Below are 61,440 nucleotides of genomic sequence, written 5' to 3'. Positions count from 1 at the left end.
TGCATTATTGATATCAACATTTATATATATAGATAGATAGATAGATATATAGATAGATAGATAGATAGATAGATAGATAGATAGATAGATAGATAGATAGATAGATAGATAGATAGATTTTTTTAATGAATATCACTGCCTTGGAATTAAGTTGGTTATATATATTTAAACAACCTTATTCCAAGTCAGTTTAAAAAAAAAATATATATATATATATATATAATTTTATATTATCATCAGTAATTCTGACCACTACACAAACACGGTCTGTGTATGGCGGTGGCGTCACTGGATAAATGGAAGAGCTCTCTATTTATTCTTTATTTACCAGCTCTCAACATGGCGACTGCTGAACCGGGTCCTTGCGCTCAAAGTGCAAAAAACAGACCCTGTTAAAGTTTACAGCGAATGATGATACATAAGGGAGCGCACGTAGTTTGGCAACAGAAGTACGGCAGAGTGCAGTAGCTTGTTGAACTCTGTGAGGACATTAACCACCAAAGATCACAAATGCAACCAAAACAAATGGACTTCCCAGATCTATGTGCTTTTAATGAGTGGGTAGAATACATTGGCAAGTGGCCCAATATTTAGTGGGCAGATATACATTTGGTGGAGAAACATAATCTAGACTTTACAAGCACAAAATTCACTGGATGCTTACAACGTTATCTGCGTTCATTTATACAGGAGGACCAATACTACGACATATACTCTGAGTTTATTGAGTTTAAAGTGGGCGCTTAAACAAAAGCACCTTTATCAGTCTAGCAGAAGTCAACATGTGAAATAAATTGGAGCCATAAACGCAATCGGCGTCGAGCTAAATGCACCCTTGGTTTCAAACGGCACCTGTTGAAAACACGAAAAGCATTCAATCAATTTAAGATACATACTCATTCGTGTTTATTATCTACGCTAATGATTTTTCATTTTTCAGTAATTATGAACAGCCGTGGCTGCATTCACCTGAAAGTCACCAGATAACACGGTCACTCCTGTTGCTCTCAAATGGTAGTGATGCTGTAGGAATCCTATACTTGAGTCCTCCTTGCAATATTGATTCGGACAACCAAACATGCAATAAACAGTCATTTTCATGCTGTTAAAGGGATAGTTAACCCGCAATAAAAAATATATATATATATTTTCCTCTTACCTGAAGTGCTATATATCAATGAAGATTGTTTTAGTGTGAGCTGCCTAGTTTAGGAGATTCAGCTGTGCAGATGTCTGCCTTCTCTCTAATGTCATGGAACTAGATGGCACTTTGCACTGTCTCTACAGAAATCACAACCCGGTTACTCATGAAAATTCCAATACCTTCTTTATGAGAAGTTTTAGGTAGGAACTTTATTCTCAACCATAGTAACACACGTTTTAATTCCATGTTTAAAGGTTGCTAACTCGTCTGGATGGTAAAAAATACGGCATTAAATATCTTATTTATATTATTAGGTATAATTATAACTAATAATACCTGATTACTAAATTGAAATTAAATATTCATAGAAAAAGAATAGCATCTCATAATTTCGATACATACATACATACATATATATATATATATACACACTTACCTTTATACTTATTTATGTTTTATACCTATTGAAACATGTTTAAGGGGTTCTCTAACGATTAACTTTTGCATTTCGTTAACGTTGGGGCTCACTACAGACATAAAAAGGTCAAATTCAGTGCAACACATGCTGAAATATGCTTTAGTTGCTATGGGTCAGGCTCCAAAAATGCCGTTTTCTACACTTCCCATGATGCAACCAACAGCTATTTTTATGCCCTTCCTGTCTGGTAAATGCCCTCATCTTTGGAAATCTGCACCCTCCGGTTTTGAATTTTTCAGACTTGACAGAGCTCCTCCAGAGAAACAGAAGAAGAAGAGAAGAGAGAACATCAAAACAGTATTTTGTTGAAATGATTTATTTAAAATAAAACACTGTTCTATTGCTCATGCTTTACAGTGTTTGCAATGCCACCATTATTTATCCACAACTTATTTTTACAATAGAAGCAGAAAAAAATTGATTAAGACAAAGTTTCATACAGACTGAGATCAGCCACTGCAGCACATCAGGGCTTTTAAGACACGTGTGAAATGCATGTGGCCAGTATCTTACAGACACCCAATCTGAGCCCATAAATTTGTCTGAATGAGTGTGTTGTTTAGTATACACACAATACAACAATTACAATGCCTGGTTAAATGTCAACAATGTGTGGATGTTGACAGGTTACTTGAATACTGCCTGATAAAAAAAGAAAAGAAAGAAAGAATTCAAATTTATCGTTACATTTGTCATATCCTCTGCATCGCTTCTCCAATCCCCCCAGAAATTACAAAATGAATAGGCTTTATTAAACAACCAGCCAATGAAACACTAGAACCTTAGATTCAAATAATGAACTGATCTCTTGTTGACATTACATGGAAAACTGTATCAAGGTGAAACAAGATGGTGAAAGGTTGAATTCGTTGAGTGTGGACTCAATTATTATTGATACAATTACCATCAAAATTAAATAATAAACAGGTATCAACCCATAAAAAATAGTAACTTTTCATTATTGAGCCTCTGACATAAAAATGTGTTTTGGTGACAACACACATCAGCGGGGCCTTAAAGTGTTGCAGCTGTCTGGGAAGCAGATGCAGCTCTGGAGACGGCTTGCTGGCTAGTTAGCTCTGTAGCTTGTCCTTCTCCAGAGCAGTGGGAGTGAAGCATAGGGACTAATAGACCCAGCGCTGCTGCTGGACACCAGCTCATTTTCTGTAACAAGTTATTTTAAATGTGGCTTTTAAGTCATCATCCTGAATAAACCAAAATGTGTTGTCTTTTATAGTACAAGTAAAGTACACTTTGGCCTAGATGCAAATGTTGATGTTGTTAAAACTTTTAAACAAGAACAATAAAATAATGAAAAAAAAGAAATCTGGAAAAAAAAGGGGTTAACTGTTTGGTTGTAGTGTTATTAATGTGCTTTCATACATATTGGATTTGGTTGAGTGCAAATTAATTAGTCCGTACCACCAAATATAAAACGTCACGTATGGACAGTTGCCACTTAATGTAAGAAGAGTTTCTTAGTATTTTTTTACAGATTCTTTGATCAGGTATTTCCTAATCATAATCCGCTATTTTCCCTGAAGCAAATGTCTTCTAAAGCTGTTTGCATCAAAGGAATAGTTCAACATTTTGGGAAAAAAATACAAATTATCTCTGAAAAAGTGAGATGTTAAGATTCTCATTGTTTGTGTGTTAAAGCACAGAGCTGGAGTCAGGACGTAGTTAGCCTAGCTTAGCATAAAGACTGGAAGCAAGGGAAAACCGCTAGCCTGGTTCTGTTCGAGGTTCAAAGTTACACCTACCAAAGCCTCTAAAGCTCACTAACAAATACAAACAGAACAGGTTTGTAACAACGATTGTGCTAAAGACAGATTGATAAACTGTTGTTCATCAACAGTTAGCTTGAGAGGTATTCATGGGTATGTTTTGGTTTTACCCAACTTAGCACAGGGATGAGTGCTAAAACAATAATGATCTCAACATTGAGCAAAAATATTAGCGACGATCGTTTTAGCTTGATCGAAGAAGAATTGCTAAAGTAAACCGTTAATAAACATAGGATGCATTTAAGAGATAAATTAATCATTTCATACAATGTAACCGTGTGCATAGTAGTAGTAGGTTTGTCATAACCTTTTGGCACAGAGGACTGAAAATATAACAGGTTTACTTCCATGTGTAAGCAGCGGCAGTAAGAGTGTGTGGGCTACAGCGGATTGGTCTGACTGTAAACCTGATTCTGTGTTCGTCCAGTTTACTGCAGGAGTGGTCACAAGCTACGCCTCACTGTCGTAGCCGAGTATGGGAGCCAGCCACCTCTCCACCTCCTCCACACGCATCTCTTTCCTCGTGGCGTAGTCCTCCACCTGAAGAAAAGAGCAGAGACAATCCAAGTTCGGCCCAGTTTTGTGTCCCAAGTCCTCTCCGCTACAAATCCTCCTTTAAATTATTTGGTAGAACTTTAAACGGGCCCTATTATGCTATTTTCCAGGTGCATATTTTTATCTCAAGTTACAGTTACAACATGTTTACATGCATTAATGCTCATAATCCTCCTTGTTTTTCTCATCCTGGCTGTCCTGCAGCACCTCTTCTCACCCTCTCTCTGAAATGCTCCGTTGTAGCGATGGCTCCTCCCTCCAGAAAGCAAAGTCTACCCTGATTGGTCAGCTAGCCCGCTCTGTTGTGATTGGTTAACGTTTCACACTTCAAAAAACTCTCTCTCCAGAGCTTCAGCTCCATCCCTCTCTTTTATTGTTTGAGGGCCAAACTAGCCGGAAGGAGTTTTACGTCACTTCTGTAACATTATGACCTCATAAAGTTACATAACAGGGCCACTTTAAGTGAAATACTAGTTTGAACCCTTCCTCTGTTATTTTTGAGATTAGTCTCTATAGTGACCAGAGTTTTGCACTGCTGTAAAATTGTCAGACTATATCATGGACAGTTTTGAAAATGGTATCGAAATCGATGCATCAGAACCACAGATAAAGTCATTCTTTATTCCGCATCCATTTTCTTTGTCAAAACCTAGCGCCTACATTACCCACAGGATACAGTGGTCTCTTTTCAAACTTGCTCCTATTATATGGATATATAATGAGAACTGGATACCGCGCCGCTCAACCTCGCTTAAATTTTTTTTCTGAGTGGCCTCTATGTTATTAAAGCAACCCAAATAGAACACCTATGTAAAAGAGACGTCGATAGGACACCTCGTAGTGTTTGTACTGGACTGCTGTTCAGGTGCCTCGACATTTTTGACGACATTTTCTCTAATTATTTATAGCAGTTAAAGATGGTGACGATTAGTCAAACCTGCTCCTTGGTGATCTTTCCCACGGCGAAGTACAAGGCCTTAGGGTTGGAGAAGTAAAGTCCAGACACCGAGGCAGCGGGCATCATGGCCAGCGAATCCGTCAGACAAATATCACACACACACACACACACACACACACACACACACACACACACACACACACACACACACACACACACACACACACACACACACACACACACACACACACACACACACACACACACACACACACACATTTTGTCAGTGTATGCACACAGCCAAGAAAATAAAATGAGATAAAAGCAGAAGGTCAGTGTGTTTCATAATCGCATCTGAATAATTATTATTAGCCTTAACAGAAAAAGATTTTCAGTCAAAATGACTTTCTTTACTAAATTTTATATTCTTTATGAGCCTTTTGTAGTCTCATTTGATTAAAGCAGTCCATTGTCTCTTTTGGTACTGAATTTCCACAAAGTGATGTCAGTGTCTATTAACGCAGCCGAACCTGCTTTGTGAAAATCATGACATGAACTAGGGCTGAGCATTATATTTAAATCGTGTTATTAGAATAAATATCCTCTTAGATGATAGTTATCGTAATATGGCATAGGTGTTGTCTTTCCTTGGTTTAAAGGCTTTATCTTTTATTTGGGTTAACCCAGTTCATTTCTTCAATTACTTCACAGTTATTATACAAATCCCCATCCCAGATTTTTTTTTAAATCTTATTTTGTAAATATTTTGTTAAAGCACCAATGGTCAACCCAACAATATCATCGCAATATCGATATATATTCAGGTATGTGGTCAAAAATATTGTGATATCTGATTTTTTCCATGTGGCTCCACCCTATCATGAACTTATGTTTAACTTTATTTCCAATATACATGAAAAACATCTGGACCCTGTGAGGGCCTGATTTTGCGTCCCGGTTCAAATCTGGCTTGGGACCTTTGGTTAGATCTTGCTCTCCCTTGCTTCTCTCTCACCTCATCTCTCCACTATCCAATCCGTTGAAAGTTATTTATAACTGAATACTGCTTTTCAAATTGTTGTCTTACACAAATTGTTGTCTTACACAAATTGTGTCTTACACATAAACATACCATCACCTTCGAATTTTGTTGGGGTGAATATGATAGCAAAATGTTGCCTATTTATATATTCAGCAGCAACATAAGCATTCAACTGAAGTTGAGTTTGTGTCCATCTGATAAATCTAAGTCCAACACTGAGTTTCCTTTGAGCTCTCTCTCCCACTCAAAACAGAAGCCTGCTGCAGCTGGAAACCAGTTTGACGAGAGAGAGGAGTCTGTACACTGTAAAACCAAAGCAATGATTCTAGGTATGAGATGGACGGCATAGAGCTAGAACACCTGTCTTCCATTTTTTTAGATAATTAGCTAAACTAGGTTAATTTTTACTGCCATCCTCCCCATTTTTTTTTTTTAGACATGGGCCATCAAAATCTTCCTTCATTGTAGAGCTGCTCACAGCGCATCGATTCTCTCAACCCCATTGGGAGACCTGTCTGTGCATTGAAACAGATATCCAATTCCCAAAACTAAAAAAAGATATAGTGCCAACCCAACAAACGAATAACCAAAAGGTAGAATACTTGTGTCCAGTCCTAGTGGGTTTGTCATCAAGAGACACCCTTTTCACAGCCTATAAGCATGGTATGTGGCTCTTTGAGCCGGAGAGGCTCAAGAAGAATAATTTCATGTTGACTGGGGAGTCACATACAAATGATTCAGGGCGCAGCCAGAAAAATAAATCCAAGCCACCACATAATTAACATTGTATCAACTAAGTGCCAATGCTATAATGCGCTAATGTGAACATTAAAGTGTGTCAGGAGAAACAGTAAAGACTTAAGTTCTCAAATAGCAGTCCATTAATATATGAATTCTCAAAAAGCTATTATAAATTGATTTATTAAATGTGCATTTACCATAAATAATCATATCAAAGTTAATACACACTATCAAAAGAACATGATGAAGGATTCAATATCCTTATTCAGTCTTTCAATCATGACTTAATGGGCTTTGTTATTCTATTCGCTAACATTAATATGTCAGCCTTTCATTTTTCATCTCAAGATTTATTTTTTTATGAACTGCTTCTATTTCATGGCGCCATGAAAACTTGTGACCAGCATGCTTCCACCTAAAAATAATGTTCAACCCACCCTTCTGCAGCAGCAGAATCTCCTGTTGTGTGTGTGTGTGGGTAGGATTTCTTGTTTTTTGTTTTTTTTCTTTACCCTGGGTTTGGCCTCTCAAGCTGTGTACAGGCTTCCCTGTTTAATTAGTGAAGGTTGTCAATCATAGAACTTTGAATTTGGAATTAAGCACCTTTAAGATGCTGAGAATAGTAAATAAATGTAATTTAAATTTGCTTTTCAAAGGCTACTTTAAGAACGTTTGACCTGTGCCTCGTGTGAAAGAACAATACGACAGCATTGGAAGCCTTTCAGCTGCAGTGATGACAGTAGAATGCTCTCACCAGTCTTCTCCTGGATCCCAGCCAGGCTCCACATGGTGGTCTTCTCTGTGTGGTCAGGCTGACTGGGATAGCCAGCTGCTGGTCTGATGCCCTGGTATCGGATTCTGTGGAGGTCTGAGGCCTGCAGAGCCTCTTCTGTGCTGTAGCCCCACAGCTCCTTGCGTACGCGGGCATGGAGCTCCTCAGCGAAGGCCTGGAGGACGGACAGCAGGTTGTAGCAGAGACCAATAACAAAACACTGCGGCGGCAAAAGTTAAAAAAAGCATGAATGGAGCTCCGGGCTGTTCTTAAGCTGTCTCTACTGTACCTCGGCCAGCCGGTCAGCCAGGGCTTTGACCATGATGCTGTTGTAGTCGTCTCCCTGGTCCTGGAACTGCTTACTCAGCTCCTCAGCTCCAAACACGCCCACGGCGAACACGCCAATGTAGTCAGCCACGCCGCTGTCTACGGGGGCGACGAAGTCAGACACACACAGGTATGGCTCTGAACTGGAGCTGTCCTTCTCCAGCTGCATCAAACACACACAAACACGGGAATGTGTTACTGTTACTTTGGAAATATATATTACCACGCATTTCTACCTCTGTCATGTAGGTCACATTCAGAAACTGAATATGAAAATTACAAAATCAAATCTGACTCAGTAGGCCATGGGTAGTGTACAGTTATACAGAACATATAACAAAAGAGTTAAAAACTGTCTGTTTATTATCCTTCCTTTTTTTCTAATAACAAAAAAAACATTATAAGATTTAAAGGGGCGGGTCCATCTGCGCTCTTTTCAAAGGCAAATTGACACTCAGCCCTTAGTTAAAAGCAGTACCGTATTTTATCAATGTAAGCTAATCAGAAAAGCAAAGCAAAGGGGGTGGGAGCAGCAGCAAAACGTACTTTATGTGTTATGTGTTTCCACCTTGTAATCAGACAGCCCTTTCCTCTTTCGGGGAACTGAAGCAGCCATATCGCTGTCTTCAAAGACACAACACTTTGTTGACAAAAACAGTAATTTTACCTTGCAGACCTTGGGAGTTGCCAGTTTACTGCTGCCTTGATCGGTTAGTTTGTTTCTAATACCATTTCTCTCAGCCGTCTATGAAACTCACCTGTTGCCGTAAGCCATGGAATGTGCCGATTGGCTCGGTGTCTTTGTTTACTGTGACATCATCTTCGTACACACGGATGTCATCGCCGTCACTCTGGGCACGCCAGAACCCCACCAGGCCCCGCCCCTTCAGACTGCCGTTGTCAATCATTTGGTTGAGCAGCCGCTGTGCTTCATCAAAGACTCGGCAAGCCTCTGCACCTGCAGGAAGTCAAAGTCAGACACGTTTCAATCCTGTGACGACGAGTCTGCTCTTGTAGTTGTACAGTTATTTTAGCTTTAAAGATTATCTCACCGAAGGTTTCACTGCACTAATCACTAGAAGCTGTACCATAGTCACTTGCATCAAGCATGTGCATTTGTAATATATATATATATATATATATATATATATATATAATGGATGGCGTGCAGAACCCTTTTTGTAAAAAGTTGAGAGAAAAAGAGTGTTGCCTTATCTGCTGTTCCAATTTTGCTTTGGTACCTCTCACATAATGACTTCAAAACCATGCCCAAGCCAGCCCGACCCAGAATGCATCTATGGTTGTGCAAGTCGGCTTCGTAGGACTGTTACGAACAACATTCCCAATAACCCTAGAGTGTTATCAACATTTATTGAAAAAAAGATAGATGTAATAATTTCCAAAATCCACAACATCTTTTTATCTAACGAAATATTCAGCCTTTCAAAAACAACATTTTCACTGCTGTCAAAAAACAGTTTGCTCTAACTCATAACGAACACAGGGGGGCGCTCATATCAAAGAGGCGGTCGAGCAGCAATCTAACAAGTTTATATTCATTAAAGGAACTCAATTTAATAAAATAAAAAAGATTAGCTCATTTAGCCTGATGAATCACTCCATTCAAATTGAGAATGTCGTTCAAGGATTTTTGTTTGTTAGGTTGAGGACGTAACATTTTATGGCATTCAATGCTTCATTCCAAAACCTTTGGCCCCGCCCCTTGACATGAGGTACAATCGTAATGGAGCTTGTTTCTTTTTTTGGGAGCGATTTGGGTGGAGCGGGGTTAATTCTGAGTCTCGCATGGAGTGATATCGAGTGGAGAGGCTTTGAGAGGGGAAGCGAAAGAAAGAAGAGCTTCGTAAACTGGAACGGGCTCACCACTCCAATCCGCTCACATGCCCTGGTTAACCTACAATAACATGTTACAGAAATACCTTTTTCTTATGATAATCCATAAGGAATATACTGATCTTTTTCTTTTTGTGAATAATGATGTGAATATTTAATTGAGAACCAAATGAATGATAACTTGATAATTTCGTTACAATAGATTAAAAAGGAAATACGATAAACTACAGTATTAAATCATCTTCAAAAAGTTTTCTTCTTGCTAATTTATATTTACAGAACTGATGGTTGACATTGTTGAACGAAAAATGCATCAGCAACATTCATTCATTCATTCATTATCCGTTATCGTTTATCCTGTTAAGGGTCGCGGTGGGGGGCTGGAGCCGATCTCAGCTGTCAATGGGTGAAGGCAGGGTACACCTGGACAGGTCTCCAGACTATCACAGGGCTGACACATAGAGACAGACAACCACTCACGCTCACATCCACACCTACGGGCAATATAGAGTCACCAATTAACCTAAGCTGCATGTCTTTGGACTGTGGGAGGAAGCCAGAGAACCCGGAGAGAACCCACGCCGATACGGGGAGAACATGCAAACTCCACACAGAAGGCCGCCTAGCCCGGGAACTGAACCCAGGCCCCTCTTGCTGTGAGTGCTGGTCACCACACCACCGTGCAGCCCCACGAGTACATTTTGAGTAGCATATCATGTAGCACCATAGATGTTTGTGGTAAGTTTTGTGAAGAACCCAGACAGACGTGGAGCTCTTACCAACGGTCTTGTCGTTGAAGATCTTGGGGTAACCTCTGTTGGGGTATTTTCCTCTCAGCTGCCACACATCAAAGAAAGGCTTCCAGTCGATGAAGTCCAGCAGGCTGTTCAGGTCGTAGCACTCAAACACACGGGTGCCCAGGAACTGAGGACGCACTGAAACACAAAGACGGGGAAAGAGCACACTAGGTTTTTAAAAAGGTACATGCAGAAACATTTCCCATAATGTAGTATTTCCTCTGTATCTGCTTGTTCCAACACCTCATTGAACCTAAAGAAATTTGTACTGACAGATACTGTACCAGTTTTTTGTTTTTTTTACTTTAAAGGGTAACTTATATGTTTTTGTGTTTAAGTGACTAATGGGGACAACAATCTTTTAAACTGGTCCAGTATTGATGGAGCTGTACTGGAAATTGCTCAGGGAAACTCTTCACCGTCAATAGACGTCCACTAAGGTGCTTGTTTTTGTCACAGACTACATTATGGAAAAAACCTACAGAGAAATATATATTTTTTCTCCTTACTCCTTACGCGTTTCCAAGACAACGTTGGAAACGCGACAGAGAGTTGGAGAGAGGGGAACCAGTGTTGTCAGAGTTTGTTGTGTTGGAGAACAGAAAGCGTAGCTTAGTGTTACAGTATCTTAAAGATGTTCAACATCACGGCTGAATATTTAGCTGACTTCCACAATGTGGATGTGAAGTCAGATTTCAGAACGAGACTCCTCGAAGGAAGACTCAGACTCTGTAAAGAAAGAGGTCTTATTTCACTTTAGGGTTCTTTCCATAATGTTGTCAGACACTTTTAATAACAATCTGATCCTGTCATTGACAAAAACAAGCCCTTCTAGTGGACATACATTTGACAGTTAGTGATTTTGCCCTGAGCGATTCCATTACAGCCCTTTAATGACTTTGGATTTCATTGATCTGTGCTAACTCACCTGGTCTGGGCTGAGAGAGCCAGTCTATACGTAGAGCCTTCTCTCTGGCCTGGGAAAGAGATAGATACCTACGATCCTGAGGAAACAGAGGCAAGGACATTTTATTCATATAACAAATTTCAGTAGAAGGAAACTCAATCTGCTTTAAATTAAAATGCATGTGCAAACACACATCCAACCAACTGAATGTTCAAAAGATGCTGGACATTCAATTATTGGATATCACTAGTAGCAAACTGATTTGTAGTTCTGGAACAGGAAGATTATCAGAGAATAGAACAATGCACAGCATGAAAATGTGATCCATGTAAGAATGATTGGATGTACAGTTCACTTGTTTGGAACATTTTAGTATGTCATGGCAGTTTGGAAATGTCAACTATTTCTGCAACTGCTCTTTTTCTGTGACAATGATGGGAAAATGTTCTTCTTTGCTAAAAAAAAAAAAAAAAGAAGAAAAAAAGAAACATCTGCAAATATGATAAAATCTGATGGGTCAAAAATATACAGCAAGTTGCAGTAAACTGTAAATACTGGGGATATAGAAAAGACAGTTTTATTTGTCAATCCTCTATGAGATTGCCTCTTGACTTTCTGTTAGTGATTATGATTTTTAAGGGCATTTAAAAAGACAGTTTTATTTGTCAATCCTCTATGAGATTGCCTCTTGACTTTCTGTTAGTGATTATGATTTTTAAGGGCATTTAAAAAGACAGTTTTATTTGTCAATCCTCTATGAGATTGCCTCTTGACTTTCTGTTAGTGATTATGATTTAATATAGTTGGCCTGTTTGCCTCTAAGCATTAGATCAAGCCACAAACAGCACACTGGGACAGTCCAAAGAGCTCCTTGGAGAGCTGAGATTGGCTTAATAGATTTACACAAGTCAGGAATGTTACCTGGGGCCACCTCAAAACAACCCCAGAGCAAGTCTTTCAATCAGAATATCCCAATCAACCTTCTCAAAGTCAGTTATGACATCAAAGCAAAACTAAAATAGAAATTCTTCTTGAATCACTGTTGGTCACTGATGACTCAGGGAAGAAAGTCAAGTGATTAAAGAGTCTATGAGAGGGGAGAGGAGTTTTAATGGGTGATCTGACATCAGGAACACCAGTCTCCTTCCTGCTTCACTCGAACTCAGATTCCCTATCAGTGTTTTTTTAGGGGAGTTTTTCCTGTGCCGATGTGAGGGTTCCGGGACAGAGGATGTCATATGTGTACAGATTGTAAGGCGACTGGAGGCAACTTTGTGATTTTGGGCTATACAAAATAAATGCAATTGAATTTGAATCTAACTACATCGCACTAAACTACAAACCAATTCCTTCTTCCCAGAAAGACACAGAGACAATAACTGGAGATTTGAGACCCCTTCAGGATCAACATGGAAAGTGTCATGTTGCAACGCATAGAATCAGTACATTACATTACATTACAGTCATTTAGCAGACGCTTTTATCCAAAGCGACTTACAATAAGTGTATTCAACATAGGTATTCAAGAGAACTACTAGTCACCAGAAGTCATAAGTGCATCTCCTTTCTTAAACAAGCATCTAAGAGCAGAAACCAGAGCAAAAGTATAGTGCAGAAACAAACTAATACGAATACAATAAGTGCAACAAACTAATACGAATGCAATAAGTGCAACAAACTAATACGAATGCAATAAGTGCAACAAACTAATACGAATACAATAAGTGCTAAGTGGAAGGCTCAGGGCAGTACTTCTTGAAGAGGTGAGTTTTTTAGCTAACCCAATCTGCAGCACGTTGTTTGGATCTTAATTAGGAAGAGTAATGTGCTCTGAATGTAGGGATGCAAATGTGTGTATATTTTGAACATAGCTGTGTTTACTTGTCTATTTTGAAAAATTGCTTGATTTGCTCGAATTCTAAGGTGAGACCTGTTGTAAACGAGTGCCTTGAGCCATCTTCAACATTAGAGTGGTTTGAATAATAGTTACTATGGATGTCAGCACCCACAAGAGAGATACTATGTAGTACAGACCATGTCATTTATGAACATATCCTAAAGATGACCAAGTACTATGTGAGGAAGAAAATATATCAGGCGTTAAACTCACAGTGAGCCACACTGTTGCAATGGATGACATCAGCGCACACAATAGGTTATATTTTGACTTAGTCCCACACACGTCACCCTGCTGCCACAAAAATACTCACTGGAGCACCAAATGTGGAATAATTCGCTGCTGAAAATAGTACCGTACAAATGCCCTATTTATACTGTTTGAATAAGGTTGGATAAAAACTACAGTTTATTTTGGGGAAAAAGCTGTTTTAAAAGATTTATGATAAAGATTCAAGACATGAGGATGCAATGCTGACATGGCTGCTGGTTGCCTATGATGGTCACAGGACCCAGAGATGTAAAATCTCTCCTAGTGCGTACCTTACTGGGTGTTTCTACCGGCCATTCCTACCTTCAGGGAGTCGTAGTGCTCTTGCCTGACCTCCTCATACTCCTCTTTCAGGTCCTCAAAGTACTCCTCCCTCACTGCCTCATCCAGGAGCTGCGAGCACTGAGAGAAAGGAGAAAACACACAAATTTGGACTTTAGTGACTCAAATCATCCGTGGCCACATGAATTTATATCAACTACCTGCATTGAGAGATTAAAAAAAACAACGATGTTTTGATATTGTCTCAACGGGATACTTGTGTAGCCTGTTTCTAAATGCATTTCAGTTCATACCAAATTAAATCTATGGGGTTTTCTTAAGGACAAGGCGGAGTGAAAAAAGCCCTAGAAAAAGCTTCAGTGATGTCTCACCACAACCACACTCCTGGAGGCGTCCAGAACATGGATGGCAGGAGAAGTGTAGCGTGGGGCGATCTTCACAGCTGTATGTGTCCTATCGAAACAAAAAACACACAAATTAGCCAAGAGACTCCTGCAAAATATCACCATGTTATGGGAGGCAGGTGGTCCACCTTAGAATAACTACTTACTTTTCAAGAAATGTATCCATTATTAATGAATAAATTCTCCATACAGATCAGTGTGCGAAATACAGGGAACACTTCAGACCCCCTGAAAAAGCCTCAATAGCTACATTTTGGGTTTCTCTAAAATCATAGGACAAATACTGGTCGATTGCAATTGTCACTAAAATGTCATTTTAAAAGCTTACTAATGCCAAGTAGTTTTTTTATTATTCTAACTGCAAAACATTCATTCACAAATATGAAGTATGAGTGCGAGAGACGATTATCCGCCATAACTGTCACAACCAGACAGATCTGCAACAGGCTGCATGAAGCAAGCCCGTCTTCACCTCAGTTCGTGGACCTAAATGGACCACCTTTGGACAAGTTTGATCCAGGAAACCCCCCCGGTGTGTATTTTGTTTGTGTTTCTTTGCTTTACTTTGATGTGGTGGCTCCTCCAATCAGCAGTGGCGTTGTAATTCCCAGTCTCTCCATCTCTTTGGCGACGTAGATCATCTCATCCAGAGAGGGGGTGATGAGACCCGACAACCCGATGATATCTGCAGGAACAAAGAAATCATCCCCACATTGCTGCTGCTGATATTATATAAAAATAATAATCAATACAGCCACATTCATTTCAAGCATTTGGACATTCATGGCTACAGGAAAATTTATATAAATGTTATTTTCTTCTTCATCAACAAGCAAATAAATTATGATTAAATTGGTTATCCTGCTTTCTACAGCGCTAGTGTACCAAGAAAAGTTATGACAAAGCACGAACCCAATAATCACCTATAATTCCCTTGTTAGGACGATAATCTGTTGATAAATATTGTTCATAAAAATTGCAAACAATAAACCTTTAACTCATTAAATGTTTTATTTCATGTATTATTAACAGCACTGTCTTTTACTGTGTTATCTGTGATTAATGATCATTTCTAGCATCTTTTTAGGAGAATTATCTAGAAATAAAAAACGACTAAAGGATATTTTTTCCCCTAAACATGCAGATGGGCTGTGGGACTTTTTTTCAGCCCCGAAGGACAGTAGAGTCAGTCTTCCTCATGAGTTCTACTCAAGAGCTGTACACAACCATGGCGGCCTCCAACAAAAAGATGCAGCAGCTTTAACATTGCCTTAGAGGCCAAAAAAGTTACGTAATCACTGACTACTGCTTGTACTGCAAAGCTTAAATGCTGATGTGCTCATATCAGGAGGCCACTTGGAAGAGCATTTTTAACATTTTGATCTACTCAGAGCTTCTTCGAGGTTGGAGAAAGAAAATTTGGATTTTGAAAAGTAAGGGAAAATTACACTCTTTGGTGTACGATGTGTATTTTTGCTGAGCCTTATGGGTCTGCCTATCTTGACTTAAACCAGAGGCAGTAGTGCAGCAGATCTCCGGGCCTTTCGTGGCACATGGCTACAAGTTGGAGCAATTTTCTAAAAATCTATTAATGAAATCAAACACTTTTCTTGGCTAATTCTAATTGGTAGAAATATGTTCCGTCAGCATCCCAGGCTGACAATATGCAATGTAAAGTGTACACAGTACCTGCTTTATGTGTGATGGCCTCTCTGAGGATCCGATCACAGGGAACCATCACGCCCAGGTCTATCACTCTGAAAGACAAGAAACATTCTAAATAGCTTTTCATTTATTGGGTCTTCATTTTATGGATTTTAAAAGGAGTTAAAGGTGATATTCAGGAATTACTCTTCTTCTGTGTGTGTTGTAATCTAAGCTTCTCTGCGTTATGGTCACATAGCCAGTCCTGCTCCCGTTCTACACTGCTCTCATATGGCGGTTATGGCTGATAACGCCGTCCCGACCCCACTGTGTGGGTCTGCTAGAAAAGCATGTGCTGACATGTGCTGAATTGATGATGGATCTTTAAACACTCAGCAGTAAACCGGTTTTACCTGAAGTTATTGCAACCCAGCACCACACCTACGATGTTCTTGCCAATATCATGGACGTCTCCCTTCACTGTAGCCAGAACTATGGTGCCCTGATAGGGATCCTGAAGACCAAGGAGAACACATCAGAGGAATTGAAGGACCAGAGAACAGGATGAAAGCAGTCCCATGTTTTAATGTTTTATTCTATCATAAAGCTGCTCTCTCTCTCTCTCTCTGGAGGCCTATACTTTGGCTCCTCACCATCTCCTCTTTTCGTTATTATTTCCCTCCATATTTTAAGCACTGCAACTCTTCCTACTTTGCCAAGATGTCCTGAACCATTCTTAAAAAGCCAGTATGTTGCATTTCGGTGGATCTGTTTGGCATAGGATATTCATAACTATATTTTCATTAGTGTGTAATCACCTGAAACCAAGAATCGTGTTTTCATTAGCTTAGCTTAGAGTGAGCCCTTCATATCTACATAGGGAGCGAGTCCTCTTCACGGAGTCCTTCTCTACAGTAGACCAGAACAGACAAACCAAACTCTGGCTCTAGAGAGAGACTCGTGTTTTTACGTTACCTGAAGGCCACAGTATTTCCCAGATGCCCTTAAGTAGAGTTATTATGGTATGCACAGCCTGTGAGCGGGGGGCAACGGCGTTACCACGGTTTTGCACTCAGTGGGTCACTTTACCACAGCTTTGCAAATGGAGGAGTGAGCGGAGGGGTATTTGTTTGGTTGCAAATCTGCACTGTGCCTTTAAGGATTGGAAACTGGGCATATGCAGGGATTATGTGACAGATTTTATTTACTATTGGTAAGAAAACCAATCGTATTCACTATGGCGAGCTCAAATGAAACAGCAGAGCTGGAAGACCCGGTCAGCTGCTACACATACTGGGATTTTAAGACCACTTTGAAGTGAGCAAGTCACCACTTTTTTTTGTATATCTTGTTTAACATGTTTTCATTTTAATGAGTTATGATTTGGTCCTCATGGTTTTCAGTAAAATGAACCGAACGATTGAATTGTAAATCTTACCGATCTAGTTATAGAGTATGTCAATAAAAAAAACATCAGGTCGTTAATAGAAAGTTATTTGGGACTTCTTTCCTAAAGCCTACATATATTAATGGACTTTCTTTTAGTTTAAAACAGATATATGTTATGTTGAATTATCATGGTGACATCACATATAGGTCTCATGGAAAAATAAATCATGATCTTTGTGGGAATTTCTTGGTCAAAATGAGAGCAAATGCATCCTTATTGAGTGGAGACTGACTATTTCCTCAGTTGACCCCGACAACGCCATCATCTCCTCCCTCTCCTTCTCCATGAAAGGAATCAGATAGCCCACTGCCTTCTTCATAACGCGAGCTGACTTGATCACCTGCAAGAACACACAAGAAATTTAAGTTTATTTACTATCAAAACGTTTACTCCAAAATAAACAGACGGAAATAGAGCTTTGTCTTTGTCTAATTTGTGTCGCCTTGAAAGTTGCACTTTGCTACCAGGTGGCAACCTCTGCTTCTGCCAAGTGAAGCCGATGGAAAGTGTTTTAAAACTTGCATTCCCTAAGGATGGGGCGACTTCTCTAGATGCAAAAAGAAGTCTGATTGTATAGAAGTCTATGAGAAAATTTAATTTAATCTACTTCTAACTTGATTTATTCCATCAGTAAACATTGTGAACATGAGTTTATGGTCTCAATCTCTAGTTTCAAGTCTTCTTCAATACAGCATGATGTTCATTTAGTAAATTATGGTCCATTTAGAGTCACATAGACCAGCGGTCCCCAACCACCGGGCCACGGACCAGTCATTTGGTACAGGGCCACACAGAAAGAATAAATAAGTTATTTTATTTCCATTTTATTGATTATCAGAGTCTGAAAGATGTTTTATTTTGAAAAATGACCGGATTCTCTCCCAATTACATCCGCCTGTGCCTCTTGACACATGTCAAGACGCTTGTCTCGGTCACGTGATACGTTACCTCAAAAATTAAGCCCACAAGCTAGCGAAAATTAGTAAAAAACAAATGTCTTTGGAGAGCTTCTTTGCAAAGGGGAAAAGGCCTACTAAGGAGACGGAAGAAGAGCCTACAACTTCCAAGAAAAAGAAAGCTGCATTTAACAGACCGGGAGTCCTACTTAAAATACAGGTTTATCGCGACAGGTGATTCTCACGGGCCAAGCCCGCGCTGCATAATATGTGGCGACAGGCTAGCAAATGAGGCAATGAAGCCTGAATTATTAGTCACATTACTATTATTATTGCCTGTACTATTACGCTTATTGACTTGCTTGTACCCTGGAGTCTTTGTGCTTTCTCGCTTCGCAGGCTTCTATAAATCGTGGCTGTACCTGGACCGTGGACGTGCATCCTGCTACGGCCCTGCTGACACCGACTGCTACCACCATTATTATTATTACTAGTCACATTACTATTACTATTACCTGTACCATTAAGCATTTTAGCTTTACTTCCACCCTGAAGCCCTTTTTGCTTTCTCGTTCTGCAGGTTTCCATGAATCGTTGTGGTACCTGGACCGTAGTCGTGCCTCCTGCTGTGAGCCGACTGACACCCACTGCTACTTCGATTATTATTATTAGTCACATTACTATCCCTATTTTCATAACTATAATTCTACTGTAATAATTGCTGCTGTTATTATAAGTAGTCTTATTATATGAATCATTTATGTCATATACATTGAATGTGTTGTAACTCTGTTATGTTGTTCATTCTGTACACATGACATCTATTGCATTCTCTCCATCCTGGGAGAAGGATCCCTCCTCTGTCGTTCTCCCATAGGTTTCTTCCTTTTTTCTCCCTGTTAAAGGGGTTTTTTAGGGGAGTTTTTCCTGTGCCGATGTGAGGGAAGGACAGAGGATGTCGCATGTGCACAGATTGTAAAGCCCTCTGAGGCAAATTTGTAATTTGTGATTCTGGGCTATACAAAATAAACTGAATTGAATTGAATTGAATGAAACTGCTTCGCCAAGATGGCGACGGCCATATTGACGAACTCAAGGCTTCATAAAGGCAGTCCAAAAACCAATGGGGGACGTCACCATGAGTACGTCCACTTCTTATATACAGTCTATGTTTGCTATACATTATTTCAGATTGATCTATGATTGATTATAATCACACAATAACACATTTTGTGTTACTTGTTGTCTGGTCTGTCTTTTATTGAAAAAACAAGAATTAACCCCACGCAGTTGTATGCCTCCATCAACCAGTCTAGGTGCATTTTACATTCATGTCAGTCCAAAATACCATCACTTCATAATTTCATCTTATTAGACAGTTTGTAAATATTGTCATAATAACCATATAAATTCTCGAGTTATGGCCAAGAACGTCTTTTGTGAGTTAACAGTGACCCCTGACCACCAAATTCTAACCAGTTCATCCTTTGAGTCCAAGTGGAAGTTTGTGCCAAATTTAAACACATTCCCTTCAGGCGCTCTTGAGATTTGTCGGGTTCACTAGAAAGGACCAGATGGACGGGCGGACGTACAAGGCCTCAAAAACATCAATCCGGAACATGAGAACAAACGTATGTTCTGTTCGAAACCCAAAACCCTCTGCTAACCACAGCTATAATGGAAACTATTGGAAATTGTTTTGAGATTCATTTGAATTTTTGGGCTGAAGGCTGTGTGCCATCCTACCTGTGGAAGGAACATCTTGCCAGCTCCAAATAGATCCCCCACCACCTTCATCCCATTCATGAGGGGGCCCTCGATGATGTGTAGGGGTCGAGTGTAGCGTTCTACATGAGCCTTACACTCCGCCACGTCCTCCACCACATACTTCTCTATACCCTGGCAGCAGCAGCATGGGATGGAGCATTACAGATGAAAAGAGAAGAAATTAAAACAGGGGGAATCGTTAATAGGGCAAATTATGTTTGGTTTAGATATTTCGTAAAAAGGATAAGACAAGGTGAAAATTGGATTAAAGAAAGTAGATTTTAGACAAACCTCTCTATATTCTTTTTCTTAAAGCAATTCTGAGCCGTTTCACTTTTGACTACAAAATCCCTTTGAACTGATGTGCCACTTTAAAACAACACGGAAATCATTCTGAAGTAATTCTTCATAACTGTAAAAAATCTTTACAAGAATGTCGGAGCGCAACAGAGTTTAACTAGAATAGGCCAACTCTGACATGAGTTCGAAGAAAGGATTGCGCGACCTTTGTGGACTCTAAACTTGCTTAATAAGTGAAAAATAAACTGTGTCGGTATGAAAGTAACAACAGTCTCAATCCACGGGGAGAAATGTCCCCCCCCCCCCATATTTAAATGTCAGTCACACCAGTACGTGGATGTGTTCGTTATCATGAGATCATCAGATGTTACCTTGATGAGAGCGTACTCCAACCTGTCCTCCACACTTGCTTCTCTCCATTCATCCGTCTGAACCACCTTCTTTGCTCCTTTCACATTGTTCTGTAAACAAAAGTAGTGAAGTTGTCATTTGTTGACCAAACTGAAGCCACAACGACCTGGTGTATTATTTTTTATATAGTGTGTACATGTGTGTGTGTGTTTACCTGTGCATAGACCAGTAGTTTCTCAGTAGCCTCAGCGTCTCTGTTCCAGATGAGGTTTTCACACAGTGACAGCAGCTCTTTGTCTATGTCGTCATAGACCGGCAGGTTCCCAGCATTCACTATGCCCATATCCATACCATCCTGGAGACGGCAAAGAGGACAGGCAGTGGGTGCGGGGTTACAAGTAGGCATTGGATGTGCAAGGCCCAGGACACGATGGCTCTACAGCAGGCGATTAAAACTGACCAGAACATCATTGGAACCCATCTACGAAGCATCAGTGATATTGGTGACAAGAGGTGCCTGCGCATAGCCCAAATAATATTAAAAGACAATACCCATTAAGATACAGCCTGTTCAACTGCTGCCGTCTGGCCAGATATAGAGAAGTATCAGCTGCCGTACCACCAGACCTGAGAGCAGCTTCTTTCCACTGGCTGTGAGACTGCTTTTTTTAGTATGTTTTTGTGTTTTGTTTTGTACCAAAATGGGACTGCAATCTGCATTTCGTGGTGCAACCCTGTTGTTCAATGATAATAAAACAACCTTGTAACCTTGAAAACATGTGTAGCATCTCCCATTGTCTCTCAGACAGAGATCCTTGAGAGAGAGCCACGTGAAAGGAGCTTTAGAGACACAACTCTGCTCAAGCCCTTTTAGCGGTGCGTGGAATATGAGGATAACGATTGGTGGCCGATCGCTTGGCGCCCCCTTATTACCAAACTGCCTTGTGAAGCAACAGCGGGACAAGAACTGCCTCATGACATAGATTTCCACCCAGATGCAAAAACTTCCCAAGGCCTCCCGGCAGACTAGGGTTTTTTATAGCAGAAAAAAAAAGAGTCGCCGCTCCTGGTGGTGGAGACAAGTCCCATGATCCCACTCTACGCCACGTCACCACATTGTTTTGACTGAGGGACCCCTAGGGGCGGAAAATTACGTATGGTGCATTTAAAACCCAAGGTATGTAACCATGGAGTTAGTTTTGGGTTTATATGCCCAGTTTTGAGAACTCTGCTGCTTAGACACCGAGACCAAAAAAAAATGTTTTGAAAACTTTTTCTAGAAACCGTGATTATTAACATTAAACCGCAGACCTTACTGTGAACGGTTCTATCTATTTCTTTTACCATTACCCCCTATTGAGGTGTGTGGAAGAATAGCCGGTGTCAGTGTTTACCTTGATGGCGTGGTAGAGAAATGCTCCATGCATAGCTTCTCTTATGGCCTCCATCCCTCTGAATGAGAAGGACAGGTTGGACAGACCTCCACTCACCCTGGCTCTTGGTAATGTCTCCTACACAAACACACACACACACACACACACACACACACACACACACACACACACACACACACACACACACACACACACACACACACACACACACACACACACACACACACACACACACACACACACACACACACACACACACACACACACACACACACACACACGCGTTACATGTATGACACAGTCCAAACTAAATTTTTCATGTCTTTAAGTTGTGATTAATGTGGCCAATCATCTTTTAGGGAAAAAAAGTATATTTTTCAATGTGTGTGTATTACAGTACACAATAACTTCAGATAAAATTCAGAAATCAGCAGTTGATTTAAGCAGTCAGCAATGATCATTTGGAAAAGTTGCAATAAGAATGTTAAAATAATAAAAAAAATTAGGTAGCATTATATTTTATCTTAAAGATAAGCATGACCTTCTATGTATGGGTTAATGAGTGACCCTGTTATAGTATCAAGTGGTATAGTAGTCTCATGGACTGTTTATATGGAAGTGTTTTAAATAGTACGTTTTTAGTGGTAATGCATGTGTTAGTTAATCCGTTACAGGTATCAGGAATGAGATAACTGAGGGAGTATCCACGAGTAAGAGAAGCCTAACTGTGGGTAAAGAACGCCATTTAGCCATTCACATGTTTGCAAGGACATTGAGGTTTTCCCATGGTTGAAATTTGAATCGAATTGACCTTGAACAACGAACAGCAACAGTGGGTCTACATCACATTATTAGATTTGGAAAAGGACATTACCTTGATTAATTTGGTGGCTCGGATGAAGTAGATGGCGTATTCGTTGTGTTCCTCCATGCCCGTACCGATGGTGAGGATGTTGGGGTCAAAGATGATGTCGTTGGGGTTAAATCCAACTTTGCCGACTAGTAGCTCGTAGGCCCGAGTGCAGATCTCCACTTTACGGTCTGTATCTGTGGCCTAGACAGGGACAGCAGACTTGTCAGCACATACCAGTGTGTTTTTGTGCGAGAGTGTGTATGTTTGCCCCCCCTCCCTTACCTGTCCCTCCTCATCGAAGGCCATGACCACCACAGCGGCTCCGTAGCGCTTCACAGTGGCAGCCCTGTGCAGGAACTCCTCCTCCCCTTCCTTCAGGCTGATACTGTTGACTATACACTTCCCCTGACAGCATTTCAACCCAGCCTCGATCACTGAGAAGTTAGAAGAGTCGATACACAGAGGAACCTGGGGAGGAGATGGGTTAGTTATTAACAGGTGCTTCTGGTAAATTAGACATTTCCAGCAGAAAAAGTATGGTAAAATAAAATACAAGCATACAACTGAAGGTGCTGTAAAAGCCCAAGGGTCAATGTGAAAACTAAACATCTTATTAGAAATGACAAACTTGACCATTGAAACAAGTTTGTATTCAATGGCTCACCCCACAACTGTCCCGATGCACGGGGATGCACTCGTCATTTGGACACCCATCAGAACGGATAAATGAGACTACGGAGGATCTTCCACACAAATTTTCGTTTCTAGTTTGTGCACTGTTGTGCGGACGGAGCAGTGGGAGATGGCAGGGGCTGAGGGGTTGCTGCTCCCATAGATGATCTCACATGAGTAGAGGACTTTCCTCAGCAGAAATCGCTTGTTCACAAAATTTCTGAATACGCCATTTTAGCTTTTAAGGCCTTTAATGGGAATTGGATATGATTCTCTAAATGGTTTAATTCATTTTAAGCCAAAACCACAACTATGACTAATGAGACTAAATACACCCGCTTTTGCCACATACTATGCACCCAGATCATGCACTGTTTAACTAGAAAAAGTGTAGTTGGGCATACACATATTTGGTCATAAACCAAACTATTGGAGAAAATCAATATTCAAACCTGATGATGGTGCTGGAGGATAGTTGATTGAACTAATCCTGAATGGACATGAATGTATGCTTGGATTTTTATGACAATCCATTCAGTAGGTGCTGAGATATTTCCGTTTGTATCAAAGTGTTGGAAAAAGCAACACGGCCATCCCTAGAGCCACACTGCTAGAGAAGTACTACTGTAATTGCCGTCTCCTACGATCACAATTTGCAGCGTGGGATTGATGTTCATTTCTTTTATATATTGTGTGGCAATATACCCAATATGGTGACATGGAAAAAATATGTTTTGAGAAATTGTATGTGTTCAACTTCCACCCCCTTTCAGACTCTTACCCGAGCGATGTCTGGCTCAGAAGCAATTAATTTACAAAATCGGGCCATAGCTGTTGGCCCCTCGAGCATCCCCTCATCCATATTTATATCCAGCACCTGGGCTCCCATCTCCACCTGGGCCTTAGCGATGCTTAGAGCCTCCTGGAAAACAGACAGGGAAACACGTAACAGTTGTACGCAAGCTAGAGTTTCAGCTGTGCATCGTGATTTGACGAAATTTCTTGACAAATGGAAGGTAATAGTAATGATAAGAAAAAAATGTTGTCAAAATCAATCTCACCTCATAGTTCCCTGCCATGATCAGCTTGGCAAACTTGCGTGACCCAGCCACGTTGCAGCGCTCGCCGATGTTAACAAAGTTGGTGTAAGGGCCGATCCTGAACGGCTCTAAACCTGAGAAAAAAGAAAGATATATTTATTTTAATTAACAAAGGCAATAGTAGATGGAAGAGGGTTTCCAGCACAACGGCCTAATTAAAAAAAGAAAAAAAGCATGAAGTCCAATGCTGTCCAACAGCTGAAACAAAAATACAAGTCGTTTTCTTGTTTCTGCCGCTTTGGATTTAATCCTATAAACAAACTACCCTCATCGTTCCTGACAAGCCCTCTGGGCAGCTCTACATCTTGTTCATCTCGTTTTGGACTGAGGACAGACTGGACACTATAGCGACTCAATGTCGCCTCCCAAGATACAAGCCTGTATACAAGAAGTGGACGCAGTCATTGGGACATTGAGTTTGGCGATTTCGCCTTTGCCATCTTGAAATGCGGCCGTCGCCATGTCTGTAATTTTGTTTTGTGTTGGAGGAGTGACGTAGAGACGCCTTATACGGCTCTGGTAGCAGTAGTCACATGTCAATTACAGTAAGCCTGTCTAAAGCATACCCTGCTTCAAGGTCTATTTGACTCTAAATGGACCATAATTTACTAAATGAACATCATGCTGTATTGAAGAAGACTTGAAACTAGAGACTGAGACCATAAACTCATGTTTACAATGTTTACTGAGGGAATAAATCAAGAGAGAAGTAGAGTCATTTTCTCATAGACTTCTATACAATCAGATTTATTTTTGCAACCAGAGGAGTCTCCCCCTGCTGGTCATTAGAGAGAATGCAGGTTTTAAGCCACTTCGGCATTGGCTTCACTCAGCAGATCTGGCGGTTGACGCTTGGATACAAGTGGTGTTACCAGACAGGACAGGTCGAGGCTAGCTGGTTAGCATGCTCATTTCTATTTCTACAACACAATACATAGACATCTTTGACATTACGTCAACACTCTAACCTCCTCACATTCTGTTCATAATGTTCGTTTGAATGATTTAAACCAACATTCTGGCCACATGTTGCACTTTTGACAATGTAGGAAGAGAAGAGAAGCAGAGTGGCATTTGTGTCAAACTACATTGTACTTAATGCAATCAAGGAACAGGTTAACATAGAGGAAGTGTTAAGTTTGCATCAACGGCAATTGAGAACGGGAGCTGATCAAAGAAGACAGAGGCATCTAACCAAAAGAATGATAAAATAGAAATCAAAGCCTGTCTTTAATATAAGCCAGCTTCTAATGAATAGTAGGAAAGTAAAGTAAATAAATAAGTCCTTATTTGAGAATTCACAGTATTTCCATCCATCTGACCAAAATGCCTTACTCACTGGTCAATCATTTATCAACCAGAACAAAAAAGGTTTTACTAGTTTCAACGTGAACGTCTCACTGAAAAGGAGACACATATTAGAGACTGCTTTTATTGAGTTGGACAGCAGTCTTCACAGATGGTAACAGGAGGTTTTCAATACCTGACAGCAGCATGTATTCTTGATAAATATCAGCAGCAGGAACTCTTGGCTTACAGTGTTTGACTGCTTCGGATATGGCTCTGTATGAGGAAGAAGGAGGGGAGGGGATAATATGTAAATATTTTACATAACGGCATTTTAGACTTCAAGTTTTCTTTTCAGAAAAAAAGGAGGCACTGACCTGATGTGTCCTGGAGTGGTTCCACAACAGCCTCCCACAATATTCACTAGTCCATCCGTAGCAAACTCCTTCAGACAAACAAAATAAAAACATCTTTGTGAGGCTCAGCTTGATTTACATAGCAGACATTTTTCTATTTTTAACGTTTATTAAACCAGGATGGTCTTCAGATTATTGTTATTTTCGAGAGTTGAGGTTAAATAAAGAATGGCAGCACGATAATGTTCCACAAAGCAACACAAAACAAACACACCAGAAGGAACAAAAAAAAGAAAAAGAAAAAAAGAGGATAAAGCACATAATGGTTTCCATGACCTTACGTTTACGATCATTCAAAGTGATATTCAACATTTTGGGGAATATGTAGGTCTGGACCTGAATATTCCACTATTCGGATATTCGTTTGTTGGGTTTCACTTTTAAATTGTGCGATTCAGATATTCTTGTATTTGGTATCAGCCCTAAAATATGCCTATTGGTTTTCATAATAAGAGGAAGATGATAAAATATATATCAATCTCATGTTGGAGCGTTAAGTATAAATTTGGATCAGGGTTTCTTTATGTACAACATGATGTCATCGATAAATCACCGCATATACCACATAAAACAAAACTTTATAGTCACCCATAAACTATTTACCAAATGTCACTGTCCTTTGATTTTACGAAAACTGTTTGTCTAAAGGACATGATTTCCCCTTCAGAATCAACTGCTTCTCAACATGGTCATCTTGGTCACTATGATGACGTAAGTCTTAACATCAAACAGCAGTCCCAACAATAAATAGCTGAACAGAATGGAACCTTTAAATTGGAGGCTGTTACTTCTGGAGTTTCGTCGTACCCTCCAAATGTGTTGGGAAGACCTAACATGAATAAATAAAGATAAGACATCATTACATCATCAGGACGGCCTGACACATGGCGCAACGTAAATAAACCACAGGTCAATGTGTGCTACAGATAATTAGAGAGAACAGCAGAATCATTTACAGTGTGCTCACATGCATTTAGCCAAAACTAAACGTCACTGCAAGAAATCCTGTCTGATTCAAACTCATTCATTTCTGTGACTTTAGTTGGTGTTGGTGTAACATTGGATTGCATCATATTGAAAGCTGTTTGTAACATTCTATCCAACGATGCATAGATGTCTGACAGGGTGGCAAAACATGTACCATGCTCTCTTTGATACATAAGTTGGAAAATTGGTTCAATTAAACATTTTCTTTCTTGGAATTAAAAAAATATTCCTGAAAGGGTCTTTTGTATTTTACTTTTTTTATCGATCTATTTAATTTTTGTGATCACTAAATTTGTATTTTTTATTTAAATATGTGTTAATTGTGCAAAACCTAAATAAATCAAACCATTAAATAAAATCCAACCCATAGCAACAGGAGCTCTGTTTGGTCAGCTGTTGAGCACGACTTCCCGATTGCATTTAACCTAAGCGGCAAATTTAGTTCGTTTTTAATTAATACAAAAGTTAACGTAGCGTTTAAAATCAAATGTAATTTTACTCCCCTTCTCAAGGCCTTTTCAACATTGATGACAATAATTTAACACTGAACGAGTTAAGGTATGGGGTCAGGTTGTCTAAACATCTATACATGCTGTTCACCTGCTGTAGTTAGTCATTTGAATAAACTCTTTGAGATTGGGAACCAAAATCTTTATATGCAACTGCTTATTTAGTTTCAAACTTTCAATTTAAGACCTGAACACTTTGTCAAATTTTAACCACAAATATCAAGGCTGTACTGTGCTGAAGATGTGGGTAAGTTGTTTAGACTGAGTGAAGTTTACCTGCATTGGGATAACAGATAATGAAAGCTGTGGTGCTTCTTCCAATGGCCTCAATGAAGGGCCTCATCTCTGTCGCCCCCAAGGCACAGTTCAGACCAATACTGTAACACAGAGAGGGACAAAACCAGTAAGAAACTGGAACTGGGCGGCTGTGGCGTAGTGGAGAGCAAGGTAGTTCTCCAATCAGAGGGTCGGTGGTTCGATACCCGGCTTCGGCAGTCGATGTGTCCTTGGGCAAGAAGGCTTGCCATCGGTGTGGACTGGATGTTGCATGAATGTTAGTTAGAGTCTGATGGTGGCACCTGTCATCAGTGTGTGAATGGGTGAATGATATGTAATATACTACTGATTATAAGTCGCTTTGGATAAAAGCGTCTGCTAAATGACTGTAATGTAATGAACAGAGGGAGTATTAGAAGTAATGGAACAGAGGTTTGTTATTGTCAGATCTCTAGTATTGTAATATTGTAATGTAGTACGTGTAGTTATGTGTGATGAGCAGTAACTCACCATAGAGGGTTCATGTTGGATACGCTCACTACAAAGGCCTCTCCTGTCTGACCGGACAGAGTCCGTCCACTGCGGTCCACAATGGTCCCTGAGATCTACACGTTGAGTGGTACAGAACGACAAGAAGGGCATCTAAAAGAGTCAACTAAACCCTGCAGAACACTCATCCTTGTTTAAATCTGAATACAGCTTGGAAATAATAGGGCATATGTTAAAAAGAAAAACACCACTTACAGACAGACAGCATCTTTACATGAACTGCTTATGATCAAACCCGAACTCAAAGACTGACTACAAACACTCCACCCCATGCATGAACTGTTACCAGAGAGTATCAAAGAGATTATGAATAAATGATCACAGACGTACAAATATGGGTCTCCTTTCATAGCTCTTCTCAAACAGCAGGTCAATGGCAAACAAGGCTGCCTGTAGAGGGAAACATACATAGGCAGAGACATCAATTCCTGTATAGAATGTACAACATCAGGTTATTTATTTATCTATCTATCTATCTATCTATCTATCTTTTCTATCTATCTTTTTTTTAAATACTTTTGGTACAGCCTGTATTAAATGTGTTCAATTGTAAGTCATTTTTATATTCATTTCAAAGTAATTACTAACTAAACCCCTTTCTATTAACTTCCTTTTCTTCTGAAGTCACTGCTTTCTGCCTCTGTAGGGAAGAACTCAATTGTACAAAACGAGTCAAATTATTTATTTGACATGTTTTAACCAATCAGATGAGAGATACCTTGGCGTTGGCAGTATCGAAGATGGTTTCAACCAGAAGGAGGTCTGCTCCTCCATCTAACAAACCTCTGACCTGCTCCGAGTAGGCTTCTACCAGCTCGTCAAATGCTGGGGAAAGCACATACACATCACACACATTTCAGTGAACGTTATTGCATACTGGACATAACGTTGCTATGATACACGTTAGCATGTTGGAGTCATTTTTCACCGCACACATTTGGACTACACAGGTGTTACAAACTAAAACAATGGCTCAGTTCTATGCGAGTGTCCCAGTGAGACATATATGAGTTTCATATATTGAGTGTGTTTCTTTCTGTTTCCAGGTTGGACATACATCTTTAACCCCTTGTGTGTTCCCAATCCTTCAGTCACTTTTATAAGTCCAAAAACTGCAGTTAAAAAAACCCAAATGCGAGGTCATCTTACTGATGTTCCTGAAGTCGGGTCTCTCTACAGACGGGGACACAGACAGGGTCTTATTGGTGGGACCCACTGCCCCAGCCACATAGCGTTTACAACCTGAGAACACACACAAATTAAGGGAATGTTACACACATGAGGAAATCCCCGGGAGTTGGGGATGTACGTCTATCTACTGATAGTGACATGCCGCTGCAATGCTTAAAGCTCTGCTGACCAGTTTGTTTGGTGACATCGTCGGCCGCCCTCCTCGCCAGCTCTGCGGACACCTTGTTGAGACGATAGGCCTGCGCGACAAACAGACGACACGCATCAACATTTTAAAGAAGAAACAAGCTTGTGACTATGTTGTATTTCTTGATTATATGGTTATATATTAGTAAGAATCTCACAATATGATACGTATCATGATACGGTGGATCCGGTTCAATGTTAAACATCATCACAGCAATACTATTTGTGCAGACTGAGCCTCTGTCGGCTATGATCCTTTGCATGTAAACTATCAATTAAAAAATGTATACAGTTTCTAAGAATTAATTGGGTATCACAAAACATAATACAGGACTCTATAAGTGTATGAACATTTTCATACACCCATATTATATGGGACTTGAAATAGCCTTATCTTGTGACTGGGGAACTCTTTGTTAAAATCCAAAAGCAAAATGAAAACTACATACCCATAGAATACAGATAATCATTTAGAATAATTGATAGTATTTGAAACTTTTAACAAATATTTAAATTGTGTGCGGTATCACTCTTTAAGGGCCAAAATAACAACTGCGTTTGCAAACTGACACAAACACTTGTTTGCTGAGTGCAGGGAGGATGGTGGAGATAAGAGCAAGGTCACAGAACTAGGTGAAGAGTGCACAGACGCATGTAGGGCATGGAATTATGATTTCGACAATGTGGGAAAAAACACGGACAAAATTGCAGAACTTGATATAAAAAATGGAATCAAATGTCATGTGGTGGAATTTGCCAAAATGTGGACGCCATGCATGATTTATCCGCAGGGGTCAACAGACACCATACCATGTGTTCCAGTCCATAGTCTGCCTGGGCGACAGAGGTGCTGCTGAATGTGTTGGTCTCTATGATGTCAGCACCGGCCAGCAGGTAGTCCTATAAACGAAGAGAGCACAGGTTAGACGTTGAGGAAGGTTTGGACGTGGTAGACTAGTTTTACAGTGAGGTCTGAGGATTATCCAGAATACGTGTTGAGTTTGTCAAATGTCATTCTGCACAAACTAGATTCCTTTCAATAAATTTGTACGGGGTTGGTGTCAGAAAACTCATAACACCTACTACTGAAATTTACAATATCACTAAAGCTACCTTGTGTATTTGGACGATGATATCGGGCCGTGTGATGCTGAGGAGGTCGTTGTTTCCCTTTAGTGGAAGAGGGTGCTCTTTAAACTCATCCCCCCTAAAGTCTTCCTCTTCAAGTTTATGCTGCTGGATCATGGTTCCCATACCACCGTCAAGGACCATGATCCTTTGCTGCAGCACTGCTCTCAGCTCGGACTCTAGCGGACATCTGCTTCCTAGAAAGAGAAAATAATTCATATTCATCAGGGATTTACAGTTAAACAAATGTTTTAAAGAAAGAAAATAAAACAAGCAGCTGGTGATAAACATATAAAAAGGGGGGGGAAAAAAATCACTTAATCTATCGTCTTGTACTGTCACATTTCTGCAATAGATATTGTCATACTCTTACTGTCCTTTACCCAGAAAGCTGTTTTGGATAAGGGAAAGTAAATTGGTCTTTTTATTTGAACGACAAGTTGTTTATTGTTTATTGTGTCGCAGTCACGATCATTTGACAGATGACTCAGAACTTTAACTCTGAAGTTTATGATGATTACATTTTCTTTGAAAGTTCTGTTCAAACTGTTTTAAAACGGTTGATATGATTGAATACTGAAAGTCTAGGACCGTAAAAAATATAAACGTGTAAAATGGAACGGATCATAAAAATGAAAAAAGGTTAAAAGGTGAGGATTGTATCAATATAAAATGGTTTACGGTAATGGTCAGAAGAAAATACACCGTAAATAGAAAAGATAAAACAAATATAAACAGGTTAACGGTAGTGATGATAAATAATATAAACAGATTAACATATATTTTAAGAATCAGAAAAATATAAACAGGTTGACGGAAGGGATGATTAAAATATAAACAGGTTAACAGTGAGGATCATAAAAATGTAAACAGGTCAAGATCTCTCTTGGTGGGTTGCATATAGATATATATTAAAGAGGCATATAGCTTGTAGGTACAATATCAAATCTGAAGTTCAGGTAAGTGCGTATGGTTAAATCAGAATCTTCGTGATCATGTCCATAATATTTGCACGTAATGTCCCATTATGCCCAGTAAATCAGAGAGTTGTAAAAACTGAGTTCAATACATTTATTTAACCTTCGAGTAGCCAATCAACCTTAACCTGAACATTAGGATGAGCATTCCTTATATTCGGTTCTTACAGAAAAGTGACTAGATAGGAGTTGATGGAGATATGGACAAACTATGGACAGTGGAATACACTGTTTCCAAACACTACATCTGTGATAAGTCCATATGGCCTGATACACTGACCCAGCTGACCGATTGGTCGGACTCTACTGCACACACACAGTTCTGCTACTGTCTGATGACTACAGGGATATGATCAACAACTGATGTATAACACCTGCACTGAATGAATCACATACATACCGATGTGAATTAAAAGATGTTACACATTTAAAATATATTTTAAAAAAATGAAAAACTCAATATGCTGTATTCATAAAAAAAACAATTTGACAGCATAATAAATTACTCCCATTATGAATGAAATTATGAACAGAGATATACAATGTTAATTTGCAGATACTGGTCCTGAACAGTTTGTTTGTTGCCAGTGTGTGTTTTATTTTCTTTGTGATCAGACTAACATCTCTGTGTTACAGGTTTAACATGTTGCATAAGAAACTACTGGAATACATGTTCTACCATAGCTAGCTCTACACGAAATAAACGGTCGCTTCCGGTTACATTCCATGCCGAAGTTAGCTCGTGTAACACACACACACACACACACACACACACACACACACACACACACACACACACACACACACACACATACACATACACACACACACACACACACACACACACACACACACGTGGACAGCAGTGAGTTCAATACGTCCACAGAAGAGACAGCTTTCCAGGCTATCAGCTAACTGTTAACCATACAGTCCATGCTGTTGACGCTGGGTGTGTTTACCCTCTTCCGTAGAGTGTTGGATGGCATTAGTCGGAGCCATCTTGGGGAGAGCCAGCCTTGAGAACAGTCCTCACGGTTACTTCTGCAGCTTTCACCGACAGGCTCTGATCGGCCTCAGCAGCTCCAGGTGGCTTGAACATCTGCACTTCCGGCCTGAGTCCTTCACAATAAAATCTTTACAGTAACTCAAATCATTTTCTCACAAACCCCCAGAAATAACGTTAAAATTCACATTCCACGGTATTTGAACACTTTGCTTTAAAATCTGATTATAATTTAAGGTGTTAAAAGAAATGACTTGTGTCCCAGAACAAAACTGACAACAGGAGAGCCCAGAAACCCCCTCACACTAAATATTAGAAATATCAGCACACTATGCCAGATGTATGACGTTATAATGAAAGAAAACCTTTACAGTGTACATTGGCAAATCTCTGACTCATACAGAATTGTGTCGATTCCTAAACCACCTGTACTAGGCTGTAGACTGTAAAAAAGAAGTATCAGCAGCTTTCACACTGTCAGATGCTTTCTATCAAGACACTAATAAACTAAAAAGAGACACTGAAACCTGCTCCCCTTAAACCGTACTCATTTTATAGAGACAAAAATAAACACACTCACACATGTTTATTTCACATCCAGCCACATGAAGAACATGTATTTGGTCCTGTTTGTTTGTTTGTTCGTCTGCTGTTTAACAGACTTAAATAACATTTGTTGGAAAGTTAAATCACTTTAAACAAGTCATAATGAACAAAGGAACAAGTGATTTTGATGGGATAGCACCACCATGTTGCCAATTATAAAGGACTTTATATTGTGGCAGATGATTCCTTCATTAATAATGAATCTCAAACAGTGTTTCTGTTATGTTTTGTATTGCATCTTGATGATTAAGTTTTTGGGTATACTACTTTCTGATGAATCATCCTTTATCTGCATTCATTCATGGCTTTATTAATTGTTAATAAGTATTTTAAGATAATTTACAAGCCATTATAAAGAATAAGATTTGGGATGTCAGCTCGTTGAAAATCCTCCATCATCATCATTGTCGTCATTATCGGATAGCTCTTTAATTCATCAGGAAGACCTGACTTTCTGAAAAAGGGCTGCAGAGCGTCAAGAACAAAATCCTTTCATATCACATCATTTTTAAGCCATTAAATAATTCCTATAAGAGGGATTTATCATTCGAAACAAGGGAGTAAAATGATCTGCTGGCAAACTGAGCAGGTGTATGAACGTGCACAGAGGGCAGGACATGGTAATCCCTCTGGGCCCAAAAAGCAAAATTACAATCTTTAGCCTAAATTAAAAATGATGGTTTGTCTTTTTCTTAGTGAGTAAACATTTGGACTGAATATCACTATTCTTCTATTTACCATGACAATGTTGTAGGTTTTTACCTCTGTCTCTTCCTGCAGAAATGTGTTTCCCTAAAGGCCTGCCTGATGCTGCCATAGTTACCAAAGTCATAACTCAGAGAAATTCACATTCATTCATTCACTGATTCGTTCAGCACTTGTTCATCTGTTTGGTATGAGAATCAGTGAGTATCCGCTCTCTTTAGTACAATATTTTGTTGAAAGGACGATATAATTAAAAAAAAATTCAAAAGTCAGAAAACTTTTCCTTTACAGTTGATGTTTAATATCAATACATCTAAAAAATACGATCAAAACGATTCTGCCAAAGTTATGAAACACATGTCAACAGTCCAAAGAGCCGACCGAGCATCTCAGTCTGCAGAGGTTTTTCCCTCATGAGTCCAGATCCAGTGAGTTAGTCGTCCTGGGGCGCCCCCTTCAGACTGGATCTGTGCTTCTTCTGGTCCGTCTGGCCCATGGCGCGGTACAGTTTTTTACGTGCCTCCTTTTGTCTCTTCAGCTTGGCCTCCTCCTGTTTCTCCTTCTCTTGCAGGAACTCCTTGTGTTTGGCGTGCTGCACCGTGTGGGATTTCTTCCTCTTGTAGTTGTGGACCGTGCTCAGAGCGTGGATAAGGGCGGACACCTAGAGGAACAGGACAAGAAGAGCGACGCTTAGATATAAAGCCATGTTTTACTGGAAGGAGTAGTCCAGGAGCAGCTTGTAGATACCGAAATACTGGGACTGGGATCAGTTACATTTCAATGGTGAGACCTGAATACCCTGGACTCTTTCTGCTGTCAGATCAGAACAAATCAGTGATGGGCTTGAGGTGACAATTGCTCCGTCCTAACTATATGGATGGATCAGCCACACTTAGCGTGTACAGTCCAGTTCTGCTCACCTTCTTCTCGTGAGGCTCTCTGATCACACTGGGCCTCTGGAGATCTCTGGCCGTCTTTCCGTTGGGTTGCTGCTGTTTGGGTTTGCTCTTGAAGGGCAGGGCCTTCTGGAGCTCCTTGGGGATGTGAAGGCGGTTGAAGTGCCTTTGAGCTCGGACCACCGGCTGGAAAGATAAGGACAAATATACACACATCAAGTCAGGGTTTTTATTTTTTAGGTATAAATCTACAGCTGCATGAGAACTCAGTAGGGAGTTCAGTTCCAACACTAGGCCTGTCAGGATTTCTACTTCTGTTGTACGACATATTGTTGCAGAAATAATTGTGTAAGCTTAAAACTGATCAGACGGAGTCTACTCCACCTTGTACAGAGAGTCCGCGTTGGGTTTGTTGCGGATGCCCAGGTCGTGTTTGAGCTGCCCCAGGGTCCTCATGCCCGCCCAGCTGTCCTTCTGACCGACGGGCAGCAGCAGAGAGGTGACGGGGTTGTAGAGCTGAGAGACGGACACCGGGAACCAGGAGCGCAGGAACACCACGTCTACACAACCAAACAAAACACATTCAGAGCCAAACACAGAGTCCTTTCAGAAGCTAGACATCGTTGTGTAATGTGTTGTTCCACATGATTAGTAACTTTACTTCATGTAAGCGTTTCTGTAAAGTCTGCTAAATACTAAACAGACACTCACCGCTCATCAGCAAGCGGTCCTCGAACGTGGCCCTGTAGGCTCCTGCCGGCGTAGACAGCGCCTTCTTGATCTGACCTCTGACCCCCGATACTGTTCGCACGGAAGCGCCTTCGAATTTAGCTACCTCCAGCACCGTGTTGAACATGCCCTGTGATACAGAAGGGAGGAGTCAATCTCCATTGAAAACCAATGGAGAAAAAGGGCACTCGCTTCAAAAAGAATCTGATGTTAAGATATGTATCGTGATACAGGGGTTACAATTCAACATATTGTGATAACTTCTATACAGCAAGCAATGCAATATACTATGAATTTTATTTAAATAAATCATTTTAAATATAATTTAATATATATAGTATAAAGAACACGCCACCATTTTTTTGCAGTCAGAACAAACAATTTTAATTTTATTTTTTGTTCAGATTATGTTGGATAGTACAATCCAACATAATCTGAACAAAAATTAAAATTAAAATTAAATAATTAAATTAAAATGTGTCTATATCAGTAGAATAATAAAATCAAGTGCTTGCAGGATTCTTTTGGTAAACAAAGAATATATTGTTTTTTTAACTTTCAATTTAAATGTAGGGTCGTTGAGAATCAACACAGTAGCAAAAAAAAAAAAATAATAATATTTTCTTGCACCCACAATAAAAGGCACACTAAAGTAGTATCAGTTTTGAGGGGATGATTTAAATTTTATTTCCTTTTTATTCTCATTATTTTCTACCCACGATATTCCTCGTTGCCTGCATTTTGGTACATTTTGTAAAAAAAAAAAAAATGATTATGAAATCTTAAGTAAAGAGGTAAAAAAGAAACACCAAAGTATGGATAACATTTTGTACTACTTTGTCATTTGCAAGTTACTTCATAATTTAAATTGTTGATTGTAAAAAGAAGGATTTTTCCTCCCATTATTGATCTATCACATCTAATTTCTCCTGTTATTAGTTTTTATCCTAGAAGCTGTAGTTTAAGCGTAGACCTAAATGATATGGTTAAAAGTTCAGACAGGTGTAAATAAAAGTCGCCCTACCTTAATGAATGAGGTGTTCTTAAAGATCTTGTAGGGGTAACCGATGAGTTTGAGCTTCTTCACTACAGTCACTGACTTATCCAGGTCCAGGATCACTCCTGTGGCTGCAATACGGAAATTAGCCTGCAGAAAGAAAGAAAACAGGAATTTATATGTAAACTACATAGATAAAGATAAAATAGTATGTAAAACATACAATGTGCTCACAGTTGTAAATTGGTAAACTCCAGGTGTGATCAGCGGTCTCCTTTTGTATTTTTTACCTTGATATAGATAGATCGACCTATGGAATATGCAGTAAAAATGTGCTTACTGGGCTCCCTAAACAGTGTTGGAACTGCATAATTGGTTATGACTGGAAAGATGGGAGTCTTGTGGATCCAATAAAAAAAAATTGTATTCATGTGTGATAATGTTAGTCTCCCATAGAAGCCATTTCATTGTACTGAAACCAGTTTTTGAAATTTCACATCACTGTTTAAGATTAAATGTTGTGACCTCAAGGATAACCACAGCCTTATGAAACTTCACAACCACAAACTAGACACCTAGCAGGGTTCGACATTAACGCTGGCCTGCTTGACCAGGGGGAAAATGTGATCTTCAGCAAAACATGTGATCCGGAGATCTGCTTTAATGCGTTCTAGAAGCCGGTCCCTGATAAAGCTACATTGTGAGCAACAAATGAGCAAGAGTAGAGCGAACAGCCCCAGACAGAAAAAAGTAGTATAGGCAAAGGTAAACATTCATGATGTGTTCAAATATTATCATGTACAATGTAGTTTTTGGGGAGAATCTTGAATAAAACCATTTGTTTGAACAAGGTATTTTCCCAGCAATATAAAATAGATATTAGAGATGGAATTATGACCTGTTTACCTAAAACTAGCTCTAAACAGCTTAAAATACATAATTAAAAAATTACTTCCGCATAAATGTTCTGAGCAGATATTTAAAAAAAAAAAAGTCATTCATTTATAGTGTTTTAAAGTTACTTGCCCATAGGCCAAGTGGGAGAGAAAAGCTAGATGTCAAGGCCTGCCTAGAGCATTCAGACGGTGTATGGCTTTCAGGTTTATGACGATAAGCGGGTTTCTGAGCAGTTTCTAGAACAGAAATCTTGCCATCTAATTACCGAAACAAAGCAATTATCTCAACACCAAATGTCAACAATTTTTGATACCAAATCACAGCATGGGGTTTTCTGTGGTGTTCATCGAGGTCTTGGTGTCTTAATGTGGTATATTGGAAGGCTTTTTGATAATTTGTATCAATTAATGGTTTGTATCTTTGAATCAAAAATGGTTAAATTTAGAACCAAATCTGTGTAAAAAAAATGGTATCAACCTAAAAATGCTGAAACAACTTATGAGAAGTAAATGGGTCTATAATTAAAAAAAGGTGGGGAGTGGAAGAGGTTAATGCATAATTCAATCTATCAAGGTTTTTCACAATTGGAAAAACAACAAATACTAGTTTTTACATTTTACCATCAGGGTAACCACTGCTCTCACTTCTACTAGAATTTGATCAATCTGACTCACTCAGTCTTAAGAATTCATATTGAACCAACAGTTCCCACTGATCCAAACCGCTGTGACTAGAGTGAATGAGTGACTGACCTTAATTCCTGCTACTGTCTGCACAGCCAGGAAACCGGTGCCCTGTGGTGTGACAGGACCTTCAGTGAGACAAAGGGAGAGAGAGAATACCAGGTACTGTTATCAGATACAGCTGATAAATATAGACATGATTGTAAAACATTTCTTCAGGAATAACATGTAACACTGGCTACATGTACATCCATTAATATTGTAATTGGGAAAGTGGTGTGTATAAGGTAGGTGTCAACAGCATTATCTGATTATGTAATTAAGTATTATGGATCAGATGTGAGAAATACTGGCACATTGTAGAGTCATTACTATCATCTTAATATGTTTGCATGTTTACTTTTTAATTAATAAATATCTGCATCTTGTACCAAGTCACTGTCTTTTATGACGAAATTGGGGAAATCATGATATGTTTTACTTTGTCTGCATAATGCTTTATTCTAATATATATATTGGAACTAATATAGTTCTCTTATTTCTGTCTTCTTCCGTCCCGATAAAGGTTTGTTAACGGCGTCTTACCCCAGATGGAGGCTCCACAGTGCATGTGCTGCGGTGTGTATTTGAGCAGGCGGTGGCGTCCGTTGTGGTCCTCTATGTGGTAGAGGGGAATGGTCTGGAAGCGCCGCCAGCCTAGTGACAGGATGAGGGGGTCCCGCGTCTTCAGGATGCGTTTATACCAGCGATGTTTCTTCAGCCGCATCTGACATACACACATACACAGAGATTTAGATATATGCTCACTATTATAAAATGTTATCAAGAAAACTTCCAAGGGCTTAGTGCTCAGTGCACCCTGTATGAACAATATTTTCCCCAGCTTATGATGCAGTGATCTCTGACCATGTAACTGAATCTGTTGAATCCATTTATGCTCTTTGTTATTGTTTGACTTTGATGAATTCGGACTAACCAAAGTCACACATTAAACACCAAAAAACGAACCGGTTGAGGCAGCCGTAGACCAGCAACTCCTGTGTTCTGCCAGGTAAAATTACAGTGTTTTCAAATGGAGTCTAGTGTTTTTTGGCGAGAGCCTAGACAACGGCTTCAGTTCTTCATTAGATCGGGCCGTCTGACGGTAAAACAAACCTGTGGAAATATTCTAAATAAAGCGTACACTTAGACTAATTTGAATTCTTCTGGGTGTCTAAATTACATCTACAGCAGTACACTGCTCTGCTGGTACTCCTGTCTGTTCAGTCCATCTGAACAGACAGGAGTCCATCTACTGTAGTAACACATTAACTATGGAGAAGAACCTCATACAACCCCGCTTCAAAACACCCAAACTATCCCTTTAACATCCACTTTAAATCAATTGAAATGAACACATTTGGATGGTCTGAAAGAACTTGAGCCCATTTGATAGGGAGAGTGGGGGTAACTCTAAAAAAAAAAAAAAAAAAAAAGAAAAAAAAAAAAGGTTTCGGTAACCAGTGTTAATTTGTAGTAGTATACTGATTGGTCAAAGTTATAATGGTAAATGTGACGTGCATTGAGCCGATTTAGAATCTAGTTACGTCAGCCTGATTACACTTTAATACAAAGTTACATCTGTGTATTAACATTACTGATGTCTTGGGATGAAAATTTACAGTATGCCATCAGTTCTCCCTAAATGTGCCGTTTCCATGAGAGCTCTGGGTGTGACAGGCAGACGCATCCTCTGCACACACAGTCACTTGCATATATTATCAAGTAATCCAGCATCTCTTCCACATTATATGGTGAAATGAGCAATTGTATTAACAGGATTACGGTCTAAAACGGATCTATATATCTAATTCATCCTGACTTCCTTTCTGGCATCCCTTTACAGCTTGAATGATGACTACCACTAGCCTCAACTAAAAAGGCTTATTGAGCAAATGAACCATGACTTAATTAAAATCCTGGATCACAGCAAATCCAGGTACTATACATGGTCGTGAGCAAAACAAAACGTACCTGCAGGTATCCTACATTGCCCTCGCTGGAACTCAGACCTCCGAGGATGATGGGATAATGGGGGTCGAAGTTGGTGACAAACTCGCAGGGTAGGGAGGGGATTTCTAATCGGACGTACATGCCCGGTCTGAAGCCTTCGTATTGCACTCTGGTCTCGTCATCCACATCCTCGAACTCTGCCCTGTTCAGCTGAGGACAGAAGGCAGGAAAAAATACTCTTAGAAATAAGCCGGGAATGTACGGATTATCAACGTTATTAATAATGTTTCACCATACATCCTTCGGAAATTTCGTGGAGGATTTTCTGTATAACGAATGAATTGGAGCAGCTGCTGCTTAACGTGGAACATGTCTGGTACCTCGGCCTGCTTCTGCATCTCCTCCTTCAGGTCGTCAAAGTAAGTGGCGTCTCCATCATCGTACTCTGTGTTGAATCGCTCCTTCATCCTCTGTTTCTTCTCCAGACGCTTCTTCTTCTGGACCTCATCGTCATCCACCTTCACCAAAGTTTCTTCATGATCATCATCATCGTCGTTTTTCGTTCTCACTATTCTGCTGGTCACAAGTTAAACAAGACCAAACATCATCCTACTGAGTGAACTAAAGGTAGCTGTAAACAGACAATTCAAAATCAGGTCAAATCTGGCTACTTGAGCAAAGTCTGTTTTTGGAATTGGTCATATGTAAAAGCTTTAAGGCACATAAAGTCACAGAAAATAAGAAGTAAAGTATTTTCTGTTTGGGACTCATTCAGCGTTGCAAATGAGCCGATTCAAGCTATAGAGAATAGCAACAAATACACTGCTCTTTAGTTAATCCATCCAAACACACACAGTGCGGTCTGTTAAGTATTGGAACAGTTTGGTACATATGGGATTTGCAAAGCAAGAATGACTCATGTGCAAAATGCAAACTACAAGAATGAAGTGCTGTACCAACTTTAAATTTACATCCACCTCTGCAGAGGCAGTACTGAATGTTTGCAGGACTGTACTGAATGCCATTTTTTCTTTTTTTACATTCACAGTTTTTTATGAGGTTTTTGAATGACGTGTCATATCAGAAAAAAGAAAAGGTTATTGAGGTTATATAAGTGTAATTTATGGTGCTGTTAGATTGCTGCTAGACCTCCTCGCTGATACAGGTGCGTGTGGTAAAGTGAACAGCTTTCACGGGGACAATGTACTTTTGAAAGGCTAAACGCCAACAGATTTTGGAAATCTTTGCGTGCAAATCGATACAGTAACACTAAACATTATATCGCGATATATTTTTTTTCTTATCCCCAAATTTTATTATATTCTAGTGGGACAGATGTTACTTTACACGACCACTGAAACAAATCTCAGAAACCACTGTCTATCCGCCTGGCAACAATACGCCTCTGGGGGCAAGAAGGTGTAATTCTGGGTTTCAGTTGAGGCCCTCCAATATCAATGCCAAGACTTCCTTTTCCTTTGGATTAACAACTTGAGATGAGAGGCTGGAGTTGGGAGTGGAGAGACGATGTGTATGACCGGATTAGTAGTTTACAAGCTCATTTTAAACCAATCAAAAGCAAAAGCACTGTCAGACAATAGCTGATAAACTACAAATGGAAACCAGAACGCTTTTGATGGCCAAAATCTTCTCATCATCTCGAGCATGAATGCAGAAGAGATTACTGGAATGCTGGATCTCAGCATTGTAGTGGATGCTGTGTTCAAATAAACAGACTTTAACATAACTGCATAATGCTTCAATGGTCAATCAGTCAGTGGAAAAAGGATCTCAACTTCAACTGTTGGTGTAAATAAGACTTACCTCTGCCTGATCCTGCTGCCCGGTTTGGCCCTTGTGAACTTTTCCCGTTTCCAAATCCTCAAAGTCGCCATACATCTCCTCTAAACACAGCAGAACAACCAAAGTAGGTATGTTAAAACGCTAGGTCAATGTTGTGGTTCACCATGAACGGACCCAGCTACAACCCCTCACATGTATCTTGTATTGAAGGTTCCACACTGAACACAATAATAATAATGTTTGTTTATGATTGGTTCTCCTCTCTCACCGTCCTCCTTCAGCAGCGTGGCAGCATCTTGGCTCTCATCCCACTTCCCTGTAACGAAGCAGTCCCTGATGGAGTTAAGCACCTAGAAACCCCCCAAAAAAACATGGCAACCGTTAAGTACTTCATTTTCATTTCAATGAAATGCAGAGGAGGAAAATGAAACGTCCGTCTCCACAGTTATTCATCTGTTGAGTGATGGATGCTTATTTATTTGTGCTTTAGAATGTAACCGCAGTGAAATGATTTCCTCAAAAGGTTCCTGGTCCATGGGGAAAGTTCCTAGTTCCTGCAGACAAAAAGGGGCTGTAATAGTAACCACTGTACCTCCTCCAAGTCCCAGTTGTGGGAGGTGTCAGGGTTGAAACGGGAGCTGTCGACTGCATTTGCTTGGAACTTTTTGCTATTCTGAGGGCGGCTGACGCGGAACAGCCCCCCCAGCTCCTGCTCCTCATCCTCAGAATCATCTGCCTCTACAACTGGAAAACAAAAAAGAGGATTGTTGAGAGACATTGAAAATCAGAGCTATATATAAAGAAATACAAAGTATGTTATCATATGGTTCTGAAAAGTATATTCACAGCGTGTCTAATGTCCGCTACAAAATGCCAAAATATAACGTTATGCACAGCTTCCATTCATCACTTAAAAAACAAAGTTAGTTGTTTTGTAGCGCGTGTTTGCCTGTGTTTGTATATATATATAAAAATACCAATAACATGGCAAATAAAGGAATATTTGGAACATACTGAACACATAGACTTACAAGATGAGTAGTGTGTGCACATGCAACCAGAGCCTCAGCCTACCTGAACCATAAACCAGTTTTCTCAGATTGGGGGCAGCTGCTTGTTGCCGTAGAAACGCGTCAGATGCTTTCTGCTGCAGACCCTCCTTCCACCTCAGACCCCCTGTGGACAGAAACAGGAGAATGGAGAACTTTTACTTGCATTTTCCAGGAGCTTTACATCATCCCACATGACCTGCATCTGCAGATGGGAGCTGTGCACCATAAACTTGAACCATCACATTTTAAACCATCATGGACGAGAAGTTCCTTAAGGTGTGATGTATAAGATATGTAAGATATGGACAGACTTTAAGTTTATAACATTAATAAATTAACTAACAATATCAGGATGAAGAGGTTACCGTGTTGACCTCTATACCCCTATACCCCAGTAGTAGAGGTGAAATGCTGCCCCCTATTTTTTGGAGCATGTGGCCAGGTCTTAAACATTACATCTTTAAAGTGTTTAGAAAGAAATGTAAAGTTGAACATCTACCATTCCATTACAATCTGGAAAATTACAGAGAACAGGTAATAGAATCTTCCATAAATGCTAGGCGGCGATTTGACACTAAAAGATATTCGGATAGATTTAACTGAGAAACAAAAGAGATTGAATTAGGTTATGGACTTATAGAACCAGTATCAGAAGAGGAAAATAGGGATTAATGCAGCCTTTGGTAAAATACTAAAATGAAATGTATGAAACATTTCTTTTTTAGATTTAACAGTATATTTACCTTCCTCCTCCTCCTCCTCCTCCTCCTCCTCACTTGCTGCTTGTTCCTTCATTGTAACGTCGACTGTGTCGTCCTCTTCCCCTGATTCGCCTTCAGACTCTTCCTCGCCATCATCCTCCTCTCCGTTGTCGCTCTCTTCCTCGTCCTCTTCGGAGCAGTGCCCGGAGTCTCCCGCTCTCCCAGCCTCCCCTTCTTCTCCACTCTCCTCCTCCTCCTCGCTCACCTCCAGGTCGTCTTCGCTGTCGGCGAATGCCGGCACCTCTGCGCTATCCCCCTTCCTCTCCTCTAGTTTGGGTTTCTTCACCGGTGGAGCGTCCGTTACAGTCTTTTCTGTCTTGTCACATTTGGCTCTTGCCTCTTTGAGAAATGCGGACAGGTTCTCCTCGTCTTCATCCTCCCCCTGCTCCTCCTCGTCACTGTCTTCACCGTCGCCTTCCTCCTCATCACTGGAGCCGCTGACATCCTCCTCCTCCTCCTCAGTGAAGACCACCTTCCTCCTCTCTCTCTGGGTGTTAGGGTCCCAGACACACTTCTCCTTGAGACCCTCCTCCTCTCTAACACACAAACAAAACAGGAAAAGCTGACATTCTCTGTCCAATACAAGGCTGCAGTATATTCTCTTCGTTGGCAGAACCTTTTCAGATGCTTTGTATTCTTTGTATTCTTTTGCTGTGTTCGGATCGATCACATGTGCATATGAATATTGCCAAATTTACAAAATCTTATCGCTACTTTAGGAACTTTCATTTTATGTTGATTTTGGCGGTCCCTGTGGACGAAAACTCGAGTGATTCCGAGCACCAGAGTCCCTTTAGACAACTTCTCATTTAACTGCAGCAGAGTCTGACAGTCTGCCCCGCTCAGTCCTGGTTCTGGTTCACCCGTGCCTCGCTTCCCTCCAGCGGGCCCAGCATTATGGCCTGGGCTCGCTAGCCAGATTTTTTTAAAGGGTTAATACTTGAGAGTTTTATAAGTCTTGCAATTACTTTTTCATTACATATGTTAATTTCTTCTGACATATATAGGTAACACAAATTTCCTCTGTCAAATCTGTTACTGCAAAATATTGGCCATGACACAGAGTGTAAAAATGAACCTGTTAGGGCCCTCTGGTGGACAGAATATGTCATCTTAATGAAGACAAAGAGACTGGAGCAGTGAGGCGTTTCTCACCCGCTCTGCTCGCCAACGTCTCCGGGTTCCAGGGTGGCAGAACCGCTGAACAGCGACACCTTACTGGCCGCCATCTTGGCATCCAGGGTGGCATGTGTGTCAATGAGGGACTGGACCAGCTCTGTTGTGGGCCGCACATCCTCCTGTAGTGGTAAAAAACAGTACTCGTTATCTGATGGTCACTTTTGAAACTACGAACATACAAAACAGGCTGTCTGAAGCTTCTAGGGAAACATACTGACTCGACACACACACACACACACACACACACACACACACACACACACACACACACACACACACACACACACACACACACACACACACACACACACACACACACACACACACACACACACACACACACACACACACACACACACACCTGTTGCTGACTGACGTGGCTAGCAGGGAGGTCGATGTACACTGCGTCTTTGTCGTACACGACCCCCCCAACGCCAGCCATGGGCGCGTAGAGCAGACGTTCCTTCTCGTTCAGCGCTCTCTTCTTCTGAGCGTCTGGCAGGCCGCACGGGTCCGGCAGGAAGTTCACATCCGCCACCTGAAAGTCTCCAACACCTGCAGAGAGCGACCGCAAACTGTTAACGTTTCTTTAGTGCTACTTGGGAGCATGTCCTGCTTTAGACCGCATTGGTGTGCGGTGTAAGAAAAGGCGTTGGTGGGTCAGTAGCACTGTGCTTATGTACCTGGGATGTGGACCTGGCCTTTGTTTTTCAAATGTGTCCCTCGCAGATAGCCGTAGAGTGACACTGTCCGGTCACACTTGGGGTCTGTCCTCACCTTCTCAGGGTCAGTTAAGTCCTCCATACTGTCGGAATGAAAAAAGGACAATTGAGAAAATAAGGATTGAGAGGGAGTACAAAATAAAAGCATGGAAGTACATTGGTAAATTGATTCAAAATAAATATTAAAACAGCACTGTGGTTGTTTGGTCTCTCGCTGAACATCTAGAGATCTCTCTAATGACAGGAATACTAACAGGTGCACTATTAACCACGGCTCCGTTCTATTTAGCTGTAACAGTGTAAGGACCGTCCACAACAAGAACACTAACTATGAATAAATCGTGAGTCGACACCACGACTACGATGACAATAACGATACCATCAGGATCACTTTCAGAGCGCTTTGAGGAAAGATGGAAAAACCAACAGCCAACCAAAATCCAGCCATCTTTCCAGGAACCACCCCGTTCAATGCGGGGGCAGACTTTGCGGAGAGACTCAACTGTGTTGCCTCCTTGTGATTAATAATCAATTAATAATCTGGGCCAGATTCATTCATTCATTATCCGTTACCGCTTGTTCTGTTAAGGGTCGCGGGGGGCTGGAGCCAATCCCAGTTGTCATTGGGTGAAGGCAGGGTTCACCTGGACAGGTCTCCAGACTTTCACAGGGCTGACACAGAGAGACAGACAACCATTCACACTCACATCCACACCTACGGGCAATATAGAGTCACCAATTAACCTAAGCTGCATGTTTTTGGACTGTGGGAGGAAGCCGGAGAACCCGGAGAGAACCCACGCTGACACGGGGAGAACATGTAAACTCCACACAGAAGGCCGTCTAGCCCGGGAATTGAACCCAGGCCCCTCTTGCTGTGAGGAGACAGTGCTAACCACCACACCACCGTGCGGCCCCACCAGGTCAGATTATTTCTATTAAATATATATTATATTGCGTGTTTGCCGTGCTGAGAGGCACCAAAGTGAAAAAAAAGGTTAATCGTTTTTATGTGGTCAGAAATGGCAGATGAAGCATTTATAAAGAACTTGATTTATCTTTTATTTATTTCTATTCAAGAATGGGAATAATAAGAATGAGAAAACCGTATGTCTGCAGTTCATCCAGCAGGTAAGGTAAATCTGATGCAAACATTTGGAATCTACATTGAAGAGCAGTGAGCAGCGTTCACTCACCGGTCGACCAGCACATACGGGTGGGAGGTCTGCCACACCAGAGGACGGAACTTCATGACGGAGATGAAACGGCCGAGGTTCTTCACCTCCTGAGTCTGATATTCTCCGTACACCATACCGGACAGATAGAACAGCTTGGCGCCCTGTCGAGGTTCAAACACGCACAGTCACATGGTCACAGTACGTACAGGTTAGGGATCCAAGGTTAAATTCTGCTTGTGAGTGATGGGGGCCTTTGGGGCAGCGGAGGAGGTGATGAGGCTGTGTTTACCTGATACACCTCCGTCCAGAAGCGATGCTTGAGGTTTTTCTTGGTCTTCCTGAGCGTCTTGTTGTTCTTGAAGGAGTCCAGATGAGTCAGCACGCCCATGATACGAGGGAAGCCATGCACCTGGCAGATGTTGAGGAACTCAAAAGTCTCCATCTCGAAGCCAAAGCTGGCATCGATCAGCATCAAAACCTGGAAGGGATAAACAAGAGTTTAATTCAACTTAATGCAGTTAATAGAAAACGTATCAGGCTTCTGGACTCTATTCAAATCAAGTATTATGTCAGCAGACTATTAGTCCGTCAACTAAGTGACATTCCATTTTTCATTTATGGTCAACAAGTGGATTAAAAAAACGTATATTAATATATATTATATATATAGTAATACTGACAACCAATTTGTACAGTTGATTATACAACAAAGTACACAAGTATATTTAATTGTGTGATACTGCTTAACATCTCACTGATATGGAAAAGTTTTAGGTCCATACGAGTCTAGAATAAACATTGGACTTTGGTGCTGTGTATTGAAAAACTCACCAGGTCAGCTACTTTTGCGAGGTCGATCATTGTATTAATGTCATTGTTACACTCCATGAAAGTGAGGCGACGCTTTTTTCCTAAAGAACACAAAAAGCAGAAACTTACCAAACACAGAAATATGCCGAAGCACTATAGTTAAATGCCTAATGGTGCACAGGTGGCCATAAAAAAATAAAAAAAGTCAAATTAAATTAAACCATGGAGCACTCCAACATAATGTCAAGCAAAGTAAAATGTAAAACATGATTCCTTTTTTCAAATCATGAATTTGAAGTAAATGGACACAACAGCCATGTTAATCAAATAAGTTTTTCTGTGGAAAACTGCGTTTGAGAACATTGACAATATCTTAAAAGGTTAGTTCACATGTTTTGAAGTGTGTTGTATGAGGTACTTCTCCATAGTCAGTGTATTACCTACAGTAAATGGATTATGGAGAAACAGTCATGAGAACCAGCAAAGGATCAAAAGCAAGTACTGCTGTGGACATATTTTAGACACCTGAAAAAAATCAATATTGGTATATTTAGAATATTCTTACAGGTTTACTTTGCCATCACACAGGCCTTTTCTGTCAGGAAAACTGATGACGTTGTTTCCCTCTATGCTCTCCTCAAAGCCACAAGACTCCTTTACCAAAACAGTATTTTTACCTGGCAGAACACAGGAGTAGCTGATCTAATGCTGCCTCCATTGGTTAGTTTATTGTTGTTATTGTGTGACTCTGGTTAGTTACAATTCACCAAAGTCAAACATAAAAAACAAACTATCTGGTGGAAGCAGCAGTAGACCAGCAAATCCTGTGTTCCGCAACGTAAAATATCAGTTTTTTTAACAATGGAGTCTGGTGGCTTTAAAGAGAGCATAGATAACAGCTTCAGCTCCACATCAGAAAAAGGCTGTCTGATGGAAGTACCTCATACAACCTCACTTAAAAAAAGACGAACTATCCCTTTAACAGCAGCCCTTGATAGAAGTGGCGCATATCTACAGTAGAAATCAGTGGCCAAACTTACCAGAGACGATGGTTACTGGTCCACATATGTCCCCGAGCTTCTGACGGGTGAAGTTCTTGATCAGGCAGCGGATCAGGGTGCTTTTTCCCACTTTGGGAGGCCCGACTACTACAATCACAACTGGAGGAGGTTCCAGGGGAGTGCGGTCTACAAGGGGGATATGGTGTTTTTTGGTCTTTATGTCCTGGGACCTAAAAGAAAAAATGTCCATTGGGGAAGAGTTTGTTTAGTCGACTGTACTGGAATATACTTTATTATCAGTCCTTTCTACTTAAGATTCAGGTGAAATTGGTGTCCTTTATTGGAAGTGAGTATGGAAGACGATAGAATTGACAGGGCACCTCTGATGCTACAGGGGAATGAATATGCCGTCTGTCTGACAGATGTGTGTAGCAGTTCAGAAACGAGAAGCATTAGGACTGACCTGTGGAAGGTCTTGGCCATGCGGACGGCCGACTGCACCGAGAACGCTTTGGGATTGCGTTTCCGTGCATCCTCTTCCGTGGAGCCTCCCTGCTTCTTGAGCTTCTTCCTCTCCGCCTTCGGCCCGCTGTGCTTCTGCTGATGTTGCTTCTGTTTTTTCTCTTTCCCGTCCATCCTGTCCACTTGACAAAAAAAGAAAAAGAAATGATGTGTCTCTGTAACGGAATGTGACACGTTTCAAGTTGATTTTTATACTAAAGACATGATCGAGAACGGAGAGCAGTAGCAGCACAGGATACTTAACGCTTAAGGTTTGTCCGGCTAAACTCATTTTTGACATTTTCATCAGTGTAGGACACGCTCTTCTTCAGGAAATCTTAGTCCCCACTTATAATAAGAAAATCAACTACATACAAATGGTTTTATTATAGAAGACAATAATACACAAAAAAGCAACACATACAATTACAACTTACGCTAAAGTACAGCAAAACACTGGAAAGATTTTAATGACTTTATATGACTTAATGGATAATAAAAAGGAACATGCGTTTGGTTGTAATGCAATTCTTATTACATGAGAAAGCTCATTATCTGTTAAAGCATATACATTTAATTTACCCAACAAACCAAATACTTATGGATGTTGATCATGTATTTGATATGTTACGTGGGAAGAAGATTAATTTAACAGAAAATAGATGTTGTTCATGGTTATGGGAAAAATGATCTGGAAAGAAATGTGTCTTTATTTTTTAAATAGTCTCATTAAGGTAAATTGTTTATCCATAATGGAATGATCTATTTAAGGAAACCCAATATTCACCGGCTAAACCATGAAATGACACTCTAGGCTGAAACATCTACAATGCCTTAAAAACCTCTTTATAAATCAAATAAGAAAGTTCACCCATCCTCCTCTTAGTCTTAAGTGTTACGATTTTTTGCTCATGTTTTATATTATGTTATGAACACTGATGAAGGGAAGTTTAAAGAAAAAAAAATACATGTTAAAGCCATGTTCATTTTTACATGACTGAACAGGAACCACGCTGCTTACGTGACTGGTATTTACTTGTATTATGTTAGAGAGAGGCCCTTGATAACTTTGTTTTGTGTCCTATTTTACTGAACAAAGAAAGGACTTGGCCGTGTGTGTGCACTATGCATTTCAGTTAGTTTGTTATTTTGTAGGGACACACTTAAGTCTTTATTTCAGTGTGTATAGATATAGCGAGGGACCATCAGGAATACTAGCTAAAATGACAGTTTGTACATAACGTTAACTTCCGGTCTGCTTCTGAGCCTGTAGACACAAGAGCTAGCTATACAAACACGTTAAACGTTATCTGGAGAAAAAAGAATGACTAGCAATACCTGAAGATAAACCTGCTGTAGTCTGGTCCGAGTCGGTTTTCTTCAGTTCTCACATGTGTATTGTAACCTCCGACCCGGAAGTGTACGGAAGCGTCACCTTGTAGTAAAACGAGTGGAAACAAATTTCTAAAAGGTTCCGCACTGTGGGGGAACAAGTGACAAACCCCGTACAATGGCGCCCTCTGCAGGCTGGATTGAGATAGAAAGGGATAGAAAACAATTTTGCAAGAATGCCAACAAATGGCAGCAAAGTCATGTTTTTAATGGATTTTTCAGTGAAAGAAGGTGAGAGGTGAGGTGAGGTGAATGGATGGCATTCATATATCTAAACTTAAACTTATATGGCTGACGTTGGCGTACTTAAAACACTGTGCTGTCTATGCTTTCCTGATGGAGAAAAATAAAAAGTAATGCGAACAAAGATAAGCTGAACAGATGAAAGAAGAACTGTAGAACCGTTGAACTGAAGAACAACAAAAAAATGGAAAAGAGAAGAAATTTAAGTAAAAGAGAAGAGGTGAAAGGAGCGAAGTGATGAAAAAAATAATAAATTGAAATGGAAAGATACACAAAAGCATTGGAGAAGTTCTGTAGGGAACCGCCTTGTGTGGACGTTTGATGTTTAGTGGTCAGATAGTTGGCAGGCCTTCACAAGGACTCTGGGCCAGAGCAAAGGTAATACATCAGACAAGCCCTCAGAGCTTCACAGCCACAAACCCAGTTTTTCTTTCACTTCTTAGATCCTCTTTACACTCTGGCCTTCAAATTCTTCATTTCTGACCACTGGACACTGGTAAACTGATATCCCGGGAAAATAGAAGGCAGAGTTAGAATTAACATGAAGTCGTGGTAGTGTCCCAGCCCCGACACAGCATCACACATTCATTTTAGTTATTCTAAATTTGAGTAGATCCAAACATTTATTTCACACACAATGATGGCACAGCACTGGATTTTGTCAGTGTTACCAGAGCTGCAGGGAAGATTTCATACCACCTGATGGTGCCAGCAGACTAAGTACATCCCTGAGCAGCTTTATAGACAGGCTGGATTCAGCTCAAATTAAACAGTCACAATGGAGATGAGATAATGCAAAACACAGCAACAAACAATACAGTAACTCTAGTGCTGATGAAGATGGTACTGGAAACTACTTTCTGTCCGGTCTTTGATGGACCTGACTCAGAGTCCTTCATCTAAAACCATGCCGTCATAATTAGAATCACTGTCGTCATCTTCATCCTTGTCTTCATCATTGGCTTCATGTTATGAAGAGTCCAATAGACCCCCGTGCTGCACTCCTGGTTTACAAAGCCTTTTGAACTTCCTCTCTTTAACCTGGAGTGCTTGTTGTCTCTTTAGATGATCCATTTTCACCTTCCTACTAATAGTATTAGTACTGCTATAATTATCATCTGGTGCATACATCTGGCATTTAACCCCCGCCCTTCCAGAAAAACGTGATCATGACACAGGATCAGGACTATTGACAGGGCAGCATTAGGAACCACTCATCAGCATTTGTTGTTTATTTTGTATTAATTTTAGCCTTGGTTTCTTCTCATCAACTTCATACAAAATATACCACAAGCACCACACAATACTAATTAATTACGATACAGTTATGTGTCACGACTACCAAAATCAAAAAAGAAAATTTCACAAGAAGTGTTAATTTTTACATCTTATGTGCTTTAAAGGTACAGTTTGCAGGACTTGGTGGAATCTAGCGGTGTGTTTGAAGTTTGCAACCAAATGACTACCTCCACTCTCTCCTCCCTTTACAAGACTCTGTTAACGGGAGTCCCCAAGTGAAAAACCATGGTAACTCCGTTTGCGTTGCTCAAAGGCCTTCCTTACCATAATAACACTACTTTAATAGAACAGAAGTCAGAAGGTAGCCGGCAGTACCACGGTTTTCCACTCCGCGTCTCACGCTACCGCAGTTCCATAGAACCAAGTTGGACTATCTCTAGAGGCAGTGTTTGGTGGCTCCGTTCTGGGCTACTGTAGAAAGATGGAGGTGCAACATGGACAATCTGTGAAAAGTACCCGCTCCCTATGTGGATATAAAGAGCTCATTTTAAGCTAACAAATTAAAGGTACTTTCGGCATCTGGTTTGCTAAATGTCAAATACACAGATAATAACGCAGAACATGTGTTTTTCGGTAAGCACCACAAGGAAGTTTCCTTCAATATACAGGCGGTATTCTGATTTGGAACACCCAACATAAGTGTTTTGCTGCCTTATTCTGCATTTGTCTGTGTGAACTGTAGATCGTTGTGTTGGGGAGTATGAAGTTAACATTTTCAAGTAATATTTCGCTAAGTTGATGTTTTATATTTGCTGTATTCTAAAAAAATTGTTTAGTTAGCTACACTTTTCAATTGTTGCCTGTACCACAACTGAACTCTACCAACCTGCCAAACATTGCATAAAAGTCAGATTGTTTGCTCTAACTATGAACACTCTGCCATAGGGTTAAACTGCTGTGTTAACAACCTGTCAATCACAAGTTAGCCCCGCCCTAAAGCACATTCTGTTTTATGGTCTATTTGACTCTAAATGGACCATCATTTATTAAATAAACATCAAGTTGTATTGAATAAGACTTGAAACTAGAGATTGAGACCATAAACTCATGTTTACAATGTTTACTGAGGGAATAAACCAAGAGAGAAGTAGAGTCATTTTCTCATAGACTTCTATACAACCAGAGGAGTCGCCCCCTGCTGGACATTAGTGAGAATGCAGGTTTTAGGCAAACCGGCTTAGTAAAGGGTAGATAAGTTCCTGTGGTGAAAAGAGATCGAGTCTTAAAGTTCCACTTGTCTACTCTTACATGCACTGTAACTAAAACATATCTATGAGGCCACAGGGTCTAAGAACCTTATCTGACAATGGGGCGACTGTGGCTCTGATGGTAGTGCAGGTCATCCTTCAATCAGAAGATCGGCGGTTTGGTCCCCAGCTCCTCTAGTCCATGTCGATGTGTCCTTGGGAAAGACACTTAACCCCAAAAATAAAAATACACCTCAGGCTGTTCCTGCGGTGTATGAACGGGTATGAATGCTTAGATAGATCCGGACGGGCAGGTGGCACCTAAGTAGCCCCTCCCATCAGTGTATGAATGGGTGTGAATGCAGAATGATGACATGTAGTGTTAAAGCGCTTTGAGTGGTCAGAAGTCTAGAAAGGCACTATACAAGTAAGGCCCATTTAAGACACATACATAACTTGGATAAAGTAAAAAAACTACCATTCAAAGTTTTAATTGTATTCTGTTAACTATACAGGTGTATAGTGTATAAGAGGATAGAGAGACAGGGAGAGAGAGAGAGGGATCATAGTTTTTCCCAGTTTCACCTCTACCCACCAGGAGTACACCGACAAACACACACACACACACACACACACACACACACACACACACACACACACACACACACACACACACACACACACACACACACACACACACACACACACACACACACACACACACACGGAGCAATAAAGTGAGCTGATAAATTGGTCCACTTTCAGCGCAACGGTGTTTGTGGTGGAATGATCCGTCATTTAGTAGAGATGACCTGATGTTATCAGAGAGTGAGGGGAAACAGAGGAGAGAGGTGAAGAGATGAATGAGACCATAACAAATCCATAGCCAATATTTCCACATCACTGAGTCTGAGCGTTGCCATCCGAACGATAAACACACAGTACATGGCGGCACTCTCTTTGGGTGAACCTTCTGTTACACAATTGGGTGTCACATTAAATGAGTTGGCCAAGGAAACTCCCTGCATATGGTCAAAAGTTAACAGGCATCATAGTAATGGTATTACAACACTTTTGAGACAATGTTTTTTTTCCATAACCATAATGTTTAGGGTTCAGGGTCAGGGTGAATAGCCTCTGCATTAGGATTAAGTTTGCAAATTCAATTACCTCGCTACTTAGTCACAACTAACTTTGCTCTTAGTACTGGGTAGCTAGACTTTCACCATCTGAAGATAGATTCATAGATTAGGGTTAACTGCAACTTTCTGGAGCAATAAATTACACATTTGGTCCTCGTGAAATGAAGACAGGCTAGAACTCAAGTGCATCAAACAATTGGCAACAACCATGACATATATAGAAATAAAAACCTTTGAGCAAAGAAATTAAGACCAAGACAGCCCTGCTAATGTAAAGCTGCAGAGCCTTAAAGCTGCTTTTTTTCTAATGGCCAGCAGGGGGCGACTCCTCTGGTTGAAAAAAAGTCTTAATAGCTGTGTCCCAATCCAGGGGATTGCAGCCTTCAGAGAAACCAGCCTTTGCGGTCTACGTCGGCCGGGTCCTTTGAATACCGCGAAGGCTGGACCGAGTGGTCCCCGAAATGAGACGTTCTGGTCGACAGTCGACACAAGTTTGCGTCACCAGCTTTTCGCGCCCCCACCTTTTTGCCGCTGGCATCTCCTAGCAACCAGCTGCGGTTGTCTTAAAAGAGGTAAAGCTAAGTTAAAAGATTAAAGTGGACGAGCTGCTATAAATAGCGGGGCTCTCGGTAGCGTTAGCTGGTTAGTTAATAGCATCACGTAAGTTAACCGATCATTTTAACATAAGTGTGATCTGATCAGGTCCTTTGTATTTAGTTTTAACACTTGTATATGTAGATATTCACATGAGTTAAAACCCAATAATTACATTTAAATTTGAATTCTCCTGTTGCTGGTCCACTAGTCGCCATGTCGATAAAAAAAAAATCAACTCCACCGGCACGCAATGAATCTTAGGATATGTTGGGCCGTGAAGGATCCATCAGTTGTATCCTCCCAATCTGGGAAAATAGGCTGCATTTGTCGGCCGCATTAGGAGGAGTCTTCGAAATGGGACAGCCTCGTCGCGCCGCTGTGACGCAATCGGTCTACAAATACACCCTCCGAAGGATGCAGCCGCTGGATTGGGACACAGTATAGAAGTCTATGAGAAAATAATACCTCAGTAAACATTGTAAACATGAGTTTATGGTCTCAACCGTTAGTTTTGAGTCTTATTCCGTGCAGCACGATGTTTATTTAGTAAATTGAGTTTTTTTTCGTCTTAAAACTTGAAGTTCATAAAAGCTTATTGTCATATTTTGGTTGCTTGAAAATGTCTTATTCAGCGTTGGGTATTCTTAACTCCACTCTCTTGTGTCACTTCTAGTTGCAAAAAAGCACAACATGGGGAAAGCCAAAAACGCATATTTGCTATGGTAACCATTGTAGTTTAGCTTGTTAATTCATTAGTTTTGAGGTCATAAACCGAAGCAGGCCTCATATAAAATGATAAGTAAACTTTATTTAAAGCTTGGGTTGGTAAAAATCCCGACAACAATAAATCAATCAAATACTCTGGCTGATAACCTGGCTGTCACAGGACTGTAATAAGCCCGTCCAATAGTGTCATGCAGGCTACCTGCCTGTCTGCCTGTGTGAACTTTGTCCGTGCACTCACTGCTCCTCACCGGAGCATTCCAAAAGCTGCTAGCCTGACAGCTCTGCGTACTAACAATAGCCATGTTCGTTGTTTGTTTATGCTTATAATGATCATTTGGGGGGAGTGGCTTTGGAGGGAGGCCTGAAGGGACAGGTTTTGAGTGTTGCCCGCTTGATGAGTTTCTTGCTAGATTTAGCAACTTTTGGAGCTAGTGCTGCTAGCTACTTTCATTGGAAAAGAGTTGGCAACTCTTGTATGTAATACTTTTGCTGGTTTCTCCAATGTTGATGACCGAAGTTTAAATAAGGTCTCTTTTGCATAAGACTTAAGTACAGCAAATTAAGCCAGACAAAACAAAAGGAGAAATACATACAAAGAAAAATAGCTGAACATAATAAAAGCACATCCAGCATCAAAAACAATCACAGACATTGCTATCTTGATTTTTATTTAATGTAAAATTAGCTAGTAAGACCCAAATTTCTTTAAGGACAAACATTCGGTGTATATCTCATTAAAAAATTGGACCTTTTGAGTACGATTCTATGCTTTCAGAGATGGTACCAAAGCACCTTTTTTGTATGATGACTAGATAGTAAACTAGATTGCCTCTGAGAACATAGTGGCTACATATGAACCAGAAGAGACACCCAAACATTTCACTTTACACTGGACTTTAAAGATGCAAACACTATTTACAACATAACTGTCAGTTAATTTAATCATCACAAATGAGAAATCTTTCTGTCTGATAATCTAGCATTGCAGTGTGCAATAAACATTTCAGCCTGTAGAGGCTGTTTTCTTGGATTTACATTGTGAGTCTTGATTTCTTCTTGCTGCAGATTTAGGACGGACTGCAACTAACTGTGATCCTGCTACTACCTACAACGTCACAGTCACTGTTTTGACAAACATCCTCCTAGTCTGTACCCACGCATTTGACCAATGCACACGTGTCATGGAATGGTGAAATTTGAAGATTATATTTAGCAGCAAGACTTTCAAAATCAGTTCTGGCGCACATTAATCCACATACACAAGCACTGAGAGTAAGGCCTTGTCAATCATCCGTGACCTATGAGCTGGCCTTGATCAGTTGCTTTCACTTCCTTGTTTTGGATCTGTGGATTCCCCTCATGACACACACACTCACTGCTTCTCATTATGGCATAAACAACATTTTAATGTAAAAAGAGGCAAACTCACTCCATTTAAGGTAAAAAAAGAATAGCCTGTTGCATAACATGATTTGCAGCCCCACTGACATACAGCCATAGTTTATGTTCTCAGTATTGTGAATTGACTTTGGGTAATTCTGACAATGTGGTACAGCAACGGAAATGTATAATTTAAAGTTACATTTTTGCCTGAATCTTCTGGCAAACACTTTCTAGACATTACCCAGAGGAGTATGTGAGAATGTCCCTTTACCCTGTCAGCTCCCTAACCCAAAGTCTGTGTAAAGTCCGATTGAGCCCATGTGTGAATATATCCGCTCATTGTCCGGAGCATTCACAGCTAGCGTCTGGGCGCGTTGATGAAGTTTCTATCATTTGGCTGGCGCAAAACCGGAAGAAAAAGCAAACATCCAAGGCTGCAGACACAGAGTTATAAACACAAAGACGTGAAACGAAAGTGTCAAACTGGAGAGACATCAGCATTCAGAAAAAGTCTGTTCACAAGGTTTGACGCTGAACTTTTGAGACAAATTCAAGGAACGACCAAAATTACGAACTGGCCGCGTTGTAATCGTTGTCATGTCCTGCTTCTTGCACGCTCTACCAAGGCACCGCCCTATGCATAAACAAACTGTATTTCTAGAAGGAAAGAACGTTTTGAGAAACAGACAATCTCCTGTTCCATGCTACATGTGTAGGGCAACTCCGAAAATGTCTGAACCTGATTTCTCCAGATATTTTACTGAGTTCATATGAAAAAACGGCTATAGAAACCCCTTTAGACGGACAGACAATAAAACCTATTCCAGCTGCTTGTATCCTTGATCGAAATCTTTGATACCTAATCAAAAACTTGTGACCACATCTCCCCCTCTACAGTGATGGTGCAGTAGAACATTTGGTTGTATTGCAGACAATGGGCCAATCTGATTACCATTTTCACATCCTTAAGTCTTAAGGGCTCGGTAGGCTTGACACAAACTAGTTTGTACTACGTGTCATCCAACCATGTCTGAATGCAAAAGTGTTTGTATGCTTTAATGGCTGTATTATTGTGTTCACAGAAAATGATTCACCGGAGACATTTATCAGCATGTGAGTCGAGTCTTTGTGTAGTAAGGACATTATTCAGATATTACATTGTATTATCCATTTGATAATTGAGCCTCCCTCTCTGAAAGAACTTAATATCTGTTTCCTGTATGAGTCATGATCTGTCCACATACTACACACACACACACACACACACACACACACACACACACACACACACACACACACACACACACACACACACACACACACACACACACACACACACACGAGCTCAGAACAGCATCCAAACAACCTCTCATACAAACACATCCTGCTCTCCTCTCCCTGTCCCTTCACCTGTATCACTCTCACGTTTTAGGGTCATTAAATCGTCTCTCTATCACTTCCTTGTTTTTCTTCCTGTGTTCCTCTATCCTCATTTTCATCATCTCCCCTCTAAATGTTGACCATTATATCAATTTAATTTCGAGGCCAAGAGGGACTGTCACAGCAAAAAAAAAAAGGTCTACCTGTTTTTTTCCAAATCAGAGCAACTCCATTTCAACGCAGTGGAACAACAACGTCTAAAGTCCCCCTAGTTGCTTGTTAAGGCAGAAATGTTTATTTAACCCATAATGTAATTTAGATAATAGGTAGAGGTTTTGATTTATCATTCGGTTTCTGATATCACCATCATAATAGACAGATGATGATCAGGCCATATTGAGCTTCAGTTTTATTAACCCCACAGTAATAGTGTTTACATTCTTTTATTCACTTCTTTCAAAATTCCCTCCAAATACCACATTAAGACACCAAGACCTTAAGGATCACCATAGAAAAATTCATGCTGTGACTTTAAAACTTTTGACGTTTGGAGGTCTGAACATGGATTCAATATCCATGTGGTTGATTTAAACCTGCTTTGCTGCTGTGTGACATCTTCATACAGAAACCAAACCGCCGCTGATGGCATTCTGTCAGTGTGAAGGCTCTGAGGAAAGATGGCGAGCTCAGTCATCTCAGGAATGTCCAACAGGAACCAGAGGGCCAGGGATCCCCCTCACCTCTCCTCCACTGTCACCCAGCCCACAAAGACCTGCGCAGGTCCCTGTCCATCCATACGTCATCCATCCATCCATCCACCTGTCAGGCCGTGGCGGGACTCAGCTCGGCCGACAGACGTGAGCTGCCGTCAGGTTGAGAACTCTCTTACGAGGGCCCCTCTCGGAGCTGTCCAAGGGCCCCCGTAGGAGCCTGGAGTGCTGCGCCAGCTCAATCTTAGTAGTGGACAAAGTGAAGAGAGCGGGAGCCGTCCCATCAGTCTCCATTATGGGACGGCGTTGTTGCTCCGCTGTCGTGTTCCTGTGGTACTCCAAGGGAGATGCTGTCTCATACATCATCGGGGAACAAAGGGCCTGGCCAGGGGGGGAGGCTGGGGAGAGGAGGTGGGAGGAGGTTGGTCCTTCCTGCCCCTGAGACACACATACTCCAACCCCCTCCTAAAGTTCCACAATAAGCCTTTCGCTGGAGGGGGGGTTCTCAACTTGAGGTTCATTTTTAAGAAAATCTTCCAAAATGCGATATCTTCTCTGTGACAACAGTAAGATCTTCTCTCAGAAAGAAACCTTTGTGAAAGACTCTACTGAGAATATCCAATGTATGCACTGTAAATGAAAAGATTAGTTACATTTAGTCTGGGTTGTAATAATTTGTGTACTGTAAGAGGTTCAATTTAGACAAAATTATTTTAAATTCCCTGACTTTTATATGATAAGCACCCTGGTTAAGCTCTTCAGCTTTGTTCTGTGTAATATAACAAAGTCCGACTTTGGTGGGACTAACTGGGTTGGGGAGGTAACGGAGTGTAAAGCCAATGTGTGCTCTGATGCATAATAACCCAGGTCACTGACAAACCAATTATACACCCAATCATCAAATACAGGTATTTTATGATTCTTCATTACAAATACTATAACTTTTTAATAAATTACACTACCATAACCAATAGAAATAAACTATAACTCTGCTAGCTGATCTAGATAAAGAAAAGGCATTTTGCATATCATGCAACAAAAATCCGATAAACTCCAACCAACCAATTATGTTCGGATAGGTCAAGGGTCAAGGATAACCACCTTTAGTGGCCAATGTGTATTTGCTCTCCAGATGTGTCATTCCCAGTGTACAGAATTTGCAGCTGTTTCTTTGTATTTCATTGAGCAGGAAAGACAGATGTAGTGGGTTGGTGTCAGAGAAGAGCTTCCAGCTGCTGAATGTGATGAGCAGATCATTAGCATAGCAATGGGCAGCTCTGTGGCACTACAGTAGCTCCAATCAGCCCTCCCCCATTCACCTCTAAAAAATAAGTCCAAATTCAGCTGGCTAAATTTGGCTCGCCTTTTTTTCTCTCAAAACAGTCTTGAGATGAGCTAAATCTGGCAATGCTCGCAGGATGTTTAATTGTGCGCAAAGAAAAACAGAGAGGACAATTTTCTGGAGCTTCTGTGAACATTCATTTTAAATGTAAATATAGACTTTGACTCAAAACAAGAGTTGTCACTACAACGATAGATTGACATCTTGGGTAATATGCTGATTTGCTTTTTTGTTGAGAAGATCGGTATCATCTCATGCCTTTGTGTTCAGTACTGAGCAGTGACTTCCCTTGAGTGGCACAAGTACAGGGCAGATGCACAAAATGCTGTTTGGAAGAACACAACAGAAAATGATGTCAATGAGAACAACTAGTAACCATCGAAACACAGAGAGCAGGAGGAAACTGACACTCAGATCAGTTAAGAGTCTGAAGTCA

General features: G+C 40.5%; 2 protein-coding genes across 2 annotated transcripts; both read right to left on the bottom strand.

Annotated features, from left to right (window-relative positions):
* Positions 1-1,932: 1,932 nt before the first annotated feature.
* On the bottom strand, positions 1,933-33,133 carry mtr (5-methyltetrahydrofolate-homocysteine methyltransferase). Its single transcript, XM_054601500.1, has 33 exons — positions 33,048-33,133; positions 31,097-31,308; positions 30,794-30,883; positions 29,967-30,036; positions 29,756-29,848; positions 29,325-29,431; positions 28,937-28,996; positions 28,568-28,662; positions 28,058-28,158; positions 27,053-27,114; positions 26,247-26,314; positions 26,066-26,145; positions 24,544-24,656; positions 24,264-24,404; positions 23,093-23,278; positions 22,832-23,011; positions 21,958-22,074; positions 20,778-20,918; positions 20,584-20,673; positions 19,892-20,044; positions 17,482-17,589; positions 16,213-16,313; positions 15,845-15,912; positions 14,720-14,840; positions 14,123-14,204; positions 13,773-13,871; positions 11,324-11,399; positions 10,378-10,533; positions 8,503-8,702; positions 7,707-7,907; positions 7,402-7,592; positions 4,902-5,016; positions 1,933-3,949 (listed from the first exon to the last, which is right to left on the bottom strand). Exons 1-33 carry the CDS (start codon positions 33,085-33,087, stop codon positions 3,860-3,862), a joined length of 3,807 nt encoding a protein of 1,268 aa, XP_054457475.1. The 5' UTR covers positions 33,088-33,133; the 3' UTR covers positions 1,933-3,859.
* Positions 33,134-34,689: 1,556 nt separating this feature from the next.
* Positions 34,690-51,022, bottom strand: bms1 (BMS1 ribosome biogenesis factor). Its single transcript, XM_054601247.1, is given in 24 exon segments — positions 34,690-35,063; positions 35,323-35,484; positions 35,683-35,858; positions 36,010-36,157; positions 37,052-37,174; positions 38,674-38,732; positions 39,190-39,370; positions 40,618-40,806; positions 40,977-41,154; positions 41,156-41,172; positions 42,421-42,500; positions 42,668-42,749; positions 42,992-43,143; positions 43,474-43,575; positions 44,195-44,748; positions 45,368-45,510; positions 45,753-45,946; positions 46,075-46,196; positions 47,310-47,452; positions 47,581-47,769; positions 48,123-48,202; positions 49,142-49,332; positions 49,566-49,746; positions 50,942-51,022. Coding segments are annotated over 23 exon segments (3,666 nt in total). The 5' UTR covers positions 49,739-49,746; positions 50,942-51,022; the 3' UTR covers positions 34,690-34,835.
* Between the last annotated feature and the right edge of the window lie 10,418 nt (positions 51,023-61,440).

Source organism: Anoplopoma fimbria, chromosome 7 (assembly GCF_027596085.1).
Source record: "Anoplopoma fimbria isolate UVic2021 breed Golden Eagle Sablefish chromosome 7, Afim_UVic_2022, whole genome shotgun sequence".
In the NCBI taxonomy this organism is placed as follows: domain Eukaryota; kingdom Metazoa; phylum Chordata; class Actinopteri; order Perciformes; family Anoplopomatidae; genus Anoplopoma; species Anoplopoma fimbria.
The sequence above is the reverse complement of the archived record's forward strand: the minus strand, read 5'-3'. Positions and strand labels throughout refer to the sequence as shown.

Coding starts and splice junctions, on each gene's coding strand:
- mtr (XM_054601500.1), bottom strand. CDS start 33,087: ATGGCTCCGACTAATGCCATCCAACACTCTACGGAAGAGG. Junction 31,309..33,047: donor CCAACACTCTACGGAAGAGG/GTAAACACACCC, acceptor TTCTCTTTCTAG/GAAGCAGATGTCCGCTAGAG. Junction 20,045..20,583: donor TGGAGTACGCTCTCATCAAG/GTAACATCTGAT, acceptor TGCTGCTGCCAG/GGTATAGAGAAGTATGTGGT.